This window comes from Nicotiana tabacum, chromosome 17 (genome assembly GCF_000715075.1).
Source record: "Nicotiana tabacum cultivar K326 chromosome 17, ASM71507v2, whole genome shotgun sequence".
In the NCBI taxonomy this organism is placed as follows: domain Eukaryota; kingdom Viridiplantae; phylum Streptophyta; class Magnoliopsida; order Solanales; family Solanaceae; genus Nicotiana; species Nicotiana tabacum.
Genome location: NC_134096.1, coordinates 78,470,687 through 78,542,775, shown reverse-complemented (window position 1 = coordinate 78,542,775; position 72,089 = coordinate 78,470,687). Strand labels below are relative to the sequence as shown.

Here is a 72,089-nt window from a genome sequence, read left to right as displayed (position 1 = left end):
TTCTGGTTTTCATATTTCGATCGACGTGGCAGTCATTGCAGCCGTATCCTCATATCATTCCCCCATGTGTTCGAATGCGAAGAATTTGAACTGGAACACTAGAAGTTTTTACACCCTCGAGGACTCCACTAATGAATTGCTAGATAATCTTCAGTTCGGTAACAAACTTAACTTCTCCTTAGGAATTTATGCTATCGAGCCAAAGACTATCTAACAATCCCCTAGTGGTTTGCACTTGTGAACGGTCGGGTAACCCTTGTTCAGTAGTAAACTTAGCTTCCTGGTGGGAACTTTACTACCGAGCAAAAAATTATCTAACCGCTCCGGCGTGTTCTTTGCTTGTGTGCCTTGCTATTAAAAGGCCTTATTGCTGTTGTTGAAACCTTCTTCGTAGTATGCTTTCCATTGCTGCCTCATTAAATACCTTGCCAAAAAAAACTAATTGGGACAAAAAGTGGACGAAAGAAAAAAGAGTGCAACACATATTTTCAGTACAAGTGATGTTTATCAGTAATAATATCTCTTGAGGTGTGCCACATTCCAGTTGCTTGGCAACTTTTCTCCATCCTGATTCTCCAACTCGTATGAACCTTTCCCGGTGACAGCTGAAATCCGATAAGGGTCTTTCCATGTTGGACCTGGCTTTCCTGCGTGAGTTTTCGAGTATTTTGAGTTACTTTCCTTAGAACCAAGTCTCCCACTTTGAAATAACGGAGGTTGTCTCTTCGATTATAATATCTTTTTATTCTCTGCTTTTGGGCTGCCATTCTTATATTCGCCAAGTCCCTGCGCTCATCGAGTAGCTCCAAGTTGACTAACATTGCTTCATTGTTTGTCTCCTCACTTGCTTGGAAAAATCTCAAGGTAGGCTCCCCTACTTCCACCGGGATTAAGGCTTCTACTCCGTACACAAGGGAGAAAGGAGTTTCTCCTATGCTCAATTTGGCCGTTGTTCGGTACGCACATAGCACTCTAGGTAGTTCCTTAGGCCATTTACCTTTAGCTGTTTCCAACCTTTTTTTGAGATTTTGTATAATCACTTTATTCGTTGATTTTGCTTGACCATTTGCGCTCGGATGGTAGTGCGAAGATATGATTCTTTTGATTTTCAAGTATTCAAGGAACTTTGTGAACTTTGCACCTATAAACTGCGGCCTGTTATTGCATTCTATCTCTTTTGGTAATCCAAATCTGCAAATTATGTTCTCCCACAAGAAATCCACCACATCTCGTTCGCCGATGTTCTGATAAGGACCTGCTTCAACCCAGTTATAAAAATAGATAGTTAAAATTAAAAGAAATCTTACCTTAATGGGGGGGGCAGTGGTCCGACGATATCCATCCCCCACTTCATGAACGGCCATGGAGACAAAACTGAGTGTAATGGTTATGCCGGTTGATGTACTAGTGGTGTGTAATATTGACACTTATCGCATTTTTGCATGAACGCTTTGGCGTCTTGTTCCATTCGGGGCCAATAGTATCCTACCATAACCAGTTTTAGTACTAAGGAGTCTACGCCCGAATGATTTTCACATATCCCTTCGTGGACTTCTCTCAATAGCTTTGGAGGTTCCTAAGCATCGGGCTAGTGGGCCTTGGAAAGATTTCATGTATAGTTGGCCTCCTTTAAATTTATATCGTGTTGATTTGGCGCGTAGCGCGCGGATGCCTTAGAGTCTTCGGGAAACTTCCCGTGTTCGAGATAATCAATGATCTCATTCAGCCAGTCCCAGACCAAATTAGTCGTATTCACCTCACAATAGTTATCTACGTCCAGAACCGAGTGCATGAGCTATACCACCGTCCCGGAGTCCGATCCCTTCATTTCCGTTGATGAGCCACAGTTATCTAATGCATCCGCTTCTGCATTTTCTTCCCTCGAGATATGCATAATTGACCACTCCCCGAATCGAGCAAGCAGAGCATGAACCTTCGCTATGTATCGTTGCATGCTTTCCTCTTTGGTTTCGAAGATCCCATATACCTGATATTTACCACCAGCTGGGAATCACATTTGATTTCTATGACCTCAGAATCTAGTCCCCTAGCCAATTCGAGTCTTACAATCAAAGCTCCATACTTTGCTTCGTTGTTAGTCAAAGGGACCGTTCTTATGGTCTGACTTAGGGTTTCTCCTAAAGGCGTGATTAGCATTATACCAAGCCCGGACCCCTTTACGTTGGAAGCTCCGTCCTTAAATAAGGTCCAAACTCCCGATGCCGACTTTGACACCATCACTGCTTCTTTGGTTGCAAGAGGCAGCAATCCCGGACTGAAATGAGGCCACAAAGTCGGACAAAATTTGTGACTTAATCACAGTCCTAAGTTTATATTCTATGTCAAATTCACTCATTTCGACGAGCCATTTGGCCAACCTACCCGAGAGCTCGAGTTTATGAAGGATATTTCGTAGGGAAAAAGTGGTCACCACTACTATCGAGTGACATTCGAAGTAGGGCCTCAGCTTCCGAGCAGCGACTATGAGAGCTAAGGCCAACGTAATAAATGGGAGACTGCATACCTTCGTCCTCACGGACTAAAAGTGCCTACCGCTACCTATGAGACTGATAGGTAGATTAATAATTTTTCACCTTCCTCCGGCTTTGATAATAATGGAGGGCTTGATAAATACCTTTTAAAATCCCTCAAATCTTGGTGGCATTCTGGGGTCCATTCAAAGTTATTCTTCCCCTCTGTGACATAAGAAATCCTAGTAATTTGCCGAATCTGACCCCGAATGCACACTTCTCGGGGTTAAGCTTCATATTATGCTTCCTCAGGATGTCAAAAGTTTCTTACAAATGCTTAAGATGATCACATGCATTTAAAGACTTAACAAGCATATCGTCTATATAAACTTCCATGGTTTTCCCTATCTATTTTTCAAACATCTTGTTTACGAGTCGTTGGTAAGTGGCTCCAACGTTCTTTAGCCCGAAAGACATCACATTATATAAATTCTTTATGAACGAAGTTTTTTCCTAATCCTCGTGGTTCATCTTAATTTGGTTGTACCCAGAATAAGCATCGAGAAAACTCATTAACTCATGCCCGGCCGTGGCATTAATTATTTGATCGATGTTTGGCAATGGCAACGAGTCCTTTGGGACCACCTTATTCAAGTCCTTATAGTCTACGAATATGCAAAATTTATTGTTTTTCTTAGGAACTACTACTATATTACCTAGCCAATCTGGATACTTTAACTCTCGGATCGAACCGATATCAAGTAGGCGAGTTACCCCTTCTTTGACGAATTTATTTCTGGCCTATGCAATAAGGCGTTTCTTTTGTATTACCGAAGGGATGCTGGGATCCAAGCTTAATTTGTGTACGACCACATCCGTCGGGATACCTGTCATATCCGCATGCGACCACGCAAAGCAACCGACATTAAATTTAAGAAATTGAATAAATCCAGACCTGAGATGGGTGCAGCCATGTCCCCAAGTGGAATTTCCTCTCTAAGAATTCTTCAAATAATGCAACTTGCTCAAGCTCTTCCATCATGGACTTCATTGCGTTCGTCTCTTTGGGTACCTGAAAATACCTTAGCACCTGATAAGATTCTGACGCCTCTTCCCCTGGTTGACTTCACTTGATTTGGGATTAGGCGCCGGTTCCTGTAATTGCTATGCTGCATGCTCTTTCCCTCTGCTACTGGAGATAAAAATCGCATTCATCTCCCTCCGCCGGTTGATCGTCTTTAATGTGTTTAATCCCCTCGGGAGTTGAGAATTTCAGCAACTGATGATACGTTGAAGGCACGGCTTTCATCTCGTGCAACCACGGTCTTCCCAGAATAATGTTGTAACCCATATCACCATCCACGACCTTGAAAAGGGTCATCTTCATCATCATTTCGGTATTTGTGGGCAGCTAGATCTCTCCTCAGGTTGTCACGCTTGCGAGGTTGAATCTGGTGAGGAGTTTTGTGGCTGGAATGATGCTTCCGGTAAGTTTGGCCCTTTCCAATACCCTCAATTGTATAATATTGGCCGAACTCTCTGGATCCACCAAAACACGTTTGATTTTAAAATCTAATACATTTAAAGAAACTACTAATGCATCAGTGTGCGGTAGCAACAATATGTCTACGTCTTCCTCCGTAAAGGTGATGTCGTCCTCAGCGACCTCCCGGAGCATGTTGTGGTAGGTTACTGTTACCTTTGTCTTTTTTGTTGTCGAGAAGGTAACCCCGTTAATCTCGTTCCCCCCGAAAATCATGTTGATTATCTGGCACATGGGGTCTTCTCCTATTTTTTAGGGCTCCGTGTTATCACAGTAATGACCGTAATTATTCTTGGCCCGGTCACTTAAGAATTCCCTAAACTGGCCATTTTTCAACAGTGTTGGTACCTCTTCACGCAGATGTTGGCATTCCCCAGTCTAGTGCGCCATTCGTCCTGTGGTATTCGCACCACAAATTAGGGTCTCTCTAGCTGGGATCAGACCTCATCGATTTCGGTAATCATGCTTCTTTAATATTTTTCATGCCGATAACAACTCTACTACACTAACGTATTCATTCGGAATAGCCATGAGCAACATCAATTATTTTTGGAACCGAGTTACGAATTCCCGTAGCAACTCGGACTCTCCTTGTGCAATTCTGAATATGTCGGCCTTCCGGGCTTGCACCTTTCTGGCCCCAACATGAGCCTTAATGAAAGAATCTGCGAGTATCTCAAAGGAATCTATGGAATGCTCGGGTAACAGCAAGTACCACGTTAGGGCTCCCCTCGTGAGAGTCTCTCTAAACTTTTTCAGCAAAATAGATCTGATCTCGTGGGGAGCTAAATCGTTCCCCTTCACCGTCGTTGTATAGGTGGTAATATGCTCCTAAGGGTCCGAAGCCCCATCATATTTCGGGACGTTGGGCATTTTAAACCGCTTCAGGATTAATTTTGGTCTCGCGCTTGGTTTGTACGGCAACTGAGTATCTACTTCTTTGAGCTTGGCCCTTTCAGCACCGGTGGTGCGTCCGGGATTTGGTCCATGCGGGCATTCACTTCTCTCATAAACCGTAAGAGTTCGCTTTTGAAGTGATCACTCTCGTTTGTGTGCCCGGACCCGTTCCCCCCGGCCCCATCGAAGCCGACCTCGTCCCTCGGGGTGTTGTTGTCGACCCTCTGCGTCGTTTGATTTGCAAGAGCGCCAAGAGGAACTGGATCTCGTCCATTCGCGTTATTGGAAGCGCCCGACAACGTCTGCTTTAGTTCTGTCATGACCTTATCATGTCGTGTGATGTGATCTAGGATGACCTCTTGTTGCTCCTGTAGGACCCTTATCGCTTTAACAACATGCCCCTCTTCGGCATCATCGGGAGTCGTCTCCCGAACATGTCGCGGGTACCGCTTGTCGTGGACTGGCATGGCATCGTTCTCCTCATTGCGGGTATTATTGATTGAATCCTCGTGTTGAGGCTGGTCTCCTTGAACCTCAAGATTGTGTGTGTTGTTAACACCATTATCTGCCATTTCCGGCGATTTTTTGCTAAGAACAAATAATTAAAATACGTTAGTAAGAGAGGCAAGGACCAACTTAATTACATGACTGTCTAGGCCCCGCGGTGGACGCCAAACTGTTTACCCGTAAAACGATACCATTGAATTTATACGTGGTTTCTAGACAAGTGAATTAATTTGATCCTAAAATAATAGGATAATTGAATAAATATGCAATATTTGCCTTGAGATGAAGATGAAATAGTAGAAACAGTAATTTCAGGAGCAGGGCTTCCAGACACAACGGTAATGAAATCAAAAAACAAGAAGATAGAATTGTATAAAGCTTTGAAAAGATTACAGTGTAAGTTTGCCAGAAAATTCGTGTCCCTTACAACGATAACGGAGCTCATTATTTATAGTTGTACCTAGGGAATAAGGTCCTAGGATCATGCCCTTCTTTAGTGTCAATTATGAGGGCCATTGAAGAATGTGTAACGGTGGATATGAATGACAAATTCTTTATAACGAGCAGTGTACTAAATGTTGTAGAATATTTTTCATTAAATATTAGCGGGTGGTAGACATTTATTGTATCTTTATGGGCATCATTCCTTCCGGTAACATGTGCAACACTACATTTATTACATTTATTGTCTTCGATTTTAACTATCCTCTGTTTTCGGCTCCACATGTCGCTCCCTTACGTAATCACTACCCATAACGTATTTTACCTATATAGAGGGTAAAACGTTCCCTGCCCAGAGATACTCAATTTTTCATGTTAGAAATTGAAATTTCAAATAAAATCTATTGCTTTTTGGTCTTTAAGCACAACAATCTATTGCTTCTTGCCCGTACGGAGTTGAAATGGGACTGTTGTTAGCTTCATTCGCCAAGTGGAAACCTCTGTTCTTTCACCAATTGAATTGAATATGAGCAGGCGAGCTAGAATCTTCGAAAAGCACATTTACAGCAGATTAATTACTTATAAGAAACTTCTTGTATAATTTTAGCAACACTTCCAGAAGTACATTAATTGGTTCACGTACTAGTACATGAATCAACCTTCTTTGAGCATTTTCTAGAATTTATTATTATTTGTTTACAACAACGAGAATCCTTTGATGCTCTAGGCCAGTGAATAAATTCATTTTTGGGTTCTTGGTCTGTCGAATTTACTTTGACAAGATAAGCCCAACAAGTTTTATGGATATGAGAAGGCCCAAAAAATTTCATCTTCAATTAACCCTCAATAACTCAGGTAGCTTTTGCTCCATTGAGCAGAAAAAACAAGCTCTGATGATTAAATGACTTTTTTACCTTGTTGGGTAGAAGGTAGTGTTTTTAGCTCTCTTTGCTTGAGCTAGGGGAAAGCATCTCAGTATGTTCAGTGTTCACACCACAAAATTGACATAATCGAATTATTCGTTACGTCTTCATATTGTCCTTCATATTATTTTAATTATAAAATTTTTATTTGAAAATACAGTAAAAAAGCTGGTAATGGAAATAAAAGATGAAGTACCAATGAAAGGTCACGTGCTTTCAAGTAGTATCATCTTTTTTTCCTCAACGCGCTTCCAAGTATCCTGATTGCTAATTCTAAATAGTATTTGGACATAAATTTGATTGATGCTTGATTTTTATTTTTTTTTTGTTAAGTTGTGTTAAAAAATAATTTTTGAAAGTTGAAGTTGTGTTTTGACATGTATTTTTGTATACAGTCAAAATCGGGCCCACCCCTTGCGTGACTAATCGAGACTGGAATGTGATAGATTAAGGTTCGACCTCAAATCATATCGAACCAAGGTGCGAGGTTATATCGTCAAACTCGAGACCCCGGGATCGAACAAAATCGAGATCAGGCGAGATCAAGGGAAATTTGCTAAGCCGAATAACATAAGGACGAAATATCCGTGATCGGGAGTAGGTCACGGCGGAGATCTCGACACATATCAAGGATAGGCCGATTAATTAGCCAATAATGAGATTTCTTACTTTATTTAGAACTATATCAAGAGTAGGACTCCCCTACTATATAAAGGGGGTCCGATCATTTGTAAAACACATCATATTTACGCAATATAAAGCAATATACTATTATTTCTAGCTTTCGTTACTTTGTTACTCTGTTCATATATCAGCTTAAACATCTCTTGGTTCAAGGGTGATCGAACTCGAGGGCCAAGACTATTCGATTCGTGTGGTTTGCATTTATTTCTTTTATCGTCAATTTTAATATTAATATATTCTCTTAATTTGTGCCAAGTTATATTACGTATCCTTAAAACCGCGTATAAATTCAATTGTCATCCGTTTTTAGGGTAAACAGTTTGGCGTCCACCGTGGGGCTAAGAATAATAGTGATTACCTGGTACTAACTTTCATAACACACACTATTTTACACTTGTTCTTGTGAGTATCTTTGATTCTAGGATCAAAATGTCGAACTCTCAGGCAGCACCCGTACACATGGACAATGATTTCGGTCACCACGACGAAAATGACAACATAGCACCAGGGAACGACGCACCTCCAGTTGGCCTCGATGGAGTTCCGTTTGCAGATCCAATCGACGTCAGCTCACATATAGCCATCAATGAAAATTTGATTGTCGATCCCAAGAGTAGCATCCGTAGGGATGTTCGATCAGCCGCTCAGAGCATACATGGCGGCGAAGAGGGCGGGGTCAGCCTCCGGATGATATTCGAGATGTTACTGATTCAACAAGCCGCGATAGCCCAGCTCCAAAACCAAAATCATGCACCAAGCATGATCGAGCCCTAGCCCTCCTAGGAAGTTGTTCACAGGGTCAAATCGATGTAAAGGAAATCGAACGAGAATGAATCGGGGGCCGATCCCGCAATCATGAAGATGCTCGAGGAATTAACAAAACGAGTTGAGTCGGGGGAAAAAAAGATCGAGGCAAACGACAAGAAGGTGGAAACTTATAACTTCAGGGTCGATCAAATCTCGGGGGCACCCCCAATACTGAAGAGTTTGGATTCCAAAAAGTTCATGCAAAAGCCTTTCCCCCCGAGCGCGGCTCCCAAACCGATCCCCAAGAAGTTCCACATGCCCGAGATTCCCAAGTATAATGGAACGACCGACCCAAATGAGCATGTCACCTCTTACACATGTGCAATTAAAGAGAATGATCTAGAGGACGATGAGATAGAATCCGTGTTACTAAAGAAATTCGGGGAGACCCTGTCAAAAGGAGCTATGATATGGTACCATAATTTATCACCTAACTCTATTGATTCTTTTGCTATGCTTGCAGATTCTTTTGTAAAGGCACACGCCGGAGCCATCAAGGTCGAGACTAGAAAATCGGACCTTTTCAAGGTAAGGCAGAAGGACAACGAAATGCTCAGGGAGTTTGTGTCTCGATTCCAAATGGAACGAATGGACCTACCACCGATCACCGGTGATTGGGCCGTTCAAGCTTTCATCCAAGGACTCAATGCACGAAGCTTAGTGGCTTCGCAGCAGTTGAAGCAGAATTTGATAGACTACCGGCTGTTACCTGGTCTGATGTACATAATCGGTATCAATCGAAGATTAGAGTCGAAGACGACCAGCTTTGGGCTCCTTCCGGGTCCGTTTATCCTAACTGGCCCGTTGACAAAATCAAGAGGGACATTGATCGAGAACCAAGGTTGAACAGGGATTGATACCATCCATATAATGGAGATCGTAGGAGCAGCGGATATGGGCGAAACCCTGTATGAAGTAGAAATGACCGAGGCCAGAGCTCTCGAGGGCTCATGAGAAAGAATGGCTTCAACAGGCATATCGGACCTAAAGAAGCACCATGATTGTCAGAATATAACTTCAATGTTGACGCAGCCGCCATCATATTGGCTATCGGATGCATCAAAGATACTAAATGGCCTCGACCTTTACAGACCAATCCAGCCCAGATAAATCCCAACCAAATGTGTAAATATCATGGCACCCATTGCCACAAAATGAAAGATTGTCAAAAGTTGAGAGAAGAAGTAACCCGGTTATTTTTTCTGAGTGATCGAGCCAAGAATCATTTCAGAAACAAAGATTCCAACAAACAAAACGAGTAAGAAGAACCTCAGCCCGTCATTCACATGATTGTCGGAGGGGTCGATGTTCCCCAAGGGCCAGTGTTAAAACGCACCAAGGTGTCGATCACAAGGGAGAAACAAACTCGGGATTACGTACCAAAAAAACTTTGTCCTTCAACGACGAGGACGCAGAAGGAATCATGCAGCCCCATAATGATGCACTGGTAATATTTGTACTCATGAATAAGACTCGAGTTAAACATGTGTTAATTGATCCAGGTAGTTTGGCCAATATCGTTCGATCAAGGGTCGTAAAACAGCTCGACCTACAGGACCAAATTGTGCTCGCGGCCCGAGTGCTAAACGGATTCAACATGGCTTGTGAAACTATTAAGGTCGAAATAACTTTGCCAGTAAATGCAGCCAGGAGCATCCAGGAGACAAAGTTCCATGTGATCGAAGGGGATATGAGGTATAACGCCCTGTTCGGGAGACCATGGATCCACAACATGAGGGCAGTGCCCTCAACCCTTCACCAGGTTTTAAAAGTCCCGCCACTGGAGGGAATCAAAACAATCTACGGGGAGCAACCCGCCGCAAAAGAAATGTTTGTCATTGACGAAGTGATTCCAATATCAACACTCTCATCGATGAAGGGGTCAAATTCGAAGGCAAAACAGGAAGCCAAATAACAATCACAGACGCGGGCCTCGACCCAACTAGAGAAGCAGGGGACTGACCAAGATGATGATTATGGGGTCCCTCGATCCTTCATAGTCCCCGATGACTCCGACGCTACCAAATCATCGGTCGAAGAGTTGGAGCAAGTCATACTAATCGAACATCTGCCCGACCAAAAGGTATACTTGGGCACGGGGTTAACTCCCGAGCTCAGTAAAAAACTTATTCAATTTCTTATAGCTAACATGGATTGTTTTGCTTGGTCCCACCTTAACATGACAGGGATCCCACCAGAAATCACCACCCATAAACTAAGCTTGAACCCAAAGTTTCATCCGGTGAAGCAAAAAAGAAGACCCCAATCCGAGATCAAGCATGCCTTCATCAAAGACGAGGTAACTAAGGTTCTTAAAATAGGGTCCATCCGAGAAGTAAAATACCCTGAATGGCTAGCAAATGTAGTAGTAGTCCCTAAGAAAGGGAACAAACTAAGAATGTGTGTAGATTACAAGGATTTAAATAAAGCATGCCCCAAGGATTCTTTTCCTTTGCCTAACATCGATCGCATGATCGATGCCACAACCGGCCACGAGATCCTCAGTTTTCTCGATGTCTATTCAGGGTACAACCAAATACAAATGAACCCGGATGATCAGAAAAAGACCTCGTTCATCACTAAATACGGTACCTACTGTTATAACGTAATGCCATTTGGATTAAAAATTGTTGGTGCCACTTACCAACGCCTAGTAAACCGTATGTTGAAAGAACAAGTAGGGAAATCTATGTGATCATGCAAAGTGGGAAGCTCGGAGGGACACCCTCAAGGGAGTCTGTGCACAGGGCTTCGATATATCGGCAGGAATCGAGAATGCCAAGGCTAAAGAAGCTAGGGCCCGGAAGCTGGCTTTCCCCGAGGAAGGCTCCGAGAGCTTGTCTGAATCTGAAGGTGGGCAAGACCCCGAGGATGAAGACGCTGCCTCCGATGAGGATCAGGCCACTTAGGCCACTTAGGTTTTTAGACGTTTTTACTTTTTGTTTTTTGTATCTTTTTAGGCCGCTTTGGCCATTGTACATTCCTTGTAAAATTTTTGATATATATATATAAGGCTTTTCCTTTTCATAGCTTTCAAATTTCTTCTTTGCTTTATTTGTATTCGTAAATGTCGAGATGCCTTAGCATGAAATAATAAGGCTGTGTTCGAAGGTTCAAACAAACGTTACCTTTATTGCCTTTCTGGGTTAAGGCATTGTAGGGGCTCGACGTTACCGAAAACTTTTCCCCGAAAATATCTTAAGTTTATAGCTTTGCCGAGGGCAGCCTTTAGAACCGGTTGTGAATGTTTTTGTTTTTCGAAGGCTTAGTTTTTGTTATGGGTTTCAGACATCTTCGAGCCGTGTTAATTTGGTCGTAGCCTTTTAGTTCGGGAGTTGCTCATTAGGCTTATTTTCCCGAGTTATCCGGGCTTACCCAAGATATCAGTCCCCGAGTGGGGTGGCCGTGGCCTTTAGAAATCGAGGAGTTACCTAATAGGTCTTTTACCCCCGAGGCCTGGTGACTTGGGCTGTTTGAGTTTTTCGGACGGCAGTCCCCGAGTGAGGGAGTGGTCGTTCGTATTCCGCTTTGCCTTTGGGCTCGTTATTTTTGGAAGTACGAAACTCTTTAAGGGATGTAAAGAGGAAATTTTTTAAAACATAATATGATTGCAATGAAAGTACTTCTCTTTATTCTTGAGCAAAACAGTCATACATGCGTACATGTTTTATGCCAGGGGTCGAGTGATCTATGTGCGTTTTGACCGTTTGACCCTTACAATAAATCCTATCTATCGAGACCCTTCCTTTATGAAGTAGTTTCCTCGCTAGAGTTGATATATGAAAGTAATGCATATCTGAGGGTAATCCCTCTTGTATTCGAGGTTGATTGCAAAGGAACCTTGGATATTATTGAATTGATCTTTGGTGCTGATTCGTAATCGGGCTTCTAAGTTAGCACGATCCATTATTGCCTCGTTAAAAACCTTGCAGAAAAAAACCATTTGGGACAAAACCGGTCTAAGGGAAAAAGAGTGCAACATGTGCTTTCAGACCTAAGACTCTGTGCCGCTTCTCGTTGATCAACTGCAAGTGTTAGTTTGGAGAAAAAAATGAAATGGGGCCATACCTTAGCAGTAATACCGTTTTAGGTGAGATATATTTTAATTGCTCGGTAGTTGTTCTCCATTCATCATTCCGAGCTTGTAGGACCCTTTCCCGGTGACCTCGAGAATCTGATACAGTCCTTCTAATTCGGACCCAATTTCCCTTCATTCGGATTCCGGGTGTTTAGGGTGACTTTCCTTAGCATTAAGTCCCCGACATTAAAATATCGAAGATTGGTTCTTCGATTGTAGTACCTCTCGATCCGTTGTTTATGGGCAGCCAATCGAACAAGGGCGGCTTCGCGCCTTTCGTCCAACAGATCCAAGCTCGTATTCATGGCCTCGTCATTTGACTCCTTGTTGCATATCGGTATCTGATACTTGGCTCCCCGACTTCGACCAAAATCAGGGCTTCGGTGCCATAAACCAATGAGAATGGAGTAGCCCCGGTACTGGTCTTCACAGTCGTGTGATATTCCCAAAGGACTTCGCGTAGTATCTCCTTCCATTTTCCTTTGGCATCAGTTGGCCTCTTCTTAAGATTTTGGATGATGGTTTTGTTGGTCGATTCGACTTGCCTGTTTCCGCTAGGATGATAAGGTGTTGATAGGATTCTTTTGATCTTATGATCTTTGAGAAATTTGGTTACTTTGCTGCCGATGAACTGTTTTCCGTTGTCACACACAATTTCGGATGGCATCCCGAACCGACATATGATGTGGTCCCAAATGAAGTCGATGAATTCCTTCTCCCTAACCTTCTCGTAGACTTGTGCTTCAACCCACTTAGAAAAATAGTCAGTCATAAATAAGATAAATTGAGCTTTACCTGGTGCCCATGGAAGAGGGCCAACAATGTCCATTCCCCACTTCATGAATGGCCATGGCGACAAGACCGAATGGAGTAGTTCCCCGGGTTGGTGAATCATCGATGCATGTCTTTGGCATTTGTCACATTTTCGAACAAACTCTTTCGCATCTTTTTCCATGTCGATCCAGTAATAGCCGGCTCTGATTACCTTCTTAACTAATGATTCGGTGCCGGAATGGTTTCTGTATGTGGCTTCATGAATTTCCCTTAGAACATACTCGGTATCTCCCAGTCCCAGACATATCGCTAGCGGGCCATCGAACATTCTTCTGAACAAGGTTTCGTCTTCGGACAAGGTGAATCGGGCTGCCTTTGTGCGCATGGCCCTCGATTCCTTTGGATTTTAGGGAAGTTTCCTGGTCTTCAAATACTCTATATATTTGTTTCTCCAATCTCAGGTTAAGCTTGTGGAGTTTATCTCGGCGTGGCCTTCTTCAACTACCAACCTCATGAGTTACACAATGGTCCCTGAATTGAGCTCGTCGTCCTCGATCGACGACCCTAAGTTTGCGAGGGCATCGGCCTCACTATTTTGATCTCGAGGAACGTGCTGCAAAGTCCATTCCTTAAATAGATGTAAAGTTACTTATAACTTATCTAGGTATTTTTGCATTCGTTCTTCTCTAACTTCGAACGTTCCGTTAACCTGATTCACCACAAGGAGGGAGTCGCACTTGGCTTCGATCACTTTCGCCCCAAGCCTTTGGCTAGTTCGAGACCTGCAATCATGGCCTCATATTCGGCCTCGTTGTTAGTCTCTTTCACAGTTCTAATAGATTGCCTAACCACATTGCATGTGGGCGGTTTTAGTACGGTGTTGAGTCTGGACCCCTTTACATTCGATGCACCGTCCGTAAAGAGGGTCCAGATTCCCGAGGATGTATCTGAGTTTACCAACAACTCTCTTTCGACCTCGGGTATTAGGGCCGATGTGAAGTTAGCCACGAAGTGTGCAAAAATTTGAGACTTAATGGATGTTCAGGGTCGATATTCAATACCGTACCCGCTAATTTCTACGGCCCACTTGGTCAACCGTCCCGAAAGCTCGGGTTTATGCATTATATTTCGCAATGGATAAGTTGTTATAACACATATGGGGTGACATTGAAAGTATGATTTTAGTTTCCTAGAGGCGCTTATCAAAGCGAGCGCTAATTTTTCTAGGTGGGGATATCTAGTTTTGGCCTCACCCAAGGTCCGACTAACATAATAAATTGGGAATTGCATACTTTGTTCTTCCCGGACTAGAACTTCACTTACAGCTATCCCCGATACTGCCAAATATAAGTACAATTGTTCATCTGCCATCGGCGTGTGAAGCAGCGGTGGGCTCGATAAGTATCATTTAAGCTCTTCCAAGGCCTGCTGGCATTCCGGAGTCCATATGAAGTTATTTTTCTTCTCCAGCAATGAGAAAAATTGATGACTCTTATCGGAGAGCCTCGAGATGAATCACCCCAGGGCGACTATGCGCCCGGTTAGCCTCTGCACGACCTTCACGTTGTCTACTACCGTGATGTCCTCGGTAGCTTTGCTATTGTCGATGTTGATCTCAATTCCTCGGTTGGATACCATGAATCCGAGAAATTTGCCTGACCCGACCCCGAACGCGCATTTTTCCGGATTCAGCTTCATGTTGTATTTCCTCAATATATTGAAGGTTTAATGTAAATGTTTCAAATGGTCCTCTGCTCGCAGGGACTTAATCAACATATCATCAATGTAAACCATGCTCTTGGCCTGCGCTTGAATAGCCTCGACTTTAACCTTGAATTGGGCCACCCTGGCATCGGCCTTGGTATTGGCCATGACCACCTTCGATTTGGCCGCCTCGAGCTCCTTAGCCAGTCTCTCTTACCCATAAATAGCCGAGTTAAGCTCAGATTGGAGCTCCCCGATCCTCTTGGCCTTTACCAAGTTTTCCTCCTTTGCAGCCCGAAGCTGAACCTCGGCAAAAGCCAACTGTGCCCGGGCAGTTTTCTTTTTCCGAGGACAGACGATCCATATTTTTCTTCCATTCTTCGGCCTCGGCATTCACCGCGTCCACCTCTACCTGAAGCTGCCCGATCTGGTCAATTCTCTTTAGAGCCTGTGGGGGTTTCGGGTCATTAGCCAAAACGTTTGAATCATCATTGCTAAGATCAAATATTCGTATTACCTATTCGACCAAACCAACATGCTCCTTTCGAGTCTCTTCTAGCTCGACCTGAAGCTTCTCACTCAGAAGCTTGTAAGTATCTCTCTTCTCGATGAGCTCCCGAACCTCAACTTCGTGCTGGACTAACTCCTCTCGGATTCGGAGGAAAGCTTCATGGTGCAATACCGAGGCCTATAGGGGTGTTCAAAACCGAACCGAAACCGAAAACCGAACCAAAATCGAAGCTTAATGGCTTATTGGTATCGGTTTAACGGTTTAACGGATGGGGAACAGATTGAAAGTTTTTTTATTAACGGCTTATCGGTTTGGGGGCGGATTATTTAATTTTCTTAACGGATTATCCGTTAACCCGTTAAGAATATATATATATATATATATATATATATATATATATATATATATAAAATTTATTTTTATCCATATATATATTAAATAATCAAAAACCCTTCTTCCACTTCCAGTACTCTATCTATTACTAATTTACTATTAGACATTTAGTTATAATTTACTATTCCAGTTAGTTACTATTAGATAATTTTGATGTCATGTGTTATACCTAGTGTTCTCTTCTATTTCTTCTGATAATTATAAATTGTTAATAGGCTCATCCCCAGAGATGATTCTACCGGGAAATATGCTGGAATATAGCTCTATATTTCTTCTATTTAGCTCTCTTCTTAGGTGCCATATTCTATAGACCGGAATGTAGTCTGCTAAGCATAGGAATTTTATTTTGAGTCACAGCGGTCAGCAAACAATCCGATAAACCGCCCGATAAGAGCTAAACCGATATCAATCCGCCCGATATCTTATCAGGTGGCTAGCGGATTAATACATTTAAAAGCTGATAACCGATAAGTCAAACCGTTAAGAGTAAATAACCGCCCAATCCGCCCGATAAGCAACCCTAGAGGCCTACAAGCGTGAAGAAAGGTATTAAGATTATTTACAATTTCAAATTTAAAACAAGTAAATGAAACAACTCTCGAAGTTACCCGATTCAAAGCATGTTGGGCCTCATTGAATAGGCAGGGTGCTTCCACCACGTCCATCACGACCTGGTCTTCTTTGGTCACCAAGCAGCTGAGGTAGCTAGCAACCCCCACGGGGGCAGAGAAAACCCGAGCATCCTCTGGAACTGAGAAATTTATCGACCGCCTGCGGTCAGGGTTAACACTTGGGTCCGGGAATCGGTCCACCAGTTTTGGGCTCGAAAAAGACCTAGTGACACCCGATGACGGCTCCTTCCTTGGCACCGGCAAGTCACCAAACCCGGTGATATCTTCCGAAGCAGTGGACTTTAATCCGTCCAGGAAGTGATGGATATCAGTCGCCCCCTAAGGCCCCTCATAAGAACGGCTCTCTAACAAACCGGCCTCGCGGATCATAGCATCTGAAATTTGGGGGGACCCATTAATGTCGATCACCCTAAGCTCGTCTATCGGGGTATCTCCCTCTGATCGAGAAGCGTCACCCCCGGTCTCTCTCTTGGCCCCCTAGCTTGGGACATAGTGGCCTCAATCCCTTCTGGTTCGGGAGCTTCGGCCAAAACTCCTTCACCGACCTCCTTCGGTTCGGAGGGCCTTTGTATCATGACACATGCCCGCACGCGGGCCACCATATTGGATTTTTTTTTTTTCTTCTTCTTCTTCTTCTTCAGACTCGTCCCTCAGCAGATGGATTGAATCCGAGGATAGAGCGCCGATATTTCCTTTGGGCTTGCGCAACCTCTTCTTCGGTTTTTTCTTTTCCAAGTTCGGGGAACTCGGAGCCTTTCTTTTCTTCTTATCACCCTGCCTCGGGGCAGGGGAATCGGGAGGCACATCCTCATCATCGGATGAAGGCCTTATAGCAACGTCCTTGGGGAGACCTACAAGAGAAAATGGATAAGAACTAGACATCGAAATGAGGAAATCAAACATTATTGCATCAGAAAAGGAAACTTACCATGATAACGGGCCTCCCATTGACCCTTCGATAGTTCCATCCAAGCATGCTTAGAATATGGCCTCTATGACACAAGGCCCTCGACCCATTCCTTAAGTTCAGGAACTACGTCCGGCATCTGGGCCACATCTGCAATACCAAAAGCATCGATAAGAAAAAAGATAAGGGGAAAAACAATAAGATTGAATCTTCAAGGCAAAGTAGTACTTACGTTTCATGTTTCACTTCTCGGAAAATGGCATATCCTCGGCCCGGATCAGATCTGAGGTCCTTATTCGGACAAAATGACCCATCCAGCCTCGGTCCCGAGCCTCATCTATACTCGAGAACAGGGCCTTACTGGCTCGACGAGCAAGTTTGATTAGCCCCCCCGATAGAGTTGAGGACTATAGAGATGCACACGGTGATCGAGGGTGAAGGGACACCTCTCAATTTTGCTGACGAAGAATCAGAGGAGAATCATTATTCTCTAGAAGGAAGGATGGATCTGGCCAAGAGTCACGTCGTACCTCTTGCAGAAGGCAATGGTGATAGGGTCTAAAGAACCCAAAGTGAAGGGGTAAGTGTAAACACTTAGGAACCCTCCACATGGGTTGTGGTCGATTCCTCGGGCAAAGGTACCACCACATGTTTATTGGTCCAGTTACAGTCCTCTTTAACCTTGGTGAGGAGATCTTCAGTTATTATGCATATGTATCTCGAGACCGGCTCGTATCGACCTGGTACCGAGAAAGTCTTTTCAACTTTAAAATCGGCAACGGTAGGGCACCCTGTCGGAACGAACTCCTCAGGGTGAGGTTCTGCCGCAGCCTCGTCGCCGGCAGGTCGTGATGAAGATGCCACCTCTTTTTGCGGTATAGTCTTAGAGGTTTTTGCCATTGTAGAATAGAAGAAAAGGGAATTAGGAAGGTATGTGGTTTGCTAAAGTTTCAAGAAATTTGGGTACAAGAGTTGCAACAAAGTGATTTTTGAAAAAACAAGAATGGGAGGAGCTTTGAACGCAAAGTTTGAATGAAGAAAAATTGGGGTACTTATAACTTGCTGGTGACGGTTCAGAACCCATAGTGGCCGACCAGCAATTGACAGGTATTTAATGTCTTGGTAACTGGACCGGCGGGACGTTTCAGGATCCGTTTGTCGCTTATGTCACAACCGGGTGTTTCAGTGACCGATCGTCGCTTACGTCATGGCCCATTGAGATGGGATTCAGAAGTTCATATCGTTTCTCGTCATCTTCTCTCCAGAAACAAGGGGACTATCTGTATACGGTCAAAACCGGTCTCGCCCCTTGCGTGACTGATCGAGACTAGAATGTGATAGATTAAGGCTCGACCTCGAATCATATCGAACCAAGGTGCGAGGTTATATCGTCAAGCTCGAAACCCCGGGACCGAACAAAATCGAGATCATGCGAGATCAAGGGAAATTTGCTAAGATGGATAACAGAATGACGAAATATCCGCGATCGGGCATAGGTTACGGTAGAGATCTCGATACATATCAAGGATATGCCGATTAATTAGCCAATCATGAGATTTCTTACTTCATTTAGAATTGTACCAAGAATAGGATTCCCCTACTATATAAAGGGGGCCTGATCATTTGTAAAACACATCACATTTACGCAATATAAAGCAATACACTGTTATTTCTAGCTTTCGTTACCTTGTTACTCTGTTCATATATCAGCTTAAACATCTCTTGGTTCAAGGGTGATCGAACTCGAGGGCCAAGACTATTCGATTCGTGTGGTTTATATTTATTTCTTTTATCGTCAATTTCGATATTAATATATTCTCTTAATTTGTGTCAAGTTATATCACGTGTCCTTAAAACTGCGTATAAATTCAATTGTTATCCGTAAAGAAAAGTTAAAATTTCGTGAGTGGAAGAAATTTTTTTACCCAAAAACTGTTATAAATTAGTTTTTGAACTTTTTTTTTTCAAAACATGATCATAGTTCAAACAATGTTTTCAATGTTTTTTAAAAAAAAAAAAAAAAGAAGCCAAAATTTATGGCCAAACGGGAAAATATATAAAAAATAACGTCCCAACCTCCGGAGTTATATTGCCTTTCCCTAATAAGTTGGGAATAGAGGTAGTTCGTTGCCTACCACGAACACTTTTGATGATGTGTATTTACTTAAGTTTTCTTCACATTTTCATTGAAAATTATTAACCTTTTATGTGTAATTTTCATTTTAATCTTTAATATATCTAAAAAAGAATAATATATTTTATATTTTATAAATAATGTAACTTTAAACTTTTTATTTATCTTTAATGACATAATTTTATAGTCATATAAATATTTATAATTTATTTTAGATGAGAAGTTTCAAATTTTTCTCTTAAGTTTTGTACCCTATCAAATATGTTGCTACTTAAAAAAAAACTCGTGTATGGTTATTAGCGCAAGAGGAAGTTAAAAACTAAAAATGGTCAACAGCCTTTATTAAATGGAGCTTAACTTCGTCGAAGTTATCAAAAACCCCAAGTTACCTGCTGGCTGCTGCAATATGTTGGCATAAAATGGTAAAATCATCACAACTTCCTTGAAAATGAAGCAAATAAATAAGAATAAGTGAGAAGAACTGCTTGTTCTTGTTTTTCTTTTTCTTTTTGGTCGTTTGATTGCAAAAATATAAGTATAAGACTAAAAGAGAACAAAGTTCCTTTTTTTTTTTTTCTGTGCTTACTTTATTAAACGTGAACAAGAAATATTATTTTCTCTCCTCCTTTTCGAAACGTTAATTGAAATGAAACAACGGACTTATTATTCTTTTCAGTAGCATATACAAACGCATTTTATTGTCTTAATAATCTATTCTTTTAATTTCTCCTAGAAATTATACATTTTGTATTAAATTCATTCTTATCACTACAAAAGAATAATAAGTTCCTGATATTTCGAAATTGTTGACTTAATTTTTTTTAAAATCTGCCTTATCGAATCAAACACTGATATTGCATAAAAATAAATTAGAGGTGAATCACAAGGATCCTGAGTCCTGGTCAGATTTTTTTTTTCTTTTCAAAGAATAACCGATTTTCACGAGATATTATATTAAATTAGTAAATATAAAAATACATAGTTTTCCCTCATATTTATTACTCCATGTATTTCAATTTAAATGACATATTTTTCTTATTAGTCCGTTTTAAAAAGAATGACACATTTCTATATTTAGAAATAATTTAACTTAAAATTTTTCATTTCACTTGCGTTATCCTTAATGAGAAACTTTTATAACCACACAAATATCATGGTCCTACTAAACTTTTGTTCCTTAAGTTTTTAGCATCACATATTTCAAAAATATTCTTCTTTTTCTCTTTTACTTTGTGATAAGTAAAACTATATCATCTAAATTGAAATAGATGGAATATTTAATTATGGTTAAATAATTTATATTTTCACTATTAAAAAAAAAGAGTGAGAAATGACGAGAACATTGAGCCAATAGACATGCGGGCTCTTGAACACGTGTAATCCATAATTAATCCCTCACCACTTCCCCAAAGTAGCTCTTTCTTCTCCGTTTCTTCATTCAACTTCATTTTCTCCTTTCTACCCCTCCGTTTTCTACCACCACACCGTAAAAGAGAAATTAAAAAAAAAAAAACACAAAATACAAAACAGTTACAGCCGCAGGATCAGAAATTCAGTAGCTCACAACACAACTGAAGAAAAAATCAATCGCATCAATTCAGCTGTTTCCGATCCATTGGAGCCGCTGATGACGTCAAAAGTTACAGAAAGGATTGAACTGGCGAAGCTTTGTAGCTCCAAGGAATGGTCCAAAGCAATTCGAATTCTCGATTCACTTCTTGCTCAGAGTTGCGTCATTCAAGATATCTGGTCCGCTATTTTTTATAACCTTTTTTTTTTTAATTTGAACGAGCTTTATTAGATTTTTGGAGATTTATGAATGAGCTGATTGATTTTCTGAATAAAAAAATGGTCAATTTGTTTCAGTAACCGAGCATTTTGCTATAGTCAATTGGAGCTTCACAAGCATGTTATTAAGGATTGTGATAAGGCACTTCAGCTCGATCCTAAGCTTCTTCAAGCTTACATACTTAAAGGTTCTTTTCATTTTCCCTTGCATTTCAAATTAACTGCTTTTACGGGCGTATTAAGAAAAAAGCCAAAGAAATTCTAGACCTTTGAGATTGCATTTGGGATGTCGATTTTGGATATGGATATCTTCTGGTATGGCATTCCTCTCCGGGCTGTGAAGTCAACTGTTGTATTCTGAATTTACAATTTCCTAGAGGTTCTTTTTGCAATTTAGATGATTGACTAGATGAAACTCTTGTAAAGCTAGTGAACTATCGCACCTCTCGATTGTGCCCTATAATTGACAACATTGTCACGTATGCGCCAAAGTAATGGTTAGCTTTAAATGAAGTATGTATCCGATAAAGCCATTTTAAGCTTGATTGAGGTTGATAAGGTCATATTGAACTTGCATTCTCTATCCTATAGTGGTTTTGGATTGTATTTTGGAAATGATTTAACTTTTACACTGTCTGTCTGGTTGGGATAAAAAGGGAAGGGGTGGAAAATAAAGTAGGGAATAAGAATTATTCTCTCACCCTGGTAGGATTACATAAAGGAGATATTTATGTTACCATCCAAAGATTTAGTGGAAGGAGGAAAAATATATTTAATTGTCGTCCTAATTTTTTTAGTCATATTTCCTTCCTTTGATGTCGTGGGATATCCAAAAAATCTTATCAATTGTGAGAAAGAGAAGTCATAACAAGGTTTCCGAAGTCATAACGTGGTATCCGGAGGTGAACCAGCATTAGAGTAATTGTCAAAATGTACAAAGCAAATGACCCACAAACCAATTTAACCTTAGAAGCTCGACCAGCGTGCTTTGGCCCCCTCAACGCCATGGCCGTACAAGCTGACGAAGACAAATAGTTCCAGGTGGAGAGTAAATTGATGTGTTTCACTTTTGCTTCCTTTCCTTGGACCAAACATAGTGTTGCGATGAACTTCAATGCATGAATAGGGCGTGCAAAACACTTCATAACAGTTTGTATGGTTTCCTAGTTTGAACTCACCACGTTGGTAGTTGATTCCCTAATTTTCTCAGTGATTGGACTAATTAGAAAGGACAAAAAAAAGGTAGATTTCTAGGTGTGATCGGAGCTGCTCTTTATGAGTCTGCGTCTTATGCATCTGTGGAAAAACCTTATTTACACAAGTGCATCATATCTTAAACTGATAAAGTAAATAACTTCCAACAGGTCACTGAGAATAATTGGAATGGAAGTGTCATTTGCTGCTACCAATATGGATCTTACTGTCTCAAGATTCATACATTCAGAGGCAGATGATTGAATTCTAAGAGGAGCATCATTCTTGGCATGCATAAAAAGGGCAGCCCGGTGCACTAAGCTATTCACGGGTCCAGGGAAGGGTGGAACCATATTGTGTCTATTGTACGCAGCCTTACCTTCACTTTCAATAAAAGGCCATTTCCACGGCATAAACATGTGATACCTAGTATCCAGTGTTATCAAAGGCACGCTTAAACCCTGAAGCGAGGCTCAAAACATGTTGAGCGCTTCGCCTCGCGTAGCGGGCGCTTCAGTGTTGTTATCAAGGCTCTAAGCCATACTTTTCCTTGCCAACAAGCATAATCCTGAAGAGGCGACACTAAACAATTGATATTTCACTTTATTGTAAATTTTCTTCAATTGCTTTGTTCATATATTTGGTATATATTTGGTATTCATGCTTATAGATATTAGTCTTGGACTACACATGCATATTTGTAGTTTTTCTCCATTTGCGCCTTTTTTCATTAAGGCTCACGCTTTATTTGCGCTTTGCGCTTAAAACCCCAACAGACTTTAGAGTTTTTTGCGCTTTTCGCCTTTGATAACACTGCTAGTATCACAGCAGCAACTCTTACTGATAGGTCACGTAAAAAGATCAAATACATTTTTGTCTCTTGTGTGTAACTAAGCCCTCGAAATGAAGCTATATAACAATATAAGAATCTGTATTGACAATTATTCTCTAGTGTGACTTCTGTGGATTTTCCCTAGATGTGGTTCTAGCATATGCTGCAGAAATTTCAATGTTCTTAAAGCTTGAAAAAACTGGCAGTTTTATGCTAAACTGATTTTGAGTTTGAAGTATAATGTGACGAAGTTACTTGTCATTTAGGACGTGCATTATCTGCTCTTGGTAAGAAAGAAGAAGCTCTTCTAATTTGGGAGCAAGGGCATGAACATGCGGTTCATCAGTCTGCAGACTTAAAGCAGCTATTAGAGCTTGAAGAGCTGCTCAAAAATGCGAAGCAGAATATCACTGCTGCCACCGACAATCATTCTGTGGAGTCATCTGGTCCTGAATCCAATACTGGGCCTATGCTTTCTACCAAATCTGCTGAAACTTGTGATATTAGTAAGGCCTCAGATAGAAAGCTCAAAGAATGCAGCAGTGGGATGTTGGTCAGCTGTGAGAAATCAAATGATAGTTCTGTTTTACAAAATTCCTCAAGTAATAATGCCAAAAAACATAAGAAGATTGACCGTCAACCAAATGGATTGCATGAGAGACAAGCAAATGGAACCAAGAACAATTGCAAAAAGTTGGGTTATCCATCTCTGGTTTGCAGTGAATTAAGTGATGTATCTGAAGGCAGTAGGAAATCATCTGCTGTAACTAGCGAATCAAGTGAACAGTCAGAACCAAATGAGTTACAGGAAATTCTCTGTCAGTTGAATAATAAATGCGACGTTCGCCTTGAATTGACTGAAGAAGGCAAGAGAAACAAAAAATTCTGTGTTACCAGGATTAACAAGACCAAGTCAATTAATGTTGATTTTCGATTATCAAGGGGAATAGCACAGGTACACTGCCTATCTTGTGATATTAAAATGAAGACAGCACGGATTAGTTCATCGATTGATAATTTCTGCTAGTGCAGTTGGTTATTAATATGCTCTTCTTCTTTATTGAAATTCGAATAACGATAAATCAGCTGCAAGTCTCTAATTGTGCACTTACTTATACCAAATTAAGTAGGTCGGACAAGAGAAATCAATTTTTTCTTATTCTGCTATCTGCTATGAACTGGGGGTACCATGCTATGCATAGACAAGATTTTCTACAGTCTTCATGTCTGTTATGTTCACTCTGCCTATTTCAGTTGTAATTTGCTGATTACGCTCCACTTTTAATTTTTTGTGAACTAAATTGGAAGATATTGCATTTGCGCAAGCTTGAGGCAACTAAGCTCTATTTTTAGAACTCCTATTTTTCAGTTGCTAGATTTTAATTTCTAAAGCTTTTATTATTTGTCAGTGAGGATCCATCTAGCCGAGCCCTACTTGCTTGGGACTGAGGCGTAGTAGTGGTAATTGTGTACTCTTCATCGTGTATTGAACGTCATTGGAAGTCTAAAGCAACATTTCTGGTGATTTCAGGTTAACGAAGGAAGATATGGTAATGCCGTGTCCATCTTTGACCAGGTTAGCATTAGCCTTACCACTCTTAGTAGTTTACTAATTCTGCTGCTAGATGTAACTTGTGCTTTATTTTGACTTTTTCATTTTTGATTTATGGATTCACTGGAAGACTTGTGTGTGGTATGATGAACTTAATTACAGAACTTCTTCTCTTCTACCTAAAACACAGATACTAGAAGAAGATCCGACGTACCCCGAGGCACTTATCGGCAGGGGAACAGCGTTGGCATTTCAAAGAGAACTTGATGCAGCTATTGCTGATTTTACAAAGGTTTGCATTGATTTGGCATATTGAGTACTAGTTATGGTAATACTTCAGCTCCTGTTGTAAATATTTTCTATCTGCCTTTCAGGCTATACAATCAAATCCATCTGCTGGGGAGGCATGGAAACGCAGAGGGCAAGCCCGTGCTGCTTTAGGTGAATCTGCTGAGGTATGAGCCTCGTATTTTGTCTATTTATTGAGCTGCCTTTTGGGTTTTGTCATCAGGTATTCTTTTCTGTAATATTTTTTGCAAGGTCAACTTTCATTCATTTCTCCTGTGGGTGTGATACACAATGTAAATGTGTGGAATTGCTGAATTGATCACTTGTGCTATCAATTTCTGAAGCTAAATGTTCATTAATAGCAAATCAGTCTCCATTTAGACTGCTAGGGCAATTATCAAGCTGCACTTGGAAATTTTCCTTCAGATTGTGATAGCTTACAGGGTTAACGATGGAGATGAAATGGCTTCGGGTGGTCTAAGTAACCCTCAAAAGTTTTCTTGAAAAAGCTTAACTTTTAATGTGAAGGTCGTCGTCTATCCTGAGAGTGTCTTTTCTAGGCTTGAGCTGTCACGACCCAATTTCTCCTATAGGCCGTGATGACGCCAAACGTCGCCGCCAGGCAAGCCTACGGTGAACTAACTGCGTGATTACTTCTTTTAATAGGTTCCCAAGTAATTAAATTCCATTTATTAAGAAATTTGAGAAGTAGAGAGTCAAATAAATAAAACGAAAGCAGCTTGGGAACTATCCATCCTTATATCAGATAGCCAATGCTCCAGATTCAACAATAGCTCAAAACAGATCAGAAGGAACTTGGGACATCCTGTTTAGAAGGAACATGCAGGACTGGGAACTAGAAAGTCTACTGGAACTGTATGGGAGACTTGGGAACTTCTCTATGAATGAGCAAGTATCAGACAGATAACTCAGAATCTGGCTCTTACAGTGTGAAGGTAGGCTATAAACACTTTTGTTAGCAAAATGAAATTATCGACTCTTGGCCCTGGAAACTGATTTGGAAGGCAAAACTGCCCACAAAAGTCATCTGCTACTCATGGACCAATATTGATCATGGTCAAACTCCAAGATAATCTCTGTAGAAGGAGTTTCCAACTAGCTAATAGATGCTACATGTGCCAACAAAACTCAGAGTCTATTAACCATCTTCTTCTTCATTGCCCAGTAGCCACTTCCATGTGGTCTATGTTTTTTTCCATTATGGGAATAAGCTGGACCCTACCTCAAGGCATTAAGGAAGCGGTTGAAGTGTGGAACAGGTGGAAAGTTGACGGAGCCAGCAGGAAAATCTGGAAGATGATCCCTCCTTGCATCTTTTGGGTTCTTTGGACAGAGAGGAATCATAGATGTTTTGATGGAGTTTCAACTACTACTCATTTTTTGAAAGCCAAAGGTCTAGTGTACCTTTTTAGTTGGAGCAACCTCACCCCTGTAAATAGCGTTGCCTCCTATCTAGATTTTATCAGTTCACTTACTTTGACTTAGGCCATACTTTCGTTCTTGTGTTTTTTTTTGTTATTAGCTCTCCGACTGGAATTGAATCACATTGTGATGGAGCTAACAAAGGCCTATTTTGTATTTCTGCATCCTCTAGATGCCATCAATGAATCATCTTACTTCATCAAAAAAAAAATAAAAAAAAATAAAACGAAAGCAACTGAGTGCAAGCATAAATATGTAAATACTCCAAAACCATAAAGTCTACTAGAGTGTGTGCCAAGACCTGGTGTCATAAGTGTATGAGCACTAGTAGAATATACAAAAACTCTAACTACTGTCTGAAATAACATAGACTGAAAATAAGTATAAAAGAGAGGCTCTAGGTGCTGCAGAACGGCTCAGGAAGCAGCTCACCACTAGGCCTCAGGGTATGGGGGATGCGCGCCGGTGTGACCGCCAGATGTACCTGCCTCAGATCCTGCACGGTCAGTGTAGAAGTGTAGCGTGAGTACATAAACAACATGTACCCAATAAGTATCAAGTCTAACCTCGAAAAAGTAGTGACGAGAGTTCGACATTGACACTTATTATGGGCTAACAGTAAAAATATAGAAGTCCTAAATAAACATCGGTTATGTATATAATTACAACAATTCAACGAGCAGGAAATAAATAACTCTTTCACACCTGATAAATCCCAATTTAAACCTCCCAAGTCTTGAAATATCATCAAATATATATAAAATTGAACTACAAGTATTATCATGCACGATTACGCCGAGGTCGTACGGCCCGATCCAGAATAACGTGTACACTGCCGAGGGACATGCGGCACAATCCATAGATGCATCTATCTACTGCCGAGGCGTTCGGCCCGCTCCACAAGAAAAGGGGATACTTTATAAACACTTGGCTTAAAAGTTATTACCAGGCTAATACACAATTACCATTAACGGTCAAGTATTTCGCTCAAAATTCAAGTAAGTGAAATTCGGTCCTTTACAATTCCTCTAACAAGTTCCAATGTGATTTAGGCACTTTAAATAACAAGTAGGGTGCAAACATTACAAGAAATTCATGATTTGGATCCTAAACTACCCGGACATAAACATAATTAGTAGCTACGCACGGACTCTCGTCACCTCGTGCGTACGTAGCCCCCACAATTAGCAGCAATTATTAATTTAAATCACCTATGGGGTGAATTCCCTCTTACAAGGTTAGATAAGAGACTTACCTTGTCTCAAAGCTCGCTTTCCGGCCTCAAATTCACCCTAAAGCCTCAACTCGATGTCGAACAATCCGAAACTAGTCAAATGTAGTATAAGTTAATCAATATACACTCGAAAGTTAATGATTCAACTATTAGAATAATTACCCAACCCAAATTGGAATATTCCTATAATTCACCCCCGGACCCACGTGCCCGGATTTCGGAAATTTTTGAATAAAGTTGTTACCCATAACATCACGAACTAAAATATATAATTTTCACCCAATCCCATAATCATTTTCGTACTAAATCCTATTTTTATCAAAACCTAGGCTTTTCATCTAAACCCATAATTTTCACAAATTTTGTTGTTAAAATCTACCCATAATGTATGTATTTAACTCACATTGGGTAGAAATTATAGCTAGGTGGAAATCCCTCTCCAAAAGCTCCAAAATCGCCCAAGAGAATGAAAAAAATAAGTAAAAATGGTCTAAGTCCCGAAATAAATGGACTTCACTGCCTCCAGGATTTCCGCTTCTGCGGTCACTGGGCCGCATCTGCGGAACTAGGTCCGCTTCTGCGGAATTCTTCAGGCCCAGCGCTTGCCGCTTCTGCGGACGTGAGCCCGCTTCTGCGGTCGGAGCAGCGCATCTGCTGCCTTCTCGCACCTGCGGCTCCTCATCGCAGAAGCGAGTCCGCTTCTGCGGCCAAAATCACGCATCTGCGGGCTCACACCTGCGGCCAAAAGCTTGCAGGTGCGGGCACACCAGAATTGGTGCACCAGTAGCCCTTTTGAGTCCTAATTCAATTCGTGCATCGCCCGGATTGGAAAACAATACTAAAACTAAGAATCATACCCTAAATCAAATCGAATTAACTTAATAACTTCAAGTTCTTAGTCCCAGGGCCTAGCTCTAGTGGCAAATAGTGGTGGATTTGTGTCTTAGGTCTTAGGTCACAGGTTCAAGCCCCCACACCATGCAAAGCAAAGCCTGGTATTTAAGTGGAGAAGGGTAGAGGGGTGGGCCCATTATCCACCGAGTTTCGAAGGCTGCGGTTGGTCCAAAGGGATTGGCCCCAGACGGATTTCTCGGTCATCCAAAAAAAAAAAAAAGTTTACTCCTTTAGCTATCAAGAGGCTTCTGAATCATGCTTAAACTACTCGGAATGGCACCAAGTTTTGCGTGCAAGTCTTAAATCACCATACGTAACTACTTCTAGACTCGGAATCCCAAACGGACCTCGGTAACATCAAAACCTACTCCAAACCAAATTTTTAAGAACTTTAATACCTTCAAGGTGCCAACTTCCAATATTAAGCGCCGAAACGCTCCCGGGTCATCCAAAATCCGATCTGAACATACACCCAAGTCCAAAATCATCATACGAACCTATTGGAACCGTCAAATCCTGGTTCTGAGGTCGTTTACTCAAAATGTTGACCAAAGTCAAGCTTAGCCTTTTAAAGCCAAACTTAAGGAACCAAGTGTTCCGATTTCAACCCAAACCCTTCCAAGACCCAAACTAACCATCTCCGCAGTCATAGAACAGTAAAAGCACATACGGAGAGTCTTATTTAGAGGAACGGGGATTTAGAAGCAAAACGACTGGTTGGGTCGTTACATGAGCTGTATCACAGCTTATGACCATCTTCCAGTAAAAGTCAATATCTAAAATGCAATCAGGATCATAGAATAGTTCAGCTGCATGCTTTTGATCATGGGAGTTTCTTGATAGTCTATAACATAATTTAACTTTCTAATGTGTTTCATTTTAGTTTTTCTTTCCTCCAATGATCCCATTAAGAGTGATGGTACTTATGGTTAAAGACTTATCACGACCTAAAAGGTTTGGTTTCACAATAATAGTAATATGAGTGATATTGGTGTATCTAAATAAAATGATTTTTACCAGGCAATTGCAGACTTGACTAAAGCTTTGGAGTTTGAGCCAGACTCTGCCGATATCTTACATGAAAGAGGTGATTTACCGGGACTGAACTTTTCGATTTACTATGAAAGGTAGATTTGTGCTGTTAAAGTAGTTAGACATGATGTTCCTGTAAATATAACAGCATTCGAGGCATATTTACTTTCTGTAGTATTCTTTTTATGGCTGATAGATTATGCATGTGTCATTTGAAACTTCCAATGCATTAAGGCTCAGCCTCATCTTTCTTACGGGACTGAAATTTTTTATTAAGGCCTATAGGTGGTTTCATCTTGTAACTGTTTAGCATTGAATGACCTCTGGCTAACTGTTTCATAATTACTTCAGATTCAAAAAGGACATTTCGTTCTACTTGTCTCCGTTCCATCTATCATGGCAAGCACTAACTGACCTTAATTAGTGCAGGAATTGTCAATTTTAAGTTTAAAGATTTCAAAGCTGCTGTTGAAGACCTTTCTAGATGTGTAAAGTTTGATAAGGATAACAAATCTGCATATACATATTTGGTGAGTCTATGACCTCGAGTTCGGCTAATTGTTGTAGAATTTGATAACCATGTTTATCGGCATGAGTTTGAGAATATTTTTGTTGGACAAATAATGATATAATTCTGGTGGAAAAAACTGGAAAATTATCAGGGCTTGGCCTTATCCTCTCTAGGAGAATATAGAAGGGCTGAGGAGGCACATAAGAAAGCAATCCAAATTGAAAGGAATTTCCTTGAGGCTTGGGCTCATCTAGCACAGGTATCTCTGAATATATACTGAATACTCTTAATCCTATTTTCCTGCCAAGTGGAATCCTAAGACTTCTATTGGTACTGCTAATTTTGTAGTCTCTTGATGGGTTCACAAGCCCTACAATAATGTGTTTGTGTTTTTTTATTTACAAATTTCAACTGTGTGTACGTGCTTTGGTGCAGTTTATATCGTTTATTTTCTCAAAGCCCAATTTTCGTTTCTACTAGTATTTCTTTTTCAGATGTGCATGACTCTGTTCATTTATCTCATTGTTTCTGTTCTTTTCTTTATTTTTTAAATTATTTTTCGATTTTCCTTTGTTTTGTTTGGTACAAGAAATACTTGCTGCCGCCAACAAGCTGTTATAAGCTCGATGTTGGTATTTGTGTTTGCAAAAGTATACCAAGGCGAGCGATTAGAATTGACTTCACTATTTTGGAGACTTCTTCAAAATCCAGTGGAAAATACAGAAACTTGTACGGGATATTATGGGAACAGTTTTAGTTGGAACAGAAGTAGAAATTTTGAGGAAGTTTGTCCTTGTTTAATCATGGATTAAACAAGATGAGGAAGTTGCCCCTTTGATTTAGAAAATTTCCCTTTTGTTTTCCCGCTTTCTTGTTTATATAGCCTCTTTTTTCATCTGTCTGTAAACCTGAAGGTTGAGGTAATATACACTTCTTCATGTATGTTAAGAAATTCAAGAATCAAGATTTACACGGTAAGCAGACATTCAATTGCGTACAAGTGATAGAAGAGCCTAGCTCTCTTATTGATATTGTGTGACAGCACTAACTTACAGTCCTGATTGGCGAAAATGTCTGCTAGATGCTGATCAATTAGCCTTTTCTTCAACTTCTGGGTTGCAATGCTCATTTATTGTAATAGCTTTTGTTGCATTTTCAAGTAGGATCTCCCCATTAGCTGGTAGATATTATTGATATTGTTTGTTTAACTGTCAAATTAGTTGTTTACAGAAGTCCAATTCCCCTAAGTTAGAAATTTCGAAGATTCTGGAGTTGCCCTGAGCTAGTTCTTGGTTGGTTTTGAGCTAAATCACTTAATTTAGATGTGGGCAAAACAATGAAATTTCTTTCAAGATATTATTCTAATGGTGTATAATTGAACCTTATATTTCTTGGTGGCAGTTATATCAAGACCTGGCAAATTCAGAGAAGGCCTTGGAATGCCTTCATCAGCTTTTGCAAATAGATGGGAGGTAATTACTGAGCATCTCATGTTGATATTTACATATTTTTCACTGATCAAAAAAAGGTTTACTTATTTTTTGTTATCTAATCTTGAGTATTTGAATGGTGAAGTACATACTCTGTCCTTAAATCGGGAAATAGCTGATAATCCATACTCTAATTACCCTTTTTCGCTGAAAGGTATGCAAAAGGATATCACCTGCGTGGGCTGCTACTTCATGGAATGGGAGAGCATAGGTACATATCTTATGTTCTTATATACTAAAGGCAGTAAAATATGCAATCTCTATGGTATTGATTTGTGGGATTTTCCTTCTGAAAATTTTCACTGTCCTGAGTTTTCTTTTTACCTTTTTTCCATGTTTGCTTTATCATAATCCTCTTTCACTGAAAGATGTAGCCGGGGTTAACAGCTTATATATACTGTTACAGGAATGCTATAAAAGATTTATCAATGGGGTTGGCTATTGATAGTGCAAACGTTGAATGCTTGTATCTACGAGCTTCATGCTATCATGCTATTGGAGAATATAAAGAAGCAGTATGAGAGCTCTCAAACTCATCTCTTGTGACTTTAAATGTTCATAATTATATAAGGTGCTTGTTGTCTCCATTTTCAGATTGTCGATTCTGATTTTGTGCTGTAGGTCAAGGACTATGATGCTGCTTTAGATCTTGAATTAGATTCTATGGAAAAGTTTGTGCTTCAATGCTTGGCGTTCTATCAGGTAATAACTTTTGGTATGCCAGACTTCCGCCATCCAGGTGGTTCAGTCTTATGCCTGTTGCACTAATTTCTTTTTGCTTTCTAAGTCTTGGCATCTTTATAACTGTCTAGATGTTACCTTGCTGGAATAAAAATCAATTGGACGAGGTAGATGTCAAATTTAAGATTTGTCTTTTGGGGTTGTTAGCCATTTTAGTAGTTGCAATATTACACTTACTTCAGTTAGTAGTAAGAATATTTAGCAATGTTATATTTACCCTCATACTGTTCAAACGGTAGCGAAGTTTCTGAGTTCTGACTGCTATTTTGTTCCCTTAAGCCACTGTTGGACGTCAAAGCAAGAGATGAGGGTGCAGGTGAAAAAAGCCATGCACGGCTTGGTTTAAGCTTGATTATGATTGAGTTTTTAGGCTGCTAGAAAGTTCAAACCTAGCATAAATGTCCCTACCAAAAGCTCAAGCTGACCGATACTAGCTTTCGAACCTAGTTAGCTGATGTTTTTCTCACTTTAGTATAACATAAACGGTAAAATCCGCATTTTCTACCCTTACCATTTAATAATCATGTGCCAACTCTTTTCATTCTAGTTATGTTGTCACGACCCGAAATTCCCACCTTCTGGACCTTGATGACGCCTAACATTTCACTTGCTAGGCAAGCCAACGTTAGAATAATCTTAACCATTTTTAAACAATTTAAATTAAATGGAAGTCAGTTGCTGAAATAAAGTGCGGAAGACCATAACTACCGAATTATCAAAATACACCCCCGAATCTGGTGTCACAAGTGCACGAGCTACTAGAATGATACAAATAAAGGTCTGAATAAAATTCAAGCTGTTTGAAAGATAATACACAACTAAGATAAGATAGAAGGGGACTTCAAAACTGCGAACGATGTGCAGTTATACCTCAAGTCTCCTCTGGGTAGCTGAATCCGAGCAAGTCTATGGTACGCCGCTGGGACCAACTCCAAAATCTGCACAAGAAGTGCATAGTGTAGTATGAGTACAACCGACCCCATATACTCCGTAAGTGTTGAGCCTAACCTCGACGAAGTAGTGACGAGGCTATGACAGGACACATATGTAAACAACCTGTACAAGTATATACAAATACGAAGCAACAATAATACAATAAATAACACTTTATAAATTTGGGAGGGAACATGCGAAGGGGGATGATATAATAATTTCAGCAGGAGAAGTATCACTTAGCAGCCAATTAATTCCTCAACAATAAAATGAGCAACTGATAATATGAAAATGTCACGGCACCACCCTTCGTACTTTTACTCTCATTCTCCCATAAATTTATAAATAAATAATAAGATTGGCATCACCCTTCGTGCTTTAACTCTCTTTGGGCACGACATCACCCTACGTGCTTTAACTCTCTTCTGGCACGGCATAACCCTTCGTGCTTTTACACTCTTTAAAAATGACACGACATCACCCTTCGTGCTTTAACTCTCTTCCTCACTTCATAATTCAATAAATAATAATGTGAAATTGGCACGGCATCACCCTTCGTGCTTTTACACTCTTCCGAATTTAAATGCAGGGATATATACTTATCAATCAATTCAGTACCAGAATACCGACTTCACCTTCCAAAATATTCAACAATAATTAAACTAGCAATAATCTCATGAAAATGATCAAATAAACAATAATAACTTAAGCAGGAATATCTTAATTAAATAGGCAATTATTCACAATAAACAAATTCCACCCGCATGCTTTGACTCAACCACAACGCATAAGTACTCGTCACCTCACATATACGTTGTTCCCGCACATTAAATCACGTAGCAAATAGACAAATAAGTCCTACTCACTCAAGTCAAGGTTAACCACGACACTTACCTCGCTTTGCATCCAACTCAAGATTCCAATAAACCTTTGCCTCGTGAATTGGTGTCCGAATGCTTCAAATCTAGTCACAAACAATTCAATATACTCAACACGAATCGTAGGAATTAATTCCTCCGAAATTCATTTTAAAAATCGACAGTGGGACCCACATCTTGAATCCCGAAAAAACTCACGAAAACCAAACACCCGTTCCGATACGAGTTCAACCATACAAAAATTATCGAATTCCGATATCGGATTGGCTTTCAAATCTTCATTTTACATTTTTGGAAGATTTTATAAAAATCCCAATTTCTTCCATTAAATCCGAAATAAACGATGAATATTGATATGGATTTATGAAATGTAATCACTTTCGGATATAGAATACTTACCCAAGTCGAAATAGTGAAAAATTCCTTTGGAATCGCCTAAATCCGAGACTCAAAACTCAAAAATGAGTAAAAATGGCTAACTTCCGATTTTATGAGTTTTGTCCAGCATATTCGCACCTGCGGACTCGCATTTGCGAGACAAAACTCGCATTTGCGGAACAAGGCATCCTGCCCAGTGGCCGCATCTGCGCCCAGAAATGTCGCACCTGCGACATCGCAGAAGCGCTCCGGTGACCGTAGAAGCGCTCCAGTGACCGCAAAAGCGCTCTAGTGACCGCAGAAGCGGTCTGCCTCGTAGAAGCGGCTCGACCATCGCAGAAGCGGTTGCGCACCTGCGCTAATTTCTCCGCAGAAGCGGAGCTCGGCAGGGCTGTCCAATGTTGTAGAAGCGACTGGAATTCCGCAGGAGCGACCATGCACCTGCGCACAGAATGTCGCAAGTGCGACGCATCAGAACCAGCACTGGGCAGCAGGTTCCAATTGCTCCGTGGCTCGTCCGAAACTCATCCGAGCCACTCGGGACCTCGTCCGAATATTCCAACAAGTCCAGAAACATAATACGGACTTACTTGGGGTTTCAATTCACGTCAAACAACACTAAAATTACAATTCACACCTCGATTCGGACTTATGAGTTTCAATTTTTATCAATTTATAAAATTTGTGCCGAAACATGTTAAATGAATCCGGAATGACTTCAAATTTGGCGCACAAGTCATAAATGACATAACGAAGCTACTCCAATTTCCAGAATCGGGTTCTGACCCCGATATTAATAAAGTGAAATCCACGGTCAAACTTTGGAATCTATAAGCTTTTAAACTTCCAATTTTCAACAAATGGCGATAACTCAAGCTAGGGACTTCCAAATTAAATTCCGGGCATACGCCCAAGTCCCAAATCATGATACGGACCTACCGGGACTGTCAAAACACTGATCCGGGTCCGTTTGTTCAAAATGTTGACCGAAGTCAACTCAGTTGAGTTTTGAAGCTCCATTTCACATTTTAATCCATTTTTCACATAAAAACTTTCCGAAAAATTATACGGACTGCGCACGCAAGTCGAGGAGCGATGAATAGTGCTTTTCGAGGTCTTATAACACAAAAATGAATGTTTAAATTAAAGATGACATTTTGGGTCATCACATATGTGCTGCTCTTCTCCTTCCTCACTCTCTTGCAAATAACCTCCTCTCGTAGATGCCGAGACCTCCTCGCTATTATCAAGAGTCACCAATTGATCTCTCTATCTCTGTAACTATTTCTCCATTATCTGTTTCTGTTTGAATAACCTATGTTTTACTTTTCAATATTTTTCTTTTGCAGAAAGAAATTGCATTATACTCAGCGTCAAAGATCACCGGTGAATTTTGTTGGTTTGATATTGATGGAGATATTGATCCACTCTTCAAGGTAATGCCTAAAAAGAGAATATAATGCTTAGTTAATCTATTTCTAGAGCCTGAGGATACATTTTGATAGCATCGCTCATTAGAAAAAAAAAAGGAAACATTCTGGTAGCAAGTGGACCACCTCGATCTGAGAGCAGCTTTATGATATAGCAAAAAGTACTATCTGGTGGGAATTACATAGAACTTTGAAGGTGTGCAGAGAACCAGGAGAACGAAGGAAGTTGAAAGAAATAAGGCCATACTGATTTGAATTGAATTCTAAGCTTCCCTGAATTCTCGTTAAAGTACAACTCTCTCAAAGCAGTAGTACATTTCTCCATATCATATAACATGCTTATTCACTATTATTTGGCATTTGTATGCATTCACGTTAACAGTCTTATCTTGGGGGTCTAAAGTGGTAAATACCTCTATGAAGTGAATTGTCACCTGAAAAGTGCATTTGTTGGCAGTGAATTCCTTATCTTAAAAATGATTTATTTCCACTGACTTTGTGTTCTTATGCTTCTTTCGTAATTCTTCCCTTTTCCTTCTTTCTGTTCGCAGGAGTATTGGTGCAAAAGGCTGCACCCAAAAAATGTGTGTGAAAAGGTCTACAGGCAACCTCCGTTAAAAGAATCTTTGAAAAAAGGAAAGCGAAGAAAGCAAGAATTTACTTTCACCAAGCAAAAAACTGCCCTTCTACAGGCTGCAGATTCTATCGGCAGGAAGATCCAGTATCATTGCCCTGGTTTCTTGCATAATAGGCGCCAGGTAATTCTAAAAGAGTTAAATCTTTAGTTAACTATCATCTTTTTTTTAATCCCGGCGTTCTATGTTTTCCTTGAGAAACCAGGTTGTGATTTCCCATTGCTTTTAGATACCTTTTTATGCTGTGCATTCACATCTATGCTGGAGTTTTCTTAGATAGATGATGAGAGAATTGAAGGAAAGGATGCAAATGTTATCAGAAGCTTTTGTTTGTGTTGGAAGCCTTTTAATTGGGGCATTTGGGACTAATATGCAAATACGAAGAGAGTTCTTGTTACAAGAATGATGCCTTTATATTCACACTCGAAGTTTTCTCTCCAGCTTCTGCTCTACACACACTGTGTTTTCCATTCCTTGCTTAGTCACATTCCATGAAAAAAAATTTAAAGAACTCATCTTAAATGAGATAATGTTCTATGGTTGCCTTTCATCAGAAATATTTTCACTATCTGTGGACTAGTGTTCTATCTTCTCCGTTGCACAGAAAACAAGATTTAGATCTTAAAGAAAAATTTAACATTTTATACTTCACTGTTTGTATGATAACTTCTCTAACTATGTGGCTTAGTGGTCAATGAAGTGGGTTGAGAACCATGAGGTCTCAGGTTCAAATCCTAGTAGAGGCAAGAACACTAGGTGATTTCTTCCCATATGTCCAAGCCTTGGTGACAGAGTTACCCGATACCTGGTAGGAGGTAGCAGGTAAATTGTGGAATTAGTCGAGGTGCGCACAATCTGGTCGGCACACTACGGTTATCCCAAAAAAGAAAAAAAGATTAAGATCACTGTCAAGTCTACATTTCTAGTGAAACAAATGTCTAAAATGAATAACATGCAACTAATAAAAAATATTTATAGATGTGAAGATTTCCACTGAATAATGTTAAAGTAAAAATTGCAAACTTTATATATTCATTTAGTACAAAAAGAGATGAAGGCAACTTATAGAGTAAAAGCTGATATAACAATCCTCATTGTTACTGCAAAGCATCTGCCAAGTCATCCCGAGGAAAAGAGAGAATAGGGGAACTACTTTTCCTTGTCCTTTATTCCCTTCATGTTTGAGTTGACCACTTAACCATTTCTTTAACAAAAAATGACACTTTAAAATGTTCTATTATTCTTTTAGCTAGTATATCTAAGCACCACTGAATTAGTTGTACTAGATGTTTTCTCATCGCAAAAAGTTAAATGTTGATTTGGTTTTGACTTTTTGACCAATGATGGGTCTTCTGCATTGGCATAGGCATGTCTAGCATCATACCAACTATTGGAGATAAATGAGTAATTGAAAACACACATCAAATATTAAATGCTAACTACTAGAAATCTGAGCAGAGCAGAAACTGTAAATATACAAGAATTATTCAAGACAATGAGTTCTGGGAATAACTTTTAATAGATGAAGTGATAGGTTTCCTAAGTAAGGCTTGGCTTTCAAAGCACCACTTCACCATAATTTACAATACAGACCTGATAAGGACTAAAGCTTCCAAGAATATTGGCAACTTTAATCCTCAACCTCCTAAAATTTAGACAATCTCCATCCTGTCATCCCTTTGATAGTGTTATATATCAAAATGGCTTGTAAACTGCTTGAGTTATTCTCTTGATGGAGGAACAAATAACTATTGGAGCGGTTTGAGGTGGCATTCCGCATCGTTTGGTTTGTCCAGACGTCTTACTTTAGGCTGTAAGTTCAATTGATACATGATGCAGTGGGGGTGGTTAAACATATAGAAGTTTATTTTGTGCTACAGGCCATGTCTAAGATTGATCCTGCCTCACTTTTGGAGGAGACGACTTATAAGAAGCAGTTGGGCTTCAGATTCTAATCGTGTATGTTGTGGGACAATTTCCTTTGTCATCTGTGACGCTCTTTGTAGTTATTTGGATAAGTTAGTTTGTGCAATGGTAGTAAACTGTAGTATTAGGTTGTGCCTTTCCATACCTGTGTTGCTTTTCCATGATCAAAATTTCGCCTTTAGACCTTATGATTGACATTCTTTTCTTTTTGCAATTTATATATGATATAAGTATGTTGATTGCAGATGATGAGTTTGTAATTTTTTGTGAAAGTCGACACTATCTTTTGTTAGTTGATATGTTATTCACATGCTGTTCTTTTAGCTACAAACATGCTTTGTGCGTTCTTGTTATTCTTTCATCCAAATCTGAGAATATTTTTGCAATTATCAGCACCGCATGGCCGGATTAGCTGCTATTGAGATAGCACAAAAAGTCTCAAAAGCTTGGCGTGCGTTACAAGCTGAATGGAGAAACTCAACTAAAGGCACAACAAAGTCTGGGAAGAGACTCAGGAGAAGGGAAAAAGTAAATTCACTTAGCGTAAACAGAGGTGGAGCTGGTTGTAGCACCAGCAGCTCCTCAGAAACATCTACTTCATACAGTTTGATTGACGATAGATCAACTGGGCGTTCTACAATGTCATGGAACCAGTTGTATTCATTGGCTGTCAAATGGAGACAAATATCTGAACCATGTGATCCAGTGGTGTGGATTAACAAGTTAAGGTAGTCCACCTTGTTTTCCCTTATTCCCTTAACCGAGCGTTAGTGCACTGAATTTTATTTAGCTATTAAAGGTTATTGAATCTATACTTGGTCTCAGCATTTTAACAAATACATTTTCCAAGTTCTTTTTAAATTTAAGTGCATAAAGATTATTAAAATAACTCGCTTCGCCTCGAGCATGAAAACCCCCCTCCTCAACTTGCTTCACTCGATCCTTTAGTTCTACGTTCCAGCTCTTTTTTTATTGGTGGTGTTGCACTTCACTCTCATATGGAGTACTCGTGGATTTGTGATTTTTATTTTACTTTTTGACTTATCAAAAGAAAAAAAGAAGAAGATTGCAGTATATAAGAAGACTCTTGAAGTTTGGTGGTTTCAGCTTCTGGAGGACTGTAAACCAATGTCACCTAGGCTAGTCTAAGCTATTCAAGAAACTAGACCAAAACCAAATCCGAACACTCCTGTTGGTTCTTTTGGTACTATCATCTATATATCTTGTATGGAAAAGGTCCTGATTTTAGTCTTATGCGTCAATATATGGAGGGAATCCACATTATATTTGCTCAATCTCTATGTTGCATGGGTATGTATACGAAAACTGTACTTTGTTTCAGTACAATTCGACAATGAATTATTTTGAAACCACAAGCATCATTTTTTTTCCTCATTATATATTTACATTCTAAATGATATTGTAAGAAGCATTATGATTATTGAAGACAAAAGTGGAAAAGTAGAAATGGTAAACTTCATTAGTGAAATTGCCCAGTCATTATTTGAAACTGTAAAAAGAGGAATTTTGCTGCATTGCAGACTTGATTGACCAAATTTTCTTAATGACAAAGTTAAAACCATAGTTTAAAGCTGTGTTTTGGCCCCAAATGTTTTCAATTCAACCCAAAGGCACCTTATATTTTAATAAGGCTATTTGTAAGTAAAAAGTTTGAAAATATTGATTATTTTTTTAAATCATACAGTGCCGAATTCTATGTGAACCCTCAGCGTATCATATCAGATACTGTATGTGTACCCACACACTGTCCAAATTCACTCTTAGGAGAAAATTTAGAGATGCACTTGTTTGATGGTATTTAAGGTAGATTCTTTGTATTGTTCCACATTTGCTGCTTATTCGCAGTTTTTTGACAACCATGGTGTCCGGGCCAGCTTGCACGCACCTCGACTAATTCCACGGGATACATGCAGTGGCAGATGTAGTGTAGTATCAATGGGTTTAGCTGGACCCATAACTTTTAACGCGGGGTAAAATTTTATATGTTAAAATTCATTAAAATTACAAAAATAGCAGATATGAACCCATAACTTTAAAAATATAATAGGTTCAATGCTAAAAACTTTAAAAGTTGAACCCATAGTATTTAAATCCTGGATCCGCCTCTGGATACATGCTGCCTCCCACCAGCAACAAATACTAGGTAACTTTGTCCACCAAGGCTTGGATAGATGGGAAGAAATCCGCCTAGTGTTTTTGCCTCTGCTGGGATTTATTGCTTATTCGCATATTAGACGAGAGAACATGCTCTCTCTGACACCAGCGAGAAGGACCGTGTTAGACGGAACAGACTTTTCATCTATGCTTCTCAAAATCCAAGTCTAATTTTTAATATGTTGCTTTATCTTTACTTTCTGCTGAGATTCCCGTCTTTTTGCGTAGTGAGGAATTCAATTCTGGATTTGGGTCTAACACTCCTCTTGTTCTCGGTCAAGCCAAAGTTGTTCGCTACTATCCCAATTTTCAGAGGTAATAGCTTAACATTTCTGATTAAGTATAGGTGTATTTCTTTACTGTTTTTTGGGTGTAATGTGATTGTTGCAAATGATACTGATGCCATGACTGACCTTTGGAGCTCGTTACACTATTTGTAGTTGATGCTACTCTTGTAATTACTTTACAGTACCTTCTTGCCGCTGGCCATCACATCAATAAATTGCTTTTTACGGTCAAATAGCTTAACCTTTCTGATTTGTATTGGCTCCTTCTCAAGGTTCTTATTGTCTGTCAATGTTCAGAACCTTGACTGTTGCCAAGGCTGTTATTAAGGAGAAGAAATCAGTGTTCAACAAGGAAGACAAGATAATTGATCTTTCTGAAGAGCGGAAATTGCAGGAAGTGAGTTTGTTTGCTTATGACCTTAGTTCAATCTTTTGCAATGTTGTACCTTTTGCACTTGTATAGTTTTTGGTGGTTGATAATTGGTTTTCTTGGTTCTTGTCAAAATACTAAATATATAGCATCTCCCATGACAATAAATCCAGCAAGTTGAGAAATCTTTATTAGCTGATTTTATATTGGTCACATTTCTTCCTTAGATGTATCTGAATGGCTCTCTAAAATCCAACTAGTAGTACCTTCCGTCCAAATATTTTAAGATGGAAAACTGCAAAAGCAACTTCATGTGTATGAAACTTGAAACTGGCTGCTTATTAATCTCTTCTTTCTCAGTATCACTATCCTTTTGGGAGCTTTTTTGTGTTCTCACCTTTTAGATGTCCACTTGCTAGGATTAAATTTTTTGTTGCCATGCTTTTTTTTCTTCTGGGTGGTAATTAACAGCTGTGCTGTACTTTGCAGATAATGACTGCAGAATCCAGCTCTGATCTTTACAGAGTTGTTGGTCAAGACTTTTGGTTGGCCACCTGGTGTAACAGTACGGCACTTGAAGGGTACTTTTTTTAAAATTTGTAGTCCTATTTATACTGTATAGCAGCATGTCACTCTTGAATACTTTCTCTCAGCAGGATCTTCTTCTTCTAATTTTCCCTCCTTTCTTATTGATTGATCAGGAAGCGTCTTGAAGGAACAAGGATCACTCTTGTGAAAATGTAGAACACCCTCTAGCCTTATTGGAATTCAACCTTTTGTGTGTGGAGAGGGAGGGGGTGACTTGAGTAAATTATTGCTTATATTAGTTCAATGTTTCTTACTGCTTGTCAACTCTTATTGTTCCTTCCAGGGGTGAGATTGGTTACGACTTTGCAATTAGAACACCTTGTACACCTGCTAGATGGGATGACTTTGATATGGAGATGACATCCGCCTGGGAGGTATCCCCTATTTTTTACCTAGAAAGCCATTTTCTGCTGCCAGGACATAGTTTTTGGACATTTAAAAGCAATTTAACATGATGTAAGACAGTAGACATATAAATACTTTACAGTGCAATTTTGCATAGTATATTCATCTTGTGCCTGCTAAGAGATTGGTCAGTGAAGTCTTACAATAAGCCTATATTAGTCATGGGAAATGTTCTCATTAGACTACTCACTTTTAAGAGATTTATCCATCCTGTGCCTGCCCAGAGAGTGGTCAGTGAAGTCTTACAATTAAGCCTATATTAGTCTGATCGAGAATGTGTTCATTAGACTCACTTGTATAGGAGATTTTCTCTCTCCCTATATATATACACACATATACATATATATGTATATATATAGCACGGCCACAGCCTTGATAGGAAGGTGTGGAGGTTGAAGATTAGGGTAGTAGGGTAGTTAGTTTAGTGTTCTCCCTGTCATACTACCTGTCATTTCTTTCATTGCGGTCACCGGATTATTTGGTTGTTATTTATGCTGCTTTTACATGTTTTCTCACTGTTGCGCTTCTTGTTTTTCTCTTATTTAACGTGGTGCTTATGCTTCTCTGAGCCGAGGGTCTATTGGAAATAGCCTCTCTATCTCCACAAGGTAGGGGTAAGGTTACGTACACACTACCCTCCCCATACCCCACTATGTGGGATTATACTGGGTTCGTTGTTGTTATATATAGCACGGCCACATATGTCAGCTGTAGTAATGAGCCTTTTCCGGCCTGAGACATTTCTAAAAGTAATCATTATAACTGATAAGATCCTGGGCTTTTGTGAGTATCATCTTCGTGATGGTTTGGTGTCTATTTCTTACTTGAACATGTTCATAGACCTACTATTTCAGGCTGCCATTCATTTGCAATTATTGCTTACTTCGGTTTGTGTAGTTTACTTTGTCTTCCCTTTTCTTCTCTTTATTGGTTCTTGAGACACATGTGCGGCTTCTGTTTGGGATTTAAATGATAGTGTTCTAGTTAACTTAGTTGAATACAAAATGGTTATGCAGGCGCTTTGCGATGCTTACTGTGGTGAGAATTATGGGTCAACAGATTTTGATGTGCTTGAAAATGTGAGAGATGCAATCTTAAGGATGGCATATTACTGGTAAGGCATATTAACTTTTTGATTGTTTGATCTCAAGTGTAGGCTTAAATTTGGCTGATAATTGTTGCAGGTACAATTTCATGCCGCTTTCCAGAGGAACTGCTGTTGTCGGGTTCATAGTTTTGCTTGGATTACTCCTAGCTGCTAATATGGAGTTCACAGGAAGCATTCCAAAAGGTCTGCAGGTGGATTGGGAAGCCATCCTGGAGTTTGACCCGAGTTCTTTTGTAGATTCTGTAAAGAGGTGGTTGTACCCATCTCTCAAAGTCAGCACATCCTGGAAAACTTACCCAGATGTCACATCAACATTTGAGACGACTGGATCAGTTGTTGCTGCTCTGAGCTCCTATTCAGACTGAGGGAGATACGTCATTTATTGGTAAGTCGCTTTATATATGCAGGAAACGAATTTCTCTACTCTGTTCTGGCTGGATTTTTAAGTTTGCTGTTTGTAGTTCAGCAAAATGTGGAGCACGTCCTTGTGTGTATTGGTTTTCCTCCTCGTATATCACCTCTCCAATTTTAATATTCAATTTTACTAAGACCATGCACTTGACAGGGGCAGATTCTTAATCTACTCGACAAAGAGGTGCGTGCGCAATACACTTCAAATGAGGTTCTTCTAGTCTTTTAGGCCACCAGCACCGTAGGCTTGAAGGTGTTGGTAGCTACAAAGACTAGAACCCTCATTTGGGGGCTGTGGTGCTAAGCATAAGGATTGTTCCGTCAACTGGATGTTTTTGGCCTGTCAAGTGTAGTGTCATTAGAATGAAAACGAAGGAAATTACTTAAAGTTTAAGTGGTAAAAGTATGGGGTACAGTACTAGCACATTAAACCACTAGGACATGAATGCAATTTGGCTTTGGTAGTTCCTGTTCTAATGAACCTTTGGACAAGGGCAAGGTTCCTGAGCCCTAAAGCTGCTCTTAACTTGTTCTAAGTTTTGCAATTCTTTTTGTTGGTGAGAACAATGTTAAATGTTTCAACTAAATGTGAGGTTGCAACTACTTTAGTGGATTACCTCTTTTTGACATCTTAACTTTCCCATATATTCCCTGCAAATAGGTTTCATCTGAGATAATTTATCTGGAGGAATTTCACTGGTGCATTACCGGACTTCTTGATCCTGTAACGGATGAATTGAGGCGAGAGGTTTTTACATTATTGCCATAGTCCAAGTGTACCATTACTTGTGAGATGTATATTTGTTGTGTTGTGTATGATCTACCACCTCATTTTTCCTTTCTTTTAGATTACCATGTTAGATTTCAGGATGCTTATTTAAAAAGAATAATAAATGGGTCTTCTAGTCTCTGTTTTCTCTCTGTATTTTGTGTTTCTATATGCAGTTAAAGGGCCCGCTTCTCTAGTTTGCGGGGTGGTGATGAATGAATTAAGCGCCAATTTTTTTTTTTTTTTTTAATACGTAAACTGAGCTGCAACTTGGTGGATAAGCGCACAGAGAAGTTTACTCCATTGATACAGTACTTGATGGAACTAGACCTCTTTTGCCCCAATGCCAACATTACTCTTACCATTTGGTATGCATGCTCAAAGCACAAATGTGTATTTTCAGAATTTCATACCCTAGTTTTGTGTTGTCTTCTGGTTTCCTAAAGCTGGAAACTAACATTTTATTTTGGCGAGGACGGAAGAGTATAGAAAAGCTTTCTGGTCTAAGGTTTGCAACGATAAACAGGATGGAAAATGATATAGCGTAAAGCAATTTCTTTTTGAGCCCTCATATTTTTTTTTTCCAGAGGCCCGAACCTTAGTTGAATGAGAAGAAAATATATTCTAAATTTAATCAGGAAAAAAACATCTTCTTTAAAGAGGGAAGGCAAATACGAAAATGAGTCGTATCAGATAGTTGTAAAGTGAGATGCAATAACTACCGATGGACTAAAAATTAAAGAAAAAACTGTATTCTCCATTAAGTTAATAAAATAAAGAGCACGCTAGTTTTCCGCATTAGGAACGCACAAATCTATCTTAGCGGGTTAGGTACGATACGATACGTCAGCAGATCTATGCTACAAATCTTATCTATTTGGTGTCCATTTATGGTGCATTTGTTGAGGTGTCTTGTCAACGAGGACCATATCAAACCAAAAGTGACTTGCCTGAAAACAAAAATCACATTTTCCCTTCACTCTTCAGTCAGAGATGCCAAAAAATGATTAACTTCCAAGTGATTTTTGTTTCCCCAAAAGAGGGGGAAACATTGGACAAAACCTTATCCCAAAAGAAATACGCATGCTTATGTCGGTTATAAGAATTTTGAGTGAAAATTGAATAGAGTGTTCAAGTGGACATTAGATGATCTAAATAGAGAATATTCTTAATTTGGCATTTGAACATGAGCTGCTCTAAAATCAAACTGGTTGGACTATTTTCCTTCTCAAATGGCTCCATCTTTAGTTTCCTTCGCGAACAAAAGACTATTTGACTTTTTATCTTGTATATCTACGCTTTTCCTTCCTTTGAAACGTTTCAGCAATGGTTCTATAACGCCTTTGCTTCTCCGACTTGTGCTATTCAGCCTTCTCCAAAGCCGTCCCGTTTTCAAGAGCCGTTCCTCCTTGTCGCTCCCGTGGGTAGGCATTCCTATTTTAAGGACAATCCCAAATATGTTCATTAGATTAGTAATTTTGTTGGTTGGGGGAAGGGGGGGGGGGTGAACTAAAAAAGATTTAAATATATGCATGGCAATATTAAAAAATTCACATTATTAATGCAATTTAACTTGTCTTATATTTCAGGTTATTCATCCCTCTCTTTATAGATTGTTATATGCCATCATATTTTAGGTGATATGTATATAGTTTGAAAATTCTTTTACACTTGTAAAGAAGCCAAACTAAGGAAATCCTTTTTTCAGCTGAGAAGAACTAAAATTGGTATGAAATAAGCATCAAACATAATTTAGCACTTACTTTTTAAGAGTGCTTCTGTCTTCCCTTTCATTTTAACACCTGCAAAGACATGTTGGTCCCTGGATTTACACGTTCCATCGACATTAACATCATCTACCATTGACTCAGCGACCCCCACAAAAATCCACGTGGCTGTCATCTGTTTGTTCAACATGCTCATTGCATAGTACGGGATTTTCCTTCTGCTGCTTCTGTTTCCATTATTCAACTTGCTACGTTCATTAATGAACGTCAAACAATCCATTAAACTTAATCTAGCCAATCCTTTCATGTCATAAGTCTGTGATCTTCGCCACAAACTCTTAATATGAGGCCTCATTTCACCTGATAAACATAGTGCTCGAGTTGTATCACTAATAGCTAGCTCTGCTTCTCCTATAATTAAATGACATTGAGCTCTATTGCTATAAAGAACTATCCTTTCTTTTCTTAATTTTAATGGGCACAAATCCAAAGCCTTCGTATACTTGTTTACAGCTTCTTCAATATCAGCTGACCAAAATTTTCGATTTCCTTCACGTTTTAATATGGCAACCAAAAGCTCTCTTTCCCTTGCTTCTTCTTTGGACATTAATTTATCCCTTTTCCTTTTTTCTACCTTCAAGTCCCAAATCTCTTCTATAGCTTTTTGTGATCCTTTTCTGTTGAAAACCAATTGACCATACTTAACTTTTGCATAATCTTGTAAGAGTACTTGCGTTATCACGTCACCCATTTTTCTTCTACCTTTAATAGTTCTAAGCTCTACTAAATCAGCAAGAAAAGGAGCAGCAATGTTTGTTACTACGCTTCTTGTATTTGGATCTTTGAGAAGTAACAAAAGACTTTCAATTGCCCATAATTGCCATTCGTCTGAAGATCTAGAGAGACTGCAGATACTTTCGATAATTTCTTCTGATTGTGCTATGTTTCTTCGACCAATTTCACTGTGGCATAGACTTTTGATTAACCCAATGCCAGAGAAAGAATTCTGGTTCTCTAATCCACCCCATATACCACACAACTTCTTAAGAAATTCTTCTTTGCAAATCAAATTGATGCTTCTTTTCTTTCTAACAAAACAATTGAGAAGGTAAAGAGACCAGCTTTGCATTTGGAAAGCCCAAGACTCTGCTTTTTTATTCTCCATTTCTAATCCTCCTAGACCCTTAATCATCAAATGACGATGATATTCTACTCTATCATCACTTTTCTTGACCACAAACTCACTGTAGATAATTCCAATGCATTTCGAAACTATGTCCATAGCTAGCTTCATGATTTCAACTTCGCGGACATTAATGTCTTCAAATGTTCTTCTATGTCTCGCAATGTGACCAAGTGCTCTAACAGCTACTCTTTGCTCAACCCATGTTATCTTTCCTCTTAAAAGCTCTATTAATGGCGAAACTACACCTGATTTAACAGCCAATACAGAAAACCGAGCTTTGTTCATGGTGTAGGAGCCAATAATGTGAGCTGCATAGTAAGGAATATACACATTTTTGCCACTCGAAAGCCATTTTTGGTCATGGATGCACCTGTTGAGAAGTCTAGCCATGCAATAAAAAATGCCGAGATTTGGAAATTCAGGGTCATCAGGTTGAGCCAGAGTAATATTCCATAGGCATCTTAAGGTGATGACAAGTTTTTTATCATCTCTGAGAAGAGGCAAATCTTTGAAGCATTGAGCTATTAATTTTCTTCTGCCAGATGTATCTGTTTTACTAATGGTGCATAACAAGCAACTACTACTGGTGCATGTCATGTTTAAATGAATGGCAGAGTTGTTAGCAGCTGTTTTCTTTGAGGGGTGGGAGTTATGGGAGTTCATTGCTAGCTTTTCTGAGGAGTCAGAGAATGTTCCTACTGGAGTTAATTTCCATGGCAGGTTGTAGTTTTATTAGTTTTACTTTTAATTAATTTCCTGGCTACTGGGCAGGTAGGGTTTCATTTTCACAAGTTAACCTTAGTCAGCAATGTGTTTTGTCGTTATTCATCTTTAATCGTACATAAATAATACTACCAAGTTGCAACTCCCCCGACCCACAAAGAGAGAGAGAGAGGGAGAGAGGTGTTTTTGACAAACACGTGGGCTGTATCATGAGACCAGTTCATATGACTCTAAAAGCAGATTTAGACGAAGCTATGAGAATTCTTTTCGGTTTTACCTATGCGCATAAGATCTAAAAATATATACATATAATACGATAACACTCATTCTCAACTGAGCAACTGAACTTTAAATTCGTGTTCATCCAACTATGAGCAGGAATTGTGATGCACGAGTGAAGTAACTAGCAGATGAAATAGTATTAGTACAGAAAATAAAGATTAAAGAAGAAAAACTGAAGTATAGAATATGATAGCAAGGATGAGACCGTTATGATATTAAGAATATGAGGTCTAAGAAGGAATTAAATATTTATGGTCCGCTCCTATTGAAACCAATGAAGAGGCTTTTTATTTACGTAAGACCTAGCAGCCTCATGGTATCCAGATTTAACTTGAAAATCAAACAAAGTGCAAATCTAGCAGTAGTTTACTTTTTGTTTATAGAACCACAAGTACAAATAGTGTGGGTCTCAAGAAAATGCGGCTAACTCACGAATGAGCTAAAGTAGCTTTTGGGGTCTTTTTGAGTTGAAGCAGAGTTTGCAACTCAGTTCGAAACTGAAGGGCATAGCTTTTGATGGCAAAAATAATCATTACAAATCTAGGATATATAATGCTAACGTGCTTAGTCCAGGTTTACAACATTTGTCTTTATGTCTGTATTCAGGATCTATCTTCGCGTGTCTTTCTTCCTTGGTAATCTTTTTTTTCTCCTCAAAATGATTTATTATATATTTGAAAACAAATAACTTTGAACTTCTCATTTTAATCTTTTTATAAAAAGAAATAGTGTGTCATGTTTAAGATAAAAAGTTTTAAATATGCGATCACACAAATTTTATAACATGTGGAATATCATAAGTTTAAAAATTCTTTATTTTTTTAAGCGCTGTAGCAAGTTAAATTCTACCAAACAAATTTAAAAATTCGTGTCAAGTCAAACTATAACAAATAAATTAAAATGATGGAGTAGCTTTAAAAAATCATAACTATTCAAAAAATATGACGGGCACTATTTTACGAAATATCAAGTAGTAACTCACACATTTTACAAGTAAAATCCTAAATGAGATATTTTTATATAATATTTGAAACTTATTTATCAAAATTATCCTAATTTTGTATATTACCCGCCTTCAATAAGGATTACTTATAAATTTTATACATTCCATTATTAGTGCCTTAAATTAGGGAATTTATTACACCCTTTTCCTTTTTTCTCTCCTCTCCTCTTTCCATATTCTCTCTCTATATATACAATTCATTACTAGTGCCTTAATTTAGAGGATTTAGTTAGATAATTATTTTTTATTAAAGTGAAAAAATCGAGAAAAATATTGGAGAACATTACATCATGAATAACTTAGACAATTATAGGCAAGCATGTTTCGTTTCGAAACAAGAAACACTTGGATTTAAATTAATTTTCTTTCAAAGCTGTTACTTAATTAGTTTCAGCCACGCCAATTTTTTTAACTTTTAATAAGGGAAAAATTCTTCTTACCCAATGTTGTACGTAAAGGTTTTTAACTTTTAATAAGAAGGAAAAATTCCTCTTTCCCTATGTTATTTTTTAGTTGCGTTTTAAAGGTAATTTCAACTGATTTTCCAAGGGTTTTTAAGCTCCTGGACTATTTTCAAGCAGATTTTTGCGGCTGTTGATGAATGATTTTGGGCTTGGTTTTAGGTGTGAAAGTGGGCGATTTGTCAACTGTTTTGTTGGGTTTAAAAATGGTTTAAGTGGCTGATTTTTGTGGCTGAACACGTGAGTCAAAATTAAGCAAAATGTTCAAAGCCTTCACCTCCGTCGATGTAGTACCAACAACAACATCAGTAGAAATTCGACAATGATAAATTTGTATGGTACAACAGTATACAAATTAAAAATAAAATTTCGTACAAATTTGATAAATCTACAACATATAAACTAAAATATATTTTATGCAACTAATTATATAGTATACAACATATTTACAACTTATCTACAACTTTTATACATTATTTTTACCCATTTAAATACATCAACATCATTCAACTTAAATACAATTTTCATACAAATTTTATACAATATGTCTTTTGCATGTATTTTGTATCTGATTTGTATATATTTTGTATGTGGTGTGTTCTTTTGAGTTTTAGCCTTCATTTTTGTGTTTCGAGACCTCGAATAGCTCCGTTTAGTCTTTCTCAATTTGCGTGCGCAGTCCGTGTCTTTTTTCGAAAATTTTTATGTGAAACATTGAGGAAAATGTAAATTTTAACCTTAAAAATAATTTGAATTGACTATGGTCAATATTTTATGTAAACAGATCTGGATCAGTGTTCTGACGGTCCCGGCGGGTCCGTATCATGATTTGGGACTAGGACGTATGCCCGATATCGAATTCGGAAGTCCCTAACTTGATTTAACGTGATTTGTTGAAAACAAATAATTTGAAGGTTTAAAGAATTTCTAAGTTTGACCGTAGGTTGACTTTGTTACTATCGGGTTCGGATTTTAGTTCCGGAACTTGAAATAGGTTCATTTTACTATTTATGATTTGTCCGTAAAATTTGGTGCAAAATGGAGTTGATTTGTCGTGATTCAGGCGTCCAATTGTAAATTTGAAAGTTCTTACGTTTCTTTAAAAATTTCATTCATTTTGATATCCGATTCATAATTCTAGGTGTTATTTTGATATTTTGATCATCCGAGCGAGTTCATATGATGTTATTACACTTGTGTGCAAGTTTGGTTTGGATCCCAAGGGGCTCGGGTGAGTTTTGGATAGGCTTCAGACCATTTCAGACTTGGGAAGTTGCTAGTTTCAGCTATCTGCAGATGTCTGGTGCTTTGTGAAGCTACTCTCGCGATCGCGAAGGAAAAATTGGGACTGGGGCGGAGTTACACTTCGCGAACATGTCACGACCCCATTTTTCCCTCTGTAGGATATCGTGATGTCACCTAGTCTCTAAGACTAGGTAAACCTAACAATTTACGGAATAACTGAATAATAAAAATGAAGCTCAAATCTAAACATGTGATATAATTCAAACTACGATTCAAAATCAATACATCTCCCAAAACCCGGTAGAAATAAGTCACAAGCTTCTAAGAGCAATTACTAAGTATCTCTATACATCAGAGTCTAAAAGAAAATAAGGAGAACAGCATAGCAATGATAGAGGGGGACTCCGAGGTCTGCGAGCGCTGGCAGATATACCTTGAAGTCTCCACGAGCAGTCTAACTCACTGGTGTCTGGGCTGGCGGGAAGAACCTAGATCTGCACAAAAATATATGCAGAGTATAGTATGAGTACGCCACAACAATACCCAGTAAGTGCCAAGCCTAACTTCGGTAAAGTAGTGACGAGGTCAGGTCAGGGCCCTACTGGTTTAAAAGAAAAATAAGGCAGAAGATATAATAATATTTTGAAATAACTAAGAATTTAAACAATAAGAAGTTTAAGAAAATATCAGTACAATAAATAGAGGTATACAGCAGGGGCACTCCCGAGGTACCGCCTCGTAGTCCCAAATATAAAGATGCAATACATGGGGATCTCCCGAGGAACTGCCTCGTAGTCCCAAAGTAAATATGCAGTATAGGGGGGTCTCCCGAGTAAACGCCTCGTAGTCCCAAAGTATATATGCAGTACGAGGGGATCTCCCGAGTAAATGCCTCATAGTCCCAAAGTAAATATGCAGTACATGGGGATCTCCCGAGTAAACGCCTCGTAGTCCCAAAGTAAATATGCAGTACAGGTGGATCTCCCGAGGAACCGCCTCGTAGTCCCAAAGTAAATATGCAGCAGGTAATCGAAAGGAAACGTGAATTTTCAGCAAAAATCTTACAGTTAAAGATTTAATTCAAATCAAGTAAAGCAGGTAATTCAACTAAGCATGTTGCATAAATTGCAAGTAAGAATTAAGGCACGTAGGCATGCGATACTAGGCTAAACATGATCACTACATATGTTGAGGCAACTCAGTTAATGTATTTTAAAAGAAAACAACTCCGTTAATGTATTTTAAAAGATGGCAAATCAGCAAGAACCAAATTTTCCATAATCAGCCCGTGTACGCACTCGTCACCTCGCGTACACGGTACTCATATATCACAAACTGTTACAACAGTACCAAATCCTAAGGGGATTTCCCGCATACAAGATTAGACAAGTCACTTGCCTCAAATGTCACTCAATCAATCGGTAAAATGCCTTCCTTGGATTTTTCTACTCCGAATGGTCCAAATCTAGCCAAAAGCAATTTCATAACATGAATACAATTACAAGAAACTAATTTAAATCATAAATCTATAACTTTTAGTGATCGGGTCCAAACTTATACCACTATTGAGTAGCGAGGATGGTCGATGCAGTTTTACCCAACAAGGTCGGGATAGATTTCCACAGGGAGTTAATTGATTTGAAATTAGGTTTATATCTAAATCTAGATGCGTGTGTTGATCCTAATTGCACTTCCAAGCATGATGGTATTGATTCTACTTCTAATTCTATTCTATTGTATGCAATGATTAAAGCTAAGTACAATATTTTTGATGTTGGTTTTCAAGAGTTTAAAAGGACTAGGGTAGTGACTTTCGCCTAGGTGGACATCTAACGGGTAGTAAAAATCTAGGACAAGCTTGATTAATTTGGGATCGTAATATAGCCATCACACCCAAGTACTCACTCTATATCTCTCGATAGTTTGAGTGATTTTGCCCAATTTGGCTTTCTCAAGTCCAACTGGGTATTCATGCAAGTCATGTGATATTAGCTCAAGTCGGGTATTACTATCTCTAGGTTTAACCCTTTAATTGGGGCTATCAATTTCTTGAGTTCACCCCAATTCCTTGTTAACCTAGTTTTCCCATACTTAATCCCTCTTTCTCAAGAAGAGACCAAATCATAAAGGCATGAATCAGTGTTTGTAACCACTAATTCTATAATTCTAGCAAGAACTAAGCTAATTCTATAATTCTAGCAAGAACTAACCTATAGACATTCAAGCCCTAAAATTCAAGATCCATTAAATACCCACACTTGGGTTGAGTCACAACCCTAGCTATGAGTCTAGCCGCTCATAATAATAGCAAAAATCAAAGATAAAGAGAAGATATAATCCATAATACTAAATTAAAAGATGAAAATCTAATGTTATAAAGTAAATCTTGTACAAAATTGTCCAAAAAGGTAAACCTAGCTGTCTCACGTACTCAGTAAAAACATAACATCACGTAAAATTGATAAAAAGATCTATTTATACTAAGCTGAAATTTCCAGATAAAAATACCCTTGCGGAAGTTTCGCAGCCGCGTAATTCTGACCTCGGCCGCATACTTGCTTTCGCGGCCGTATAATTCTGATAGCGGTCCAAGTTTCTTCACAACTACACCTGGTTTGAATCTTGTTTTGCGGACCGCATAATTTCTACCACATCCACGTGAGAGACTTCCGTGGCCGCTTAATTTTGACGCGGACCGCCCTTCTCATTTTGCTTGAATTATGCACTCTCTGAACCTTAGCAACCGCGGTCTGCGAAATTCCCATCGCGGTCGCGCTGGTACTTTTGCGGCCGCATCTTTTTGTCGTGGTCCATGTTCATGTTTGTGCCCACAAAACCATCTCTCTGATTCTTCATATTGCGGACCGCGAAATAATGGCCGCGTCTGTGTTGATACTTCCGCGGCCGCACTTATTTGTCGCGGTCCGCGTTCCACACGTCTTGGCCCAGTTTTGATTTTTGTTCAAGTTTTGACTCCTTTATGAGTTGATTATGGCTCCTTTGGTTCATTTTGAACAATCCCTGCAAGCATGCATATTAAGTTAGTTTCCGGGAATACCTTCACGCATTTTTGGCCTAAAACACAAGTAAAAGAGAGCAATTAATAGACTAAAATCCCTACTTATCAACTCCCCCAAACTTAAACTTTTGCTTGTCCTCAAGCAAATAAGATAATTCCCACCTCCACAAGAAAAAGAAAAGGATATTTCAGCCGGCCTAAGGTGACTTCATCAGGCATCAATTAGGGACTAACAATTACCCTCAACACTAATGAATTATCAACAACGTCGTGTTATGCCCTTTTGAGTTCCATAGTTCTAATGTGACACTAGAGCATCAAGAGTTGACCCAATTCATCAAGGAAGCTCGCTCTCTCACGTAGGTCATTGTGGATCCCAAACTCCTTCTCCTCTACTCTCCATGAGCAAATCTCACTTTTTAGAATGAACCCTCAAAACAAGGATTGTGAAGAAGTGCGCTCATCACTCTCAAAAGAATGCCACAAATCCGGCTCTAAGTACCATAAGCTTGCCCCTTATGTAAATCATCACTAATGTAAGCTCACTCAACTTGAAATCATATAGGGCTTTAGCAGGGATGTAATGAAGGCTTTTGGATCAAGGTAGGACATAACGAACTATGATGGTTTCATCTTTCCTTAAGCACTCCATTTTTTCATTTCGGCTCATACTGTCTTGACTCTTTGAGTCATTTTTCTTCTTCTTTAGGGGAACTAGAGAGACAAACCGTCACTCTTTCTTACTCATGACAATTATTTTTCTCCTTTTCTCATCATTCCTTTCCTTTCATCATTATGTTCTTTGAATCCCTTCAACCTTCTCTTTCTTTTTGACGTATTTCTTTTTGGATTTTCTTCCTTTTCTTTGCCTTTCCTTTTCAAAAATTCTTTTTCTTATTTGAACCTTTTATCACTTTCAATTTACTCGTCTCTCCCCCCAAACTTATGCTTTTTCCAATTGTTCATCATGAATGCTAAGGAAAGATTGGGTGCCAAGAGAGGGTCATTATATGATGGATAAAGGCTTAGGATCAAAGGAGTTGATTAGGGATATCATATTGGTAGGATACGGAAGCTTTCAAAGTTCAACTTGGACCAAGGAGAGCCTACAATCATTTCTCAAGTCAAGCTACACTTAGAATTTTGCCTAGACAAACATTCAGGGCAAGTTCTAAACTTATTGGCACGAGACTTGGACTTGCAATTCAATACCTCACCTCTCAAGATGCTGGATTGTTAAAGAGAACAGAGTCGAGGGTCCACAAACCTTAGCTAAGATTGAAAATCACAAATGGCTCAAGAAAACCACTCGATGATTGTTTTAGTCAACGCAACAGTCTAAAGGTCACAACTAAAGCTAGTCTATGCCAATCAACTTGTCTCTAACCATGAGGTCGAAGGTAAATATGTTAGTACCAAGTAAAACCTGCTTGAGACACATTTATTCATTACTACTACTATATACACCAAAAAAAAAAAATGGACTCGATCCCTTAAGAAGGTTGTCACACCATCCATCATTGGGAAGAGCCACCCGGTTCACACAACATCCACCTTTGGAAAGAACCATGGTATTAAGAAAACCAAATTCTTATTGATCATGGAGAATGTAAAAAGAAGCTAAAAACTCAAAAATAAGCTACTAAAGGAAATAAGAAGCTCATCTATTAAGGAAAAATACGAAAGAAGTTATGGAGTAAACTACGGAAAGTAAAATGAATATGTACAATAATGGAGTGACACGAATATATATGCAAAATGGAAATGAATATCTACATTGAATGTTAATGTTATATACATACCAAAAGTGAAAAATAACGAAAGTGAAACTAACGATAAATAAAGGTAAAAAAAAAATAGTATCATAATTATTACATACCAATGTCATCAAATCATAACCAATTCAAAATGGAACACCCCCTCAAATAAAAAATAGCATTGTCCTCAATGCTAATATTAAAATAAGATCAGGGAAGGGTTAGAGAGTAAAGAAAACTCCCTATGTGGTCTCTGTCTGCATGGGGTCAGGCACATGAGTGGGGTCCTCGGACTGCATAGGATCATCAGCTCCCTCCGGGTCCTCTAACTGGATCTCCAAATCCTCTGACTGGGGGACCACAAATCTTCTAACTGGAGTTATGTCTGCCTCATGCTCTACTGCCTGTGCTGCTGGGGCAGTCTCCTCCATAAGCAAGTCAAGTGGGATATCTCCAACAGAAGTGAACTTCTTTATCCCCTTCTTCAGCTTCTCCACTGACTCCTTTGAGGCCCGAGTCTTTCTCATCTTCTTTACCTGCTTGCCCAGATCCTTGATCACCTTGCCATGAGTATCCAAAGTCTCCAGGATCTTCGTTTGGTTGTCCAGGAGCTTTTTCTGGTTGGCCAGAAACTCCGTCAATGAGTCCTCCACTGATGGAGGTACCTGAAGCTGTGTAGGGGATGACTGTGCTACTAATGCACTGGATAAGATAGATAGCTTTGATGTAACTGCCTGCATCCAGTTGTTGATGCTGGATAAGGTCTGAGAAACCCTCGTTGCAGTCTGGGGGTAAGTATAAGATGAGGGCACAAATAGTGGCACAGTGATGGATGGCCTGTAGGAAGGAGGAGGCATGGCAGCTGAAGGTCCCGCTACTGTGGAAGGCTCTGACCCGGTGACCACTACCCTTGGCTCTTTAGACTGGCCAGTGGAGGTAGTGGCTTTACCCTTTAATTTAGGGTTGTCCGGTCCTTGAAGGCTATACCTGGAGAAAGGTCTCTTCGTCTTCACCTTTGTGTCATAGTGCCTCCCCTCTACCCTTTGGTCCTCGAGATACATAGTGATGAAGTTGGGGTAGGGGTAGGACCTTTCTTCTTTTTCGGTTCTTTTGGAGATGTGGTGGGACATGAAGTTCCTCATGTTGATTGGATACCCCGCCATTATGGAAGCTATTAAGATCGCCCGAGAGAGTGGAATGTCACTACCATGATGTCTAGGATCAAGCCAGATGTATACAAATGTGCACCACCCTTTTGCTTCAAAGCTGAGGGTGTTTCTGGCGATTGGGACTCCAGCTGTGAGCCAGGCCGGTGTTGTCCCTGGAATGGCTATTACTTCCGCTGGCCAAGGCCGTGATGCTTCATATAGGGCCATCTTCTCCAAATACTGTACAACTTCCACATCCTCAGAACTGGCATATGTGTTCAAGGTGGCGCTATCAAACCGTATCTTCAAGTTCCGTACCTTTGTCACAGTGGTGCCCTTTTTGATGTGGGCAACATTTGTGTAGAACTCCTTGACAAGGTACTCATTTGCATCCAGAACCTTGCTAGTGAAGTACTTCCACCCTTTTCTCTCCTCAAACTATCTCTTGATATTCGGATTGTGGGGAAGGAGATCTCTGTCTATAAACTGTCGCTCCACGGTGAATGACCTTTGGGGCCACTATTCCCGGAATTTGAGGTATGCTTTCTCGCTCACGAATCTATCCGCCCATACCTCGGGTTTTCTTGATCTAGCAAGACCACCCACATTGGTATCACCCCATCTCCCGTCATCCGGGACCTCTTCATCCTCATCTACATTGATAGGAGTAGCTGTTGAGGACGGAGTTGCAGCAGGTGGGGAAGATGCCTCACTACCTCTTTTTGAGCCATTAGACGACCCAGAAGAGGAGGTAGCTTCATCGATTAGGCGAAAGGGTTGTGATTGGGCCTCTTGTCGAGGTTGTGTAGATTCCCCCTTAGAAATCTCCCGGGATGAGAGATATTCACTTGTGTCTGATGAATCGGCAGGAGGTCTAGTGAAGGTTTTCTTTTTGCTTATGATTATTTGAGCTGCTAAGGGCAAAGCCTACTTTCCGTTGCCCCGGCCTCGGGAGGATTCTGCCCTCCCTTTTGATTTGTCTGCTCCTCCACGAGATCGTAACATTTTTTGCAACACATAATTAGTGAAAGATAATTAGAATTGGGGTTCAATCATGCCTTATAGCAGTATAGATGAAATGAACAATAGTGTTTCTCAAAACATGGCATCGCGGACCGCAAAAAAGTGAACTCGTCCGCGGAATGCCCATTGCAGACCGCGAAAAAGTGAACGCGATCGCGAAGAGGTCAGGTTCAGACTACTGACTCTCTGATCTTGGACATACGTGGACCGCGAAAAATTAGACGCGACCGTGAATGATCAATCGCGGACCGCGTAAAAGTGAACACGGCCGCGAAGGCAATTAACACTCTTTGGAGTTCACAAGCGCGGACCGCGAAACTTGAACGCAGCCGCGAAGGAGCAACCACGGACCGCGTAAAAGTGACCGCGGCTGCGAACACTTAGCAATCAATCAGTAACTAAAAGATGGGGTAGCGCAGACCGCGAAAAAATGAACGCGGCCGCCTACCCTATCGGGGACCGCGTAAAATAGACCGCGACAGCGAAATTCAAATAAGATCGGTACTAAGAACACTGAAAACTAGGATTTTCACTAAGTGTGCAAAAATTAGTTCAATTAACCATGCAAAGTTACTAACCCCAGCCCCCATTAGGCATATAAACACTACCCACATGTATTTAAGTATCAATTAAGCATTAATTTGAGATCATGACATGCATCTAACCCTAACTGAAAAGAAAAATTAAAACAAAGAGAAAAGAAAAGAAAAAGATAAAATCATATCATGGAATTGAACATACCAGTTGTAAAATTGTAGTAGGAAATGAACTCTTAATGTGAGATGAAAATTAAGAGCAGGATGAGATGAACAATGCTTTTTTTTTTGTGCGGTGAAACATTAGGGTTCGAAAACTGTAAAATGTTTAAAGAATCCTTATTTATACTAATCAACTATGGAACCCACTGCCTTACCTAAGCACGGCCATGAAATTCTATCGCGGTCCGCACTATGTTACCTTATGTAGACCAGCTTCAAGCACTTGGGCGCGATCCGCTAACTACTGTCCGCGATCGCGGGATTCAATGCGGCCCACAAAAATTGGAGCGTGGCCGCGATATCTGAAGGATTTTCGACAGTCCAACTTCAGAGAGTTGGCATTTTGCTCTTTCCAAGTGCGCGTCCGCGGACAAAAATGTGCTGCCGCGAAATGCTCATGCGGACCGCGAAATTTTGGGCGCGGTTCACGAACTTCCAACACTTAGTCAAATTTTTCCCTGTCAATATCATGCACTGCACAACCAATTCCTACATACACTTCACAACCAGTTAATCCAAAACAATGCCTAATAAAAGAAGAAAATCAAAAGAAAGAAAAACACATGGGTTGCCTCCCAAGAAGCGCCCGATTTAACGTCGTGGCACGACGCATGTTACCATCATCATTTGAAACGGATCAAGGCCACTACGTGGCTATCATCAATCTTGCCAAGGTAATGCTTCATTCGGTGTCCATTGAGTCTAAAGATTTCACCATTTTTATTTTTCAAATCGAGAGCACCAAATGGAGTTACATGCATTACTTCAAAAGGGCCACTCCACTTTGACTTGAGTGTTCCCGGAAACATCTGTAACCAAGAGTTGAATAGAAGAACCAAGTCACCCTCCTTGAATTCTTTATTCCGGATATATTTGTCATGTAAGTACTTCGTCTTGTCCTTATACAAGGACGAGCTGGAATAAGCATGGAACCGGAACTTATCAAGTTCATTTAGTTGCTCTACCCGGAGATTGGCAGCTACATCCCGTTCAAGGTTCAACTTCTTCAGCGCCCACATGTCATTGTGCTTTAATTCAACCGGAATATGGCATGCTTTACCAAATGCCAACCGGTACGGAGACATACCAATTGGAGTCTTGTAAGATGTACGATAGCCCATAAAGCATCGTCAAGCTTCCTTGACCAATCAGTCCGATTTGCATTGACAGTCTTGGATAATATGCTCTTGATCTCCCTGTTAGAGACCTCAACTTGTCCACTAGTCTGTGGGTGATAAGGGGTTGACACCTTATGATTGACACCATACTTAGAAAGTAAAGTGTAGAAGGCTTTGTTGTAAAAATGAGAACCCCCATCACTAATGATAGCCCTTGGGGTGCCGAACCTTGTGAAGATATTTTTCTTTAAGAAAGCCACCACACTTCGTGCCTCATTGTTGGGCAAAGCCAAAACTTCAACCCATTTGGAAACATAATCAACATAAACTAGAGTATAAGTGTTCCCACATGAACTCACAAATGGCCCCATAAAATCGATGCCCACACATCGAAAATATCAAATAGTGGTGAGGGACATTTCATTCTTCTTGGAAATTCCACCAGCTTTTTGGCATTCATCACAACGCCTAACAAGCTCGCTAACATCTTTGTACAAGGTGGGCCAATAGAATCCACAGCTTAGGACCTTTGTAGTAGTTCTCGCCCCACCATGGTAACCATCATAGGGCGAGGAATGGCAAGCTCCAAGAATACTCAATTGCTATTCTTCTAGAACACATCGCTAGATAACACTATCATTGCAAATTTTGAAAATATATGGCTCGTCCCAATAATAATCCAAGAAGTCCCGTTTGAGCTTCTTCCTTTGGTTTGAAGAGAGCTCATTCGGGACAATGCCGGTCACAAGAAAGTTAGCCACATCGGCGAACCACGGTATCCCAGTCACAGACACAGAGAGAAGTTGTTCATCCAAAAATGAATCATTAATCTCGAGGCCATCATGGGGCCTCCCCTCCTCTTCTAAGCGGGACAAGTGGTTTGCCACTTGATTCTTACTCCTTTTTCGGTCTATGATTTCAAGGTCAAATTCTTGTAGAAGAATAACCTATCTTATAAACCTAGCCTTAGAGTCCTTTTTACTCATCAAATAATGAAGTGTCGCGTGATCGGTGTGCACAATCACTTTGGGACCCGTGAGGTACAACCTGAATTTTTCCATGGCGAAGACAATGGCTAATAACTATTTCTCGGTCACCGTATAGTTGATTTGGGCATCGTTCATTGTTTTGCTTGCATAATAGACCGGAAGAAATCTCTTGTTGATTCTTTGCCCCAATACCGCTCCTACTGCAACGTCGCTAGCATCGCACATGAGCTCAAATGGTAAGCTCCAATTGGGTGCGGTAATGATGGGAGTGGTAGTCAACCTATACTTGAGTAGCTCAAAAGCTTTCATGCAATCATCATTGAACACAAAATTGGCATCTTTTTCCAACAACTTGCACAAGGGGTTCACCACTTTTGAGAAATCCTTGATGAACCTACGGTAAAACCCTGCGTGACCAAGAAAGCTCCTCACTCCCTTGACGAAAGTAGGAGGCGGGAGTTTTGAAATCACTTCAATTTTTGCTTTGTCCACTTCAATACCGTTATTTGAGATCTTATGGCCGAGGACAATGCCCTCCTCGACCATAAAGTGGAACTTTTCCCAATTAAGCACTAAGTTGCTTTCTTCACATCGGGCCAATACTTTGTCAAGATTATCCAAGCATTCTTCAAATGAATCCCCCACAACACTAAAATTATCCATGAATACTTCGAAGAAGTCCTCCACCATATCCGTAAATATTGCCACCATACACCGCTGAAAGGTAGCCGGTGCATTACACAAACCAAACAGCATCCGCGAGAATGCAAATGTGCCATACAGACATGTGAAGGTGGTTTTCTCTTGGTCTTCAGGTGCAATGAGAATCTGGTTGTACCCGGAGGACCCATCCAAAAAGCAATAATAAGCATGCCCGGCAAGTCTATCCAACATTTAGTAAAGAAATGGCAATGGAAAATGGTCTTTGCGGGTCACTTTGTTCAGCTTTCTATAATACATGCATACCCTCCAACCGGTGACAGTTCTTGTGGGGATCAATTCATTTCTATCGTTTGTGATCACAATCATGCCCCCTTCTTTGGGACACATTGTACCAGCGAAGTCCATGAACTATCAGAAATGGGGTACACAACCCCTGTATCTAGCCACTTAATGATCTCTTTCTTGACTACCTCTTGCATGGCCTCGTTCAACCTCCTTTGATGTTCCACGGAGGGTTTGGCATCTTCTTCTAATTTGATTTTATGCATGCAGAAGGCGGGGCTTATACCCCGAATATCCGCTAATGTCCAACCTATTGCCTTCTTCCTTCTTTGAAGCACCGCAAGGGTGAAATCTACCTGCACGTTAGTTAAGCACGAAGAAAGAATAACAGGTAATGTGGAACAAGGGCCTAAGAACTCAAACTTGAGGTGTGAGGGCAAGGGCTTAAACTCCAATGTTGGTGGATCCTCGATTGAGTTGGCGGAGTCTTCCGGTTCTCAAGGTCCAAGGAATGTTTACGGGGTCCATATGTGTAGGATCCCATTCCTTGCAAAACATTTGCACATTCTATCAAGCCTGGCTTCTCATCATCCTCCTGATTCAACAACACAGCTTCCATAGGGTCTTCCATATTGATCATAGCACTCATGTCATCAACAATCACCTCCGTCACTAGATCCACAAAAGAGCATACTTTGTTGCTATTTGACTGCCTCATTGACTTGTACACGTGGAACACAACTTTTTCATCGTCCACTCGGAAGATGAGCTCCCCATCTTCCACATCAACCAATGCCTTCCCTATTTTTAGGAAAGGTCTCCCAAATATGATTGGCACCTCATAGTCAACCTCACAATTAAGTATCATAAAATCTGCGGGAAGTATGAACTTGTCGACCCGAACTAGCACATCATCAATTATCCCCAATGGCCTCTTGATTGTTTGGTCCGCCATTTGCAACCTCATGGAAGTAGGTCTTGGTTTCCCAATCCCCAATGACTTGAACACAGAATATAGCATCAAATTAATGCTTTCTCCCAAATCGCACAAGGCTTTGGCGAAATTGTCACTACCAATAATGCATGGAATTATAAAGGCACCGGGATCTTCTAGCTTTGGAGCCATGGAATGCATAATGGCACTCACTTGATGTGTCATTTTGATCGTCTCACAGTTCATTGACCTCTTCTTTGTTACCAAGTCCTTCATGAACTTGGCATATCCCGACATTTGTTCTAGAGCTTCAACTAAAGGTACATTTATGGACAAACTTTTCATCATATCAATGAATTTCTTGAATTGGTTCTCGTTGTTTTTCTTTGCAAGCCTTTGAGGATACGATGGAGGAGGCCTTGGCAAAGGGGCCTTGACTTTGGGCACTACCATTTTCGGTATGTCTATCACGTGTTCCCTAGACGGGTTCACATCATTTTGTGTCTCCTCCACGTTGTCATCAATGTCTATCCTCAATTCATCATTCACCTTTTCATCATTGGCTTGGATCTCATCATCTTCTTGCATAACTAAATTGTTATTCACAATCTACCGCTTCTTGTGGTCACCTCCATAGCATGGCCTGTATTGTTCCCACCCTTCGGGCTTACTACCGTATCACTTGGTAGTGTCCCCTTAGGACGAGTATTTAACGCTTGAGAAATTTGACCCATTTGTACTTCTAAGTTGCAGATAGAAGTATTGTGGGAGGCTATTTGGGCATCAGAATCGGCGTTTCTTTCCATCATTTATTTGAACATACTTTCTATCCGTCCCATCTCATTATTGGAAGAACTTTGCCCTTGAGACGGATATGGAGGCGGGTTGTTGGGTTGTTGATACATTGGGGGCCTTTGAGGGCCTGACCCTCGGTTCCCTTGATTATTGTTGATCCAACCCCATTGATTTCCATTGCCTCCCCAATAACTATTATTGTTGCCACCCCAATTGCCTTGGTTATTTCCTTGATTCCCCCAATTTTGATTGTTGTTCCCTCAATTGTTCGGATTGTTGTTGTTGCCACTATTCCAATTCCCTTGGCCTTGGTTGCCCCAATTTTGATTGTTTCCGTGTGATCTCCACTGTTGTTGATTTAGAGCATTGCTCCGTTGACCTTGGTAATTGTTCACATATTAAACCTCTTCACTTTGATCGTCATAAGAGTCATCTTGGTTGTACCCACTATCACTTTGCTCAAATTGATCCTTATTGTGTTAAACTTGTTGACCTCTTTGTCTCCTCTTGTTAACCATTACATTCACTCCTTCCATGGCATTTACTTTCTTTGGCCCCTGAACCTGCTAAAGTTGTGCCTTGGCTAACTGATTCATGGTAGTTGTCAACTCCGTTATGGCTTGTCCGTGATCATGGAGTTCCTTGTGAAGGTGGATAACATTAGGGTCACCCTGAGGAACGTTGGCCTGACTTTGCCAAGCTGAAGAGGTGTCCGCCATCTCATCTAATATTTCACATGCTTCTGAATATAGCGTGTTCATGAAGTTACCCCCTGCGAGTTGATTCACCACACACTGGTGAGTTGTGTTGATACCCCTATAAAAGGTTTGCTGGATCATTGTTTCAGTCATATCGTTGTTGGGGCACTCTTTGACCATTGTCCGGTACCGTTCCCAAATCTCATGTAACAGTTCATTTGACTCTTGTTTAAAAGTAAGGATTTCATCTTTCAATGTTTCAATATGCCCTGGAGAGAAGAACTTTGCTATGAACTTCTCGGCCAACTCATCCCAAGTGGTGATGGAATGGTTGGGTAGCCTTTCAAGCCAATCCAAAGCCTTCCCTCTAAGTGAGAAAGGGAAAAGCCTCAACCTCAAAGTGTCTTCAGATACATTCGTGTGCTTTCTCCCCCAGCATGTGTCTACAAAACCTTTGAGATGCTTATATACGTTCTGATGTGGAGCTCCGGTGAAGAAACCCCTTTATTTCAATAGAGTAAGCATGAAATTTGTTATTTGGAAATTGCCTAACCGAATCCGGGGAGGAATAATTACACTAGCGTAGCTTTCATTGCGCAACACCCGGTGTGCTACCCTTGGAGAAGGTGGGGGAGGGTTTGGAACATTGTCATGAGGCGGGCGGCCTCTTCTTTGTACTTGAGGTTCAAGATGAACCTCATCCACTTCATTTTCATCTACCTCCTCCCCCTGAGGAATATGTCCGAGGACCTCGTTAAGAGCCATTTGGTACCTAAAAGCAATTGACACACAAAAGTTAGAAAAACGAAAGGAAAGAAAAACAAAATACACAAATAGTTAGATATATAGCTAAGACAGTCTAACTCCCCGGCAACTGCGCCAAAAATGGATCGGGTCCAAACCTACACCACTATTGAGTAGCGAGGATGGTCGATGCAGTTTTACCCAACAAGGTCGGGATCGATTTCCATAGGGAATTAATTGATTTGGAATTAGGTTTATATCTAAATCTAGATGCGTGTGTTGCTCCTAATTGCATTTCCAAACATGATGGTGTTGATTCTACTTCTATATCTATTCTATTGTATGCAATGATTAAAGCTAAGTACAATATTTTTGATGTTGGTTTTCAAGAGTTTAAAAGGACTAGGGTAGTGACTTTCGCCTAGGTGGACATCTAACGGGTAGTAAAAATCTAGGACAAGCTTGATTAATTTGGGATCGTAATATAGCCATCACACTCAAGTACTCACTCTATTTCTCTTGATAGTTTGAGTGATTTTGCCCAATTTGGCTTTCTCAAGTCCAACTAGGTATTCATGCAAGTCATGTGATATTAGCTCAAGTCGGGTATTACTATCTCTAGGTTTAACCCTTTAATTGGGGATATCAATTTCTTGAGTTCACCCCAATTCCTTGTTAGCCTAGTTGTCCTAGACTTAGTCCCTCTTTCTCAAGTAGAAACCAAATCATAAAGGCATGAATCAGTGTTTGCAACCACTAATTCTATAATTCTAGCAAGAACTAAGCTAAATATCACTAACCCATAGACATTCAAGCCATAAAATTCTAGACCCATTAAATACCCATACTAGGGTCGAGTCAGAACCCTAGCTATGAGTCTAGCCACTCATAATAATAGCAGAAATCAAAGATAAGGAGAAGATATAATCCATAATACTAAATTAAAAGATGAAAATCTAATGTTATAAAGTAAATATTGTACAAAATTGCCCAAAAAGGTAAACCTAGCTGTCTCACGTACTTAGTAAAAACATAAATCACCTGAAATTGACAAAAGGTCAATTTATACTAAGCTAAAATTTCCGGACACAAATACCCCTACAGAAGTTTCGTGGCCTCGTAATTCTGACCGTGACCGCAAACTTGCTTTCGCGGCCGCGTAATTCTGATCGCGGTCCGCGTTTCTTCACATCTGGACCGGGTTTGAATCTTGTTTCGCGGACCGCATAATTTCTACCGCGTCCGAGTGAGAGACTTCTGCGGCCGCGTAATTTTGAAGCGGACTGCCCTTTTCATTTTTGCTTGAATTATGCACTCTCTGAACCTTAGAAATCGAGGTCCGCGAAATTCCCATCGCGGTCGCGCTGGAACTTTCACGGCCGCATCTTTTTGTCGCGGTCCGCGTTCATGTTTATGCCCAAAAAACCATCTCTCTGATTCTGCATATCGCGGACCGTAAAATAATGGCCGCATCTGCGTTGATACTTCCACGGCCGCACTTATTTGTCGCAGTCCGCGTTCTACACCTCTTGTCCTAGTTTTGGTTTTTGTTCAAGTTTTGACTCCTTTATGAGTTGATTATGTCTCCTTTGGCTCATTTTGAATAGTCCTTGTAAGCAAGCATATTAAGTTAGTTTTCGGGAATACCTTCACGCATTTTTGGCCCAAAACACAAGTAAAAGAGAGCAATTAATAGGCTAAAATCCCTACTTATCATTTAGCAAGGAATCGAAAAATTGCCATAAAAAGTCAACCCGGGCCCAAGTCTCGAAATCGGTTAAAAGTCACAAAATACGAACACGCTTTCAATATCGAGTTCACCCATACCAAAAATACTAAAATCCGATACCAAGTCGCCACTCAAATCCCCAAAGTACACTTTCCAAATCCCTAGCCTCAGCTCCCACATTCCACCTTAAACACACGCAATCTAGGTGGGAAAAACAACAGGAAAACAAGATTATTGATAAAAAATAAGCACAAGAGACTTACCTCAAGAAATCCCTCAAAAATGCTCTCAAGAATCGACAAAACCGAGCTTAAAATGTCTAAAATGAGCAAATATCGCGAACCTTTGCATTTAAGTGTTCTGCCTAACTTTCTCGCTTCTACGAGGTATCCACCGCATGCGATTCTGCATCTGTGGTTTCGCACCTGCAGAATAACCATCGCAGTTGCGGACTTCACTTAAGCCCTCAAAGTTCGTTTTTGCGAACAAGGGCCGCACCTGCGTGCCCGCTTCTACGCTTCATCCTCCGCTCCTGCGAGTCTGCTTCTGCGAGACCCTGACCGCATCTGCGGTCTCTACTGGACAGACCCATAATCACTTCTGCGGCTCTATGGCCGCTTCTGCGAGGTTGCACCTGCGGCCCAAAGTGCGCAGGTGCTATTACACCAGGTGCAACAAACTTCAGCCAACCCAACACAACTCTAAATGACCCGTTAACCATCCAAAATCAATCTGCGGCGCCCGGGACCTCAACCAAATATACCAACCAATCCTAAAACATCACACGAATTTAGTCGAGCCTTTAAATCACATCAAACAATGCTAAAAAATACGAATTGTACATCGATTCAAGCCTAATGAACTTTAAAACTTCAAACTTCTACATCCGACGCCGAAACCTCTCAAATCAAGTCTGATTGATCTCAAATTTTGCACACAAGTCATAATTGACATTACGGACCTACTCCAACTTTCAGAATCAAAATCCGACCCCAATATTAAAAGGTCGACTCCCAGTCAAACTTCTCAAAAATCATCCCATTTTCTAACTTTTGCCAATTGACGCTAAAATGACCTACGGACCTCCAATTCAACATCCGAACATGCTCTTAAGACCAAAATCACCTTATGGAGCTATAGGAACTACCATAACTCCATTCCAGAGTCGTCTTCACACAGTTCGATCTACGATTAATTTCTATGACTTAAACCTCTATTTTAGGGACTATGTATTCCATTTCACTCCGAAAGCAAAACAAATCCTCCCGACAAGTCACAAAACCTAAAAAATGAAATAAAGGGAACAATAAATAGGGGATTCGGGGCTAATTCTCTTAAAACGACCGGCCGGGTCGTTACATCCTTGCCCTCTTAAAACATACGTTCTTCCTCGAACGAGTATAGAGACATGCCTGAAGTGGTGAAAAGATGGGGATAACTGCTGCGCATATCATGCTCGGTCTCCCAAGTCGCCTCCTCGACTGGATGACCCCTCCACTGATCTTTCACTGAAGCGATATTCTTTGACCTCCACTTCTGAACCTGCCTTTCTAAAATGGCCACTGGCTCCTCAACATAAGATAGATCCTTGTCCGACTAGGCTGAGCTGAAGTGTAACACATGAGACGGATCGCCGTGATACTTCCAGAGCATGGAAACATAGAACACTGGATGGACTGCAGAGAGACTAGGTGGCAGTGCAAGTCTGTAAGCCACCTCTCCAACCCTTTTAAGAATCTCAAAAGCTCCGATATACCTAGGGCTCAACTTGCCCTTCTTTCCGAACCTCATAACACCCTTCATAAGCGAAACCCGGAGCAAGACCCGCTCCCCAACCATGAATGCAACATCGCGAACCTTCCGATCCGCATAACACTTTTTCCTGGACTGGGATGTACGAAGTTGATCCTGAATCAATTTAACCTTTTCCAAAGCATCCTAAACCAAATCTGTGCCCAATAGCCTAGACTCATCCGGCTCAAACCAACCCACTAGAGACCGGCACCGTCTACCATATAAAGCCTCATATGGTGCCATCTGAATGCTCGACTAATAACTGTTATTGTAGGCAAACTTCGCAAGTGGCAAGAACTGATCCCAAGAACCTCCAAAATCAATCACACACGCACGAAGCGTATCCTCCAATATCTGAATAATGCACTCGGACTGTCCGTCTGTCTGAGTGTGAAATGCTGTACTCAACTTCAAACGAGTACCCAACTGACGCTATACGGCTTTTTAGAACCATGATATAAACTACGTACCTCGATCAGAGATGATAGATACCGGGACGCCATGAAGCCAACTGCTCCGAAAAGTAAGTAGTAACCAGATGAATGAAATGAACTGACTTGGTCAATCTATCTACAATCACCCAAACTGCATCGAACTTCTTCTGAGTCCGTGGGAGCCCAACAACAAAATCCATAATGACTCGCTCCCATTTCCACTCTGGAATCTCTAACTTCTGAAGCAATCCACCCAGTCGCTGATGCTCATACTTCACCTGCTGATAATTTAGGCACCTAGTGAAATACTCCATTATGTCATTCTTCATCTGCCTCCACCAATAGTGCTACCTCAAATCCTGATACATCTTCGCGGCACTTGGGTGAATGGAATACCACAAATAGTGAGCCTCCTGGAGAATCAACTCATGCAAAACCATCTACATTAGGCACACATAGCCTGCCCTGCATCCGTAACATACCGTCATCTCCAATAGTGTCTTCCTTGGAATCACCGTGCTGAACCGTGTCCTTAAGGACAAGCAGATTGGGGTCATCATACTGCCGCTCCCTGACGCGATCATAAAGAGAAGACCGAGAAACCACATAAGCCAAAACTCTGCTCGGCTCAGAAACATCCAATCTGACAAATTGGTTGGCCAAGGCCTGAACATCCAAGGCTAACGGCCTTTCCGCTACTAGTAGGTATGCTAAACTGCCCAAACTCTTCGCCTTGCAACTCAAGGCATCAGCCACCACGTTGGCCTTCTCGGGATGATAGAGAATGATGATGTCATAATCCTTAAGCAACTCCAACCATCTCCGCTTCCACAACTTAAGATCCTGCTGTTTAAATAGATGTTGTAGACTCCGGTGATCGGTAAAAACCTCACAAGGAACACCATAAAGTAGTGCCGCCAGATCTTCAAGGCATGAACAATAGCTGCTAACTCAAGGTCGTAGACTGGATAATTCTTCTCATGCACCTTCAGCTGTCTAGACACGTAGGCAATCAGCATACCGTCCTGCATCAACACCGCACCGAGACCAATGCACGACGCATCACAATACACTGTGTAGGACCCCGATCCGGTAGACAACACTAATACTGAGGCTGTAGTCAAAGCAGTCTTGAGCTTTTGAAAGCTCTCCTCACACTCCTCGGTCCACTTGAACGGAGCACCCTTCTAGGTCAATCTGGTCATAGGTGATGCAATGGACAAATCGACGGTAATACCTCGCCAGACTAAGAAAACTCCGGATCTCCGTAGCTGATGACGGTCTAGGCAAACTTTGCAATTCTTCAATCTTCTTTGGGTCTACCTCGATCCCCTCACTCGATACTACATAACCCAAAAATGCCACTGAATCTAGCCAGAATTCATACTGCAAAAATTTTGCATATAACTTCTTCTCCGTCAAGGTCTGAAGCACAGTCCTCAGGTGCTGCTCATGATCCTCCTGACTCCGGGAGTACACCAGAATGTCGTCAATAAACACAATAACGAATGAGTCAAGATAGGGCTGAAATTCACTATTCATCAAGTGCACGAATGTTGCTGGGGCATTGGTCAGCCCAAATGATATCACAAGGAACTCATAGTGACCATACCGAGTCCTAAAAGCAGCCTTTGGGATATCTAGCTCCCGAATCTTCTACTGATGATAGCCTGAATGCAAGTCGATCTTAGAGAGCACTCCGGCACCCTGAAGCTGATCAAATAGGTCATCAATACGTGGTAATGGATACTTGTTCTTCACTGTAACCTTGTTCAACTGGCAATAATCAATACACATTCGTATAGAACCATCATTCTTCTTCACAAACAATACAGGAGCACCCTATGGCGACACACTAGGCCGAATAAAGCCCTTATCGAGCAACTCTTGCTATTATTCCTTTAACTCTTTCAACTCTACTAGAGCCATACGATAAGGTGGAATAGAAATAGGCTGAGTGCCCGGTAACAAATCAATGCCAAAGTCAATATCTTTGTTGGGCGGCATGCTCGGAAGATCTGCCAGGAATAGGTCTGCAAAATCCCTAACTACCAGAACTGACTCGACGGTAGGAGTATCAACACTAACATCTCTCACATAGGCCTGATATGCATCACACCCCTTCTCAACCATTTTCTGAGCTTTAAGAAATGCAACAACCCTACTAGGAGCATGATCCAAGGTACCTCTCCACTCTAGTCGCAGTAGACCTAGCATAGCCAACGTCACCGTCTTGGAATGACAATCAAGGATAGCATGATAGGGAAACAACAGTACATACCCAAAATAACATCTAAATCCACCATACTGAGCAATAATAAATCAGCTCTGGTCTCAAAACCACTAAGAACAATCAAACATGACTGATACACGTAGTCAACAACAATGGAATCACCCACAGGTGTAGATACATAAACAGGTGAACTCAGAGAATCACGGGATACATCCAAATATGAAGCAAAATAAGATGACATATAGGAATAAGTAGAGCCTGGATCAAATAAGACTGATACATCTCTATGACAGACGAGAACAATACCTGTGATAACAGAATCTGATGCAACTGCCTCTGTCCTAGCAAGAAGGGCGTAATATCTGGCCTGACCTCCTCCTCTAGGGCGACCTCTACCTGTCCGACCACCACTTCTAGCTGGCTGTGCATGTGGGGTGGTAGCTAGTGCTGCAATCATAGCATGAGGACCTGGTGGAGCACGCGGTGCCTGAGAAATCTATAGAGGTGCACCGCTCTTGAATCTGGGCAATCCCTCACCAAATGACGAGTGTCGCCACACTCAAAACAAGCTCTCGGAGGACATGTCTATTGTGACTAGCTCGAGCTTGATCGACTCGATTGACCACTAGAAGCACCCCGTATAGGA

At 40.3% G+C, this 72,089-nt stretch overlaps 2 protein-coding genes across 4 annotated transcripts; one reads left to right on the top strand and one right to left on the bottom strand.

The window, feature by feature from the left end:
* Positions 1 to 20,747: 20,747 nt before the first annotated feature.
* Positions 20,748 to 44,837, top strand: LOC107791960 (suppressor of RPS4-RLD 1). Of its 3 annotated transcripts, none has more exons than XM_016614123.2 (24): positions 20,748 to 21,155; positions 21,273 to 21,382; positions 23,487 to 24,175; positions 24,752 to 24,796; positions 24,963 to 25,064; positions 25,147 to 25,227; positions 29,652 to 29,718; positions 30,093 to 30,193; positions 30,326 to 30,433; positions 31,576 to 31,646; positions 31,819 to 31,875; positions 32,071 to 32,179; positions 32,286 to 32,366; positions 35,944 to 36,030; positions 36,576 to 36,782; positions 38,979 to 39,313; positions 40,989 to 41,075; positions 41,345 to 41,444; positions 41,907 to 41,998; positions 42,119 to 42,157; positions 42,289 to 42,379; positions 43,427 to 43,524; positions 43,595 to 43,903; positions 44,084 to 44,837. In XM_016614123.2, the coding sequence occupies exons 1-23, from the start codon at positions 21,034 to 21,036 to the stop codon at positions 43,881 to 43,883; spliced, it is 3,168 nt and encodes a 1,055-aa protein (XP_016469609.1). In that variant the 5' UTR covers positions 20,748 to 21,033; the 3' UTR covers positions 43,884 to 43,903; positions 44,084 to 44,837. The 3 variants fall into 3 exon arrangements, with proteins under 3 accessions (XP_016469609.1, XP_016469608.1, XP_075090631.1); XM_016614122.2 differs by having other exon boundaries at positions 20,826 to 21,155; positions 44,591 to 44,837; XM_075234530.1 differs by lacking the exons at positions 20,748 to 21,155; positions 21,273 to 21,382 and adding an exon at positions 22,629 to 22,753 and having other exon boundaries at positions 44,591 to 44,837.
* An 868-nt stretch (positions 44,838 to 45,705) lies between these two features.
* On the bottom strand, positions 45,706 to 48,369 carry LOC107791961 (uncharacterized). Its single transcript, XM_016614124.2, has 2 exons — positions 46,462 to 48,369; positions 45,706 to 46,132 (listed from the first exon to the last, which is right to left on the bottom strand). The coding sequence occupies exons 1-2, from the start codon at positions 48,272 to 48,274 to the stop codon at positions 45,927 to 45,929; spliced, it is 2,019 nt and encodes a 672-aa protein (XP_016469610.1). The 5' UTR covers positions 48,275 to 48,369; the 3' UTR covers positions 45,706 to 45,926.
* Between the last annotated feature and the right edge of the window lie 23,720 nt (positions 48,370 to 72,089).

Excerpts from the sequence above, each read along its gene's own strand:
- LOC107791961 (XM_016614124.2), bottom strand. The coding sequence starts at position 48,274 with ATGAACTCCCATAACTCCCACCCCTCAAAGAAAACAGCTGCTAACAAC. Across the intron at positions 46,133-46,461 it reads GACAGAAGCACTCTTAAAAA|GAATGCCTACCCACGGGAGC; the intron begins GTAAGTGCTAAA and ends TCCTTAAAATAG.
- LOC107791960 (XM_016614123.2), top strand. The coding sequence starts at position 21,034 with ATGACGTCAAAAGTTACAGAAAGGATTGAACTGGCGAAGCTTTGTAGC. Across the intron at positions 25,065-25,146 it reads CTATTGCTGATTTTACAAAG|GCTATACAATCAAATCCATC; the intron begins GTTTGCATTGAT and ends TCTGCCTTTCAG. Across the intron at positions 43,525-43,594 it reads TTAAGGATGGCATATTACTG|GTACAATTTCATGCCGCTTT; the intron begins GTAAGGCATATT and ends TAATTGTTGCAG.